This window comes from Triticum aestivum, chromosome 7B (genome assembly GCF_018294505.1).
Source record: "Triticum aestivum cultivar Chinese Spring chromosome 7B, IWGSC CS RefSeq v2.1, whole genome shotgun sequence".
Lineage (NCBI taxonomy): Eukaryota > Viridiplantae > Streptophyta > Magnoliopsida > Poales > Poaceae > Triticum > Triticum aestivum.
The window spans coordinates 662,714,830-662,779,218 of NC_057813.1; the positions used below are offsets into that span (position 1 = coordinate 662,714,830).

The window sequence follows — 64,389 nt, forward strand, 5'->3', positions numbered from 1 at the left end:
CATCGTGGTTCATCCGATGAGATCATTGTGGAACATGTGGGAGCCAACATGGGTATCCAGATCACGTTGTTGGTTATTGACCGGAGAACATCTCGGTCATGTCTGCATGGTTCCCGAACCCGTAGGATCTACACACTTAAGGTTCGGTGACGCTAGAGTTGTTATGGGAAATAGTATGTGGTTACCGAAGGTTGTTCGGAGTCCCGGATGAGATCCCGGCCATGACGAGGAGCTCTGGAATGGTCCGGAGGTGAAGATCGGTATATTGGACGAAGGGTATTGGAGTCCGGAATTGTTCCGGGGTACCAGGTGATGACCAGCGTGTCCGAAGGGGTGTCGGAGGCCCCGGCAAGCGTTGGGGGCCTTATGGGCCAAGGGGAGAGGGCACATCAGCCCACTAAGGGGCTGAGCGCCCCTCCCACCCCATATCACATAACCAGGAGAGGTGGGGGCGCCACCCCTAGGGCAGCCGCCCCTCCCGGCTTGGGGGGCAAGTTTCCTAGGGGGTGGGGGCGCCCAAACCCATCGAGGGTTTCCCCTGTGGCCGCCGCCCCTCCCCTAGGGAACCCTAGGGCGCCTCCCCCTCCTCCCTTCCCCCTATATATAGTGAGGGAGAGAGAGGTCAGACGCACCCTTCCCCTGGCGCAGTCCTCTCCCTCCTCCAACACCTCCTCCTCCTTCGTAGTGCTTGGCGAAGCTCTGCTGGAGAACCGCGAGCTCCACCACCATGCCGACGTGCTGTCAGAGGTCTCCCTCAACTTCTCCTCTCCCCTTGCTGTATCAAGAAGGAGGAGACATCCCCGGGCTGTACGTGTGTTGAACGCGGAGGCACCGTCCGTTCGGCGCTAGATCGGATCTTCCGTGATTTGAATCGCCGCGAGTACGACTCCATCAACCGCGTTCTTGTAACGCTTCCACTTAGCGATCTTCAAGGGTATGAAGATGCACTCCCTCTCTCTCTCGTTGCTAGTCTCTCCATAGATTGATCTTGGTGATGCGTAGAAAATTTTGAATTTTTGCTACGTTCCCCAACACTAAGAAGGTGAAGGATAAAGAAGGGAATGATGTGCTGGATTTGCCATGCCACATCCACACGAAGAAAGATGAGAAAGGTAATGTGATTTACCCGAAGCATACCACTCGGCAGTGTCGACTCCTAATCCAGCAGTTCCGAGAGAAACCGCCCAATGAGAAGGAGAATGAGTCGGACAAAGACGAGGATGAAGAGGAAGACGATGGTTATCCCAAAGTCAATTCCACTCTGATGATTTTTGCTGATGTTGAAAGCAAGAGTCGATTGAAGGTCATCAACAAAGAAGTGAACATGGTCGCCCCTGCGGAGAAGACCACCTATCTGAGATGGTCTCAGACAGCCATCACGTTCGACCAGTCGGACCATCCCACTCGTGTAGCCACCCCTGGGAGGCAAGCACTGGTGGTCGACCCTGTGGTTGGGAGCACTCGACTGACCGAAGTACTGATGGATGGTGGCAGTGGCCTGAACATCCTTTACGCTGAAACCTTGAAGGGGATGGGCATTCCGATGTCCAAACTTAGCGAGAGCAACATGAGTTTCCATGGTGTTATCCCTAGGAAGAAAGCCAAATCACTCGGCCAGATCGCCCTTGACGTGGTTTTTGGTGATTCCAAGCATTACCGTAAGGAGAAGTTAACATTTGAAGTCATGGATTTCCAGAGTGCCTATCATGCCATTTTGGGTAGGCCAGCCTATGCACGTTTTATGGCTCGACCATGTTATGTGTACCTCAAACTGAAGATGTCTGGCCCCAAAGGTGTGATCACAGTAACTGGCAATCGGCAGAAGGCAGAAAAATGCTTTCAGAAAGGTTCCAAGATCGCCGACGCTCAGATGGCAGCAGTCGAATTGCAAGAGTATCAGAAGAGTGCAGATCCGAGTGATTTGCTTCGAGCCAAGAAGCCCGCTACAGACTCTGTATTTCAGTCGACTGGTGAAACGAAGCCGATTCATATTCACCCGACCGATCCCAACACTGCACCGACCCATATTTCAACGACGCTCGACAGCAAATAGGGAGAAGCGCTCGTCCAGTTCCTCCGTGAGAACTGGGACATCTTCGCATGGAAACCCTCTGACATGCCAGGTGTACCCAGGGGACTGGCTGAGCACTGTTTGCGTGTCGACCCCAAGGTAAAACCCGTCAAAGAGCACCTTCGGCGGTCCGCCGTCCAGAAGAGAAAGGCAATTGGTGAAGAAGTGGCTCGACTGTTGGCAGTAGAATTCATCCGTGAAATCTACCACTCCGAGTGGTTAGCCAACGTAGTCATGGTCCCCAAGAAGGATGGCTCACTTCGTATGTGCATTGATTTCAAGCATATCAATCAGGCCTGCCCAAAAGAACACTTCCCTCTCCCCCGCATCGATCAGATTGTTGACTCGACTACGGGGTACGAGCTCTTGTCTTCCTTAGATGCATATTCCGGATACCATCAGATCCGACTGTATGGTCCCGATGAAATAAAAACAGCCTTCATCACCCCATTCGGGTGCTTTTGCTATGTCACCATGCCTTTCGGTTTAAAAAATGTCGGAGCCACATTCATGAGAATGATCCAGAAGTGCCTGCTCACTCAAATCAGTCTGAATGTGGAAGCGTACATGGATGACATTGTGGTCAAGTCTCGCAAAGGTTCCGACCTACTAACTGACCTTGCAGAAACCTTTGCCAACCTGAGGAGGTACGATATCAAGCTTAATCCGTCAAAGTGCATGTTCGGGGTTCCAGGAGGAAAGTTACTCGGTTTTCTCATTTCCGAATGAGGGATCGATGCTAATCCAGAAAAAGTTGATACCATCCTCCGAATGAAATGCCGCGTGCGAGTGCATGACGTTCAGAAGCTGACTGGTTGTCTGGCCGCCCTGAGTTGATTCATTTCTCGTCTCGGTGAAAAGGCCTTGCCTCTTTACCGACTGGTGAAGAAATCTGATAAGTTCGAGTGGACTGATGAAGCTGATGCAGTGTTTGCAGAACTCAAAACCCTGATTTCCACCCAGCTGGTGCTCGCTGCGCCAATCAGCAAAGAGCCTTTACTGCTTTACATTGCAGCCACTGGACAAGTTGTCAGCACAGTACTCACGGTCGAGCGAGAAGAAGAAGGAAAGCTTACAAGGTTCAACGCCTGGTCTATTATCTCTCTGAAGTCTTGACTCCATCCAAGCACGATACCCACATTATCAGAAGCTTGTCTATGGAATATACATGACCATGAAGAAATTCGCGCACTATTTCTCTGACCACTCCATTGCAGTCGTCAGCGACGCGCCACTATCTGAAATTCTAAATAACAGAGACGCAACTGGTCGAGTGGCAAAATGGGCGATTGAACTCCTTCCATTAGATATCAAGTTCGAGGCAAAGAAGGCCATCAAGTCCCAAGCAATTGCAGATTTCCTTGCCGAGTGGATTGAGCAGCAATTGCCGACTCAAGTTCACTTGAAGCATTGGACTATGTTCTTTGACGGCTCCAAGATACCGAATGGTTCAGGCGCTAGAGTAGTTTTGGTATCCCCCCGCGGAGACAGGCTCAGTTATGTTCTCCAGATTCATTTTGATTCCTCCAATAACGAAGCCGAATACGAAGCACTTCTATACGGGTTGCGTATGGCCATTTCACTCGGCGTCCGTCGCCTTATGGTCTACGGCGACTCAGATCTGGTAGTCAACCAAGTGATGAAGGAATGGGATGTCAGGAACCCAGCCATGACTGGCTATTGCAATGCAGTGAGAAAGTTGGAGAAGAGGTTTGAAGGTTTGGAGCTCCACCATATACCCCGACTGAAAAATCAAGCTGCAGATGAGTTAGCCAAGATAGGTTCAAAGAGAGAGGCCATTCCCCGAAACGTGTTTCTGGAACATATTCATTCACCTTCAGTTCAGGAAGATCCTTTCACCGAAGAGTCACCGCAGCCCAAGAGCGCCACAGATCCGACTGAAGTTGAAATCCCAACCGTGGTCGACTTAGTCGTGGAGGTTTTGGTCATCACTCCCGACTGGACAGTGCCATACATCGCTTACATTCTTAGGAAGGAACTCCCAGAGGATGAAGAAGAGGCTCGACAGATCGTCCGACGGTCTAAAGCCTTTACTGTGATAAAAGGGCAGTTGTTTAGAGAAAGTGCGACTGGGGTTTTCCAGAAGTGCATCACGCCAGAAGAAGGCCGAATGATCCTCAATGATATTCACTCAGGTATTGTCCCCAAAACTAACAATACCTACATCCAAGCTGTATCCATCCGTCAACACATAACCAAGAAACCTTCGGAAAACGTGTACCTCAACCTTAGAAAAGCATCCGTTATACGAGTTATGGCAATACTCCCGAACTCCCGCCCCAGTACTGGGTGGCGTCGAGGTTATCTCACCAACAACTGCATAAAAGAGATTTTCAATGTCGGCAAAACTCAGGTATTCCAGAACTGCAACGATAAAATTGTGACGACAACACCTCGGAGCTCAACTCCCCGGGTCACTGCCACATAAAAGACAGGAGGCACCAAGAATAATGTTCTCGTCACAAAACCATCGGAACGATTCCAAGATACCCGCGTGATCCTAAAAAAAAATTAGTGAAATTTGAGGAGAGGAAAAGCAAAAAATCTACGTCAGGAGTCCTCACCAGAGAGACGAAGGGGGTTGAGGAGTAAAAAGAATCCTACTCTCTGATATATATAATCCTAAGACTCAAAACATTTTTTTGTTCTAGACTCAACAACGCCAGCAAACAATCAAGCAGGGGGCTCCTAAGTCGGGGATGGCTCTGATTACCGACTTGTCACGCCCAATATGCGACCCTATCCAAAAGGAACTCGAAGGTCCCACCAAGGATAGACCCGCATATTGAAACGCTTTTGCAAGGTGGATATCATTACATAATAGATGGGGATACATACATAAGGCATACAATGCCACACGAATACAACATCACAATACATAAGAGCATCATCCAACTATGGATGAACACAAATAGAAACTCAAATGACATCCACCCTGCTAGCCCAGGCTGCCGACCTGGAACCTATCCCCTGATCGAAGAAGCAGAAGAAGAACTCAACGCAAGCAAGCATCGCTCTCGCGTCATGACCATCGCAAAACCTGTACCTGCAACTGTTGTTGTAGTAATCTGTGAGCCACGAGGACTCAGCAATCCCATTTCCATGGGTATCAAGACTAGCAAAGCTTAAAGGGAAAGGAAGGGGTAAAGTGGTGAGGCTGCAGCAGCGACTAAGCATATATGGTGGCTAACATACGCAAATAAGAGCGAGAAGAGAGCAAGCAGAACGGTCGTGAAGCTAGCAATGATCAAGAAGTGATCCTGAACTCCTACTTACGTCAAACATAACCCAAAACCGTGTTCACTTTCCGGACTCCGTCGAAAAGAGACCATCACGGCTACACACACGGTTGATGCATTTTAATTCGGATCTGGTGTCAAGTTATCTACAACCGGACATTAACAAATTCCCATCTGCCTATAACCGTAGGCACGGCTTTCGAAAGATTATACCCTGCAGGGGTGTCCCAACTTAGCCCATGACAAGCTCTCGCGATCAATGAAGGAATAGACCTTCTCCCAGGAAGACCCGATCAGACTCGGAATCCCGGTTTACAAGACATTTCGACAATGGTAAAACAAGACCAGCAAAGCCGCCCGATGCGCCGACAATCCCGATAGGAGCTGCACATATCTCGTTCTCAGGGCAACACCGGATGAGCAATCCGTACAACTAAAACCAGACCTCAAGTTTCCCTGAGGGGGCGCTGCAAAGGGCTCTAGTTCGGACCAACACTTAGAAAAGCACTGGCCCGGGGGGCTATAATAAAGATGACCCTCGAGAGAGCGACTCCCAAGGGAAAAGTAGGTGGTGGTGAGGCAAATGGTAAAACCAAGGTTGGGCCTTGCTGGAGGAGTTTTATTCAAAGCGAACTGTCAAGGGGGTCCCATAAATCACCCGACCGCGTAAGGAACGCAAAATCCGGGAACATAACACCGGTATGACAGAAACTAGGGCGGCAAGAGTGGAACAAAACACCAGGCATAAGGCCGAGTCTTCCACCCTTTACCAAGTATATAGATGCATTAATAATATAAGAGATATTGTGATATCCCAACCAAAATCCTGTCCACCATGGAGCAATCTTCAACTTCACCTGCAACTAGCAACGCTATAAGAGGGCTGAGCAAAGCGGTAACATAGCCAAGCAGTGGTTTGCATAGGAAAGGTGTCAAAGGTTAGAGGCTGACATGGCAATTTGGGATGGCTTGATAAACAGGTAATAGGTAGCGCAGCATAGCGATAGAACGAAGCAACTAGCATAGCAATGATAGTAGTGAGATCCAGGGTAGCGGTCATCTTGCCTGAAATCCCGCTAGGAAGAAGAACGAGTCCATGAAGAAGACAGACGAACGTAGTCGAACGAATCCTCACAACTCCGGAACGAAACCGAAGGCAACCCGGAAAGAAGCAAACAACATGGTAAACACAGAGGCATAGTCATGGCATGATGCACAATCATGTATGATGCATGTCCGGTTTAATGAGGCATGGCATGGCAATATGCACAAACAACACTACAAGTTAAGTGGAGCTCAATATGCAACGAGTTGCATATTGACGGAACACCACATCAATTATTTAGTTCTCTCTCGGTTAGGCTACCCAACAATATTAAATGTTATTAAACATGGCAAGGGGTGAAGCATAATTGAACTACATATTTAGGCAAGTTTAAATGAGGCCGGAAACAACAAACAACAATTCCGGAAAGTCCCCATGTCATTTAGTAGTTTAAGGCAAACACAATTTTAACCATTTTAATTGTTGTTATCATGATGCGGATGACATAATCAAGGTTTATGCAATTTTTATGAAAATGTTGACATGAGCATGATACGAGGCGTTTGGTCACCATGGCGGAACAAAAAGGGTGCCACGGCGGCGAAACAAAAATGGTGCCACGGCAACATATCCAAAAATGATGCCACGGCAACATATCGGTTCCGGTAGCTCATGGAGATACCGGTGCAAAAGAAGTGGGCGTGAGCGTGTCATGCAAGGATGGTGGGGTGATCCCGGCTACCGGGTTCCCACGGGACGGCGGCATGGCAAACGAGTGACAATTCGGACACGGTGCAAACGATGCATCTCATTCAACACATGCATTCGGTCCACGACGGTCGTTCTCGGCGGTTATACCTTCGAAGCGTGGATTTCAGGGCGGATCAAGTTCGATGCGGAGTAGATGGAAGTAGATGTTCTCGGGACGGTCGTCGTGGGAAGTAGTTGTTCACGTGGTGATGGTAGTGGTACATCTCGTAGTGGAAGTAGTTGTACACGGCGGCGGCGGTAGTTGTTCAGGGTCTTGGCGGGTCGTCGTGTAGCCGTACATGTTCGTCGTGGTACATGGTTCGTAGACGTTTGAGTCATCGGTAGAGGAAGTAGTGGTACACGGCCGTAGTGGAACTTGATGCATCCGAGGTCTTCGGGTTCGTAGTTGTACTTGGCTTTCGGAGTCCGGGTCTTGTCGGTCCAAAACGAAGGAACACCAGGGCCTCATTTGGCAGCAGCAAGGAGGCGATGGAACAGCAGGCTGAGGAAGATGCGGCGCTGGGCTGGCCTGTGGTGGAGGTCAACTCCGACGGGGACGGGCCACCGGAGTCAGTTCCGGCCAGGAACAGCAAGGGCGGTGGAGGCCATCCGGATCTGGACGAGGTTGGAGGAGGACTGCGGTCCCGCGGTTGAAGACGAACGGCGACGGTGCGGCACCCTAGGAGGCAGCAGGGCGCGGGAACGGCGGAGCACACGACGCTGGCGACCATGGACGGGCGACGGTGCGGCCGCCGGCAACGGCTCCGAAGGCCGTCGTGGTGGAGCGGAGGGAGGCGAGGCGAAGAAGTAGCGCGCGGGGGCTCTGCTCCCTGGTGGTTGGGGCGGAACGAAGGGAGGAGGAGGCGCGGGGCTCTGCAGGGATGCTGATGGCCTCGCGGGCCATGGAGGGCGCGATAGGAGGCGCGCTCGAGAGGAGAAGCAGGGCGCGGCGAGCTGCGGCCGGCCGGCGAGGAGGCGGGGACGAGGGCTGCGTGGAGGTTGGCTTGAGGGGTCTCGAGGAGAGGGAGACATGGGCGAGGTGGATCGGGAGAGATGTGGCGCGAGGGAGGAGACGAGGGAGAGAAATCGAGAGATGGGGATTCGATCGGGGCTGGGGCTGCGGCGCTGCGGGAACGAGGAGGAGGAGATGGATCGAGGGGATGGGGATCGGGCGATGCGGTGTGTGGCGGCGGGCAGGGAACGAGAGGAGAGAGCGGTCGGGCTAGGGTTAGGAAGGGGTTAGGTGGGCTGGACCTCCAGGCAAATGGGCCGGCCTGGTTTGTTGGTTAGGCTGGGCTCTCTCTCACTGCTAAAAGAAAAGAAGAAAGAAAAAAACAGAGATGAGAAAGAAAAGAAAAGAGGTTAGAGGTGGAGCTTGAGCAGGAGGGTATTTTTCCCGGACTCATAAAAATGAGCTTGATCCAAGAAAAATAGAAAAGAGGCACGGATGCAAGATTAAATTCAAACTCATTTGAATTTAATTCAAATGGGTTTGAACTAGGACTTGATTAAAGGAAGTCCCAAAAATGTTCGGATTTTTGATGGAGCTCCGGAAAATGATGAAATAATTACGGGCAAGGTTGGAGAACAAGAATTGAGATAACAACGGCATGGGATATTTTGCAAGTGGGTTATGGGTAATTCCAGATAAATGGAATAATTTATAATATCTCCCTAAATATCGGGAGGGTATGTTATAAAGAGAAATCACCATGTGAATATCCCTCGATTTAAATAGATCAAAAGATCTATGCAATTTATTTAGTTGAGTTTTAAAAATTAAATGGCATGATGGCATGATGACATGATGCAATGCAAATGAAGCTAAGAAGAATGCAACAAACAAAACAAATCACACGACGAAACTCGGAGTAGCTGGAAGTCTTCTGGAGCGTCGGTCTCGGGGCGTCACACCGATCGTGGTCTCGGGGAGTACACCCAGTGGGTGCATTCGACGTGCCACCACTGATTCGTAAAGTGCAAAATTGAAGATCTCCTGAGTTCTAAACGAAGGAACACCCAGTGGGTGATTAGATATAAAGTAACGCTCAAAGGTTCGGTCGGAATTCTACTGACCTGGACATTGGTCTGAAGGGCAGTGCTGGCATTGTAGGCTATCTGACTGGCTTCATGCATCACTTTCACCTGCTCCATGACAAGATTCGCCTAACGAAGAGCTTCCCTAGCGGCACTCCGCGAGTCGTCCGAAGTTTGATATGCAGCAAAGAGGGATGGCTCCAGAGGGGTCGAAGCAGTTGCCGGGTCAGATGAGTGGAGTTGCACCGGTGCAGCGGGTGTCTGTGCAGTCGACCCCGACGGACGATCAGTCGTCAACGGGTTAGCAAACGTGACGTTAGTCTGAACTATCACCTCAGGCGCCGATGTCGACTGAGGGATTTGGACTTCAAGTCTCCTCCTGCTCGAACCTCCACTCTTCTTCCTCCTCTCCTGTAGAGGCACTTATTCTTCTTCGTTGTCAGGAAGCACAACGATGTCTTGCGGAGCTACATAAGAAGAGAAGTATCAATTTTTTAGTCAATCGACCACCCACTCGGTTAAACAGAACTGGGCTGATGAACTTACCAGCTCGTGAGGTGGCTTCTTCGTCTCCTGGCGCCTTGTCAACATCCATGTCAGTGGCAGCGGAGGTGGGGCTGGAAGGACACAAGAGTTGGTCGGTCAGATCAGGAAAACCTTCAGTCGACTTACAGAAACACAAACAAGATACTCACCCTAAGGCAACAGGGACGTCCATCTTGATTCGCGGCAATGTCTTCCGGGTCTTGGAGGGGACGACTTTAGGCTGCTTGGCCACCTTCTCCGTCGGCTCCGAAGTCGACGTCCGAGTGCGCTTTTGAGTACCGACACTCGGACCAACGCCTTTCCCGCGCCCGCCAATCGGATCATGCTGCTGTTTGGATCGATGTTCGGAGCGTGGTGGCGAGTCGACTTCTTCCTCCTCGTCTGATTCCTCGCTCTCCTCCTCCTCGTCGCTTCCCTGAGAATCCCACTCGGCACTATCCTCTGCGTTGTCCTCCCCCTCCTGGGCCTGTTCCAAAGCCTGTTCACCGTTGGGCATCGAATGCATCTCAGTGAACACCTGCAGAATAAATTGGTCGAACAAGAGTTAGTCAATATTAAGTGCAGTCAGAGCATGAATGAGAAGCAGTCGGAATGAAAAGCGTACCTTGTCGGGTGGGTTTATGCTGCTAAAAGGAACGACTCGCCTAGATCCTCTGGGATTGTCCTGATTGCCTGTGATGCTCCTCAACCACGAGGCTACTGTTTCAGACGGCACTTCTTCAGGATGGGTCCGGGCGGTGTCGTCCGGCCCGGAATACAGCCACATTGGGTGATCGCGGGCCTAGAGAGGCTGGATGCGTCGACTGAGGAACACCTCCAACAGATCCAGACCCGTAACGCCATCATTGATAAGCTGAACCACCCTATCCACCAACATCCTCGTCTCCATGATCTCGCCAACAGTCACTTTCAATGGAGCAGGAGTCTGGACTCGGTCAAACGAGAAGTGGGGGAGACCGGTCGACTGACCTGGAGTCGCGGCATCTTGGCAATAGAACCAAGTTGACTGCCAGCCTCTAACAGAGTCAGGAAGGGTCATGGCAGGAAAGGCACTTCATTTTCTCTTTTGGATACCTAAACCCCCACACATCTGGATGACATGGGTTTTCGAGTCACTTGACTTCGCCTTTTTTACCGATTGAGAACGAATAGTGAAGATGTGTTTGAAAAGACCCCAGTGCGGTCGACACCCCAAGAAGTTCTCGCACATCGACACGAAAGCGGCTAAATGTGTGATAGTGTGGGGGATAAATGGTGGAGTTGAGCACCGAAAAAGTTCAGAAACCCCCTAAAGAAAGGATGCGGGGGAAGCGAAAAGCCGCGGTTGACGTGGGTGGCGAGCAGAACGCACTCACCCGGTCGAGGTTGAGGGCTCATCTCCCCCTCCGGCAGCCTTGCCGCTCCCTTGGCGATCAATCCCGACTCCATCAGCTTGTCCAGGTCCGCCTGCCGAATCAAAAACCGGATCCAATCTCCCTGGATCCAGCCCGGCGGCAGCCCCACGCGCGACGACGACCCGCGCTGCTGCTTCTTGCCCCTCGCCACCTCCTTCGTCTTCTTTGCGCGCTCTAGCGCCGCCGTCTTGTCTTTCACCATGGCGACGGGGCAGCGGTGTTGGAGCGGAAGATTAAGGTGCGGCGGAGAGGCAGAGAAAGGAGTAGGAAGAGAAGAAGAGCATAGTGCGGATGCCTCGGTCCGGTCACCTTATAAGAGGTCATTTCCGAGTGACTGACGCGTGGGGTCGGACGATCCCGTCAAATCTCGCAAAAGTCGCGCGTAGCGTACGTGGCGAAAAAGGCGGCGCGGGAATCGAGGAACCACTGCTTATCCGCTCCGCCTGCTTCGGCACCCCTCGTCCGGCGCGCTCCCCCGAAATTTCGTATCCCGCGAAATCCGGGATGCACTGCAGACAATCGCGCCCAGGATCCCACGCTCCAACACAACACTCGGCACATGAGATCAACAGTTCACTCGACTGTCCGCTGAATGGATCAAGGCAACTGAGTCGACATCAAATACCAACGCAGGCGTTCAGACTTACAGAAAGCACTTTCGAAGTCCCGAAGCTCAGAACGGTTTCAATTTCAACCTACTTGGCACTCACACCTTAATCCATTCGGGGGCTACTAATGAGGGTACGGACCTGGGGTAGGGTCATAGGCCTGACCTACACGCCCTACCCAAGGTCACTACCCTAGAAGATGAGAAGTCCAAGAATCCACTCGACGATGCAATCACTCGACCGAAATTCCTTACCGTCACTCGACCATATGGGAACCACTCGACTATGTCGAAGACCAGGAGTCGGTAGGGCGTACAACGGCCAGACGTTCACTCCTTAGTCTTCATGAGCATTAAGAGTACTTAATGCTTGCATTACCAGTAACATCCCTTACTTTATGTACATTATTTCCCTTGTAATGGAGGCGGGTGGGGGTCCTGGCGCACTCTATATAAGCCACCCCCCTCCTCTGGCACAAGGGTGGGCACCCTCCTGTAATCCAACACGCATAATCCAATCGACTGCCTCCGGGCACCGAGACGTAGGGCTATTACTTCCTCCGAGAAGTGCCTGAACTTGTAAACCTCGTGTGTACATCTTCGCCATAACTAAGATCTTGCCTCTCCATACCTACCCCCCTTTCTACTGTCAGCCTTAGAACCACGACACCACCCACATACCTTTCACACCTCGACATTTTGCCCCTGGATCAATTTACCGAAAAAACCTAGAGCTGCAAAAATATTACCAGATATTTTCCCTCTTCTTCTAAAATGCTTAGTACTCCCTCCGTCCGAAAAAGCTTGTCCCAAGCTTGTCTCTCAAATGGATGTATCTAGCACTAACTTGGTGCTAGATACATTCATTTGAGGGATAAGTTTTTCCAGATGGAGGGAGTAATGCACTAGAGCATAGCACTAACACATATTGCCTTGAAATACATTGTGTGATGCATTTGTTTGCTTCGTTGTATATTTGCTCCATATTACTTCTTTTCTGGTAGACCCTGAGACTGATGCTGCCCCCGAGTACGACTACTTCGCCGATGACCCGTCCTTCTCAGCAGAGCTTCCAGGCAAGCAAACCCCTCTTGATCATTTCAATATTGCATATTCCTCCTCTCTATTGCTTGCATTAGAGTTGTGATACTATAATGTTTCATCGGTAGGTCCTATAGTGTTGCATAGCATGTCTTTGCTACTACTGTTGATACCATACATGTTCTCCTATATGCCTAGTGTAGGTATGTTATTGTCTCATCAGTGGCCCTACATTGTTGTTCGTCTGTCGTGCTATACTATCAGGTCGTGATCCCTTCAGGCAATGATCACGGATATGCCTTATGCTCCATACTATATATGTTACTTCGGTGGACCCCGGACTTCGCATGGAGCAAGATGGACTGCAACGAGATACCGATGAAGACTATTACTGCTTTAAATTATATACTACCACACTAAACATTTTCATACTGAAGTTGGGTCCGCTCGGAGAGCACTCGGGTGTGATTCACTATGGCGGCTGACTGTTAGCGGTATCACCTAGGTTGTGGTGGTAGCTCGGGACCTGTCCCGATAGCCGACCCGAGAGATTCTCTGTGGTGGAACGACAGGGCGGGTAGAGACCACCTAGGAGAGAGGTGGGCCTGGTCCTTGTCATTGTCCGCAGTTATTTCATAATAATACGCTTGACGAGTTTGGTGTATTTGATCTGAGACTGTCATTGGCATATACACACTAACAGTCACGTCAGATAATGGTTTATGGGCCCCTTGGCATCGTACGATTCTCCCGAAAGCTACCCAGATGTCACAGTTCAGAGAGGCGGGCTGATTGTTGGGGTGAACGATAAACGCCTTCTTGTGTATATTGAGGTTGGCTTTGATCCCCGTCCAGTCACGCAGCGTGCAGGAGTGCTTAGGGCGATTGGTCCATGACCCCTTTGTCCTTAGGATCTAGACCGGCGTGTTGACCTCTCTGGGAAGCCTAGGTTGGACTACGGCATGTCGATTATCCGAGGCCGGGCATTACCCGGAAAGTGTGTCCGGCCATAGGTAATCGAGCGTATAAGGTAATGTGATGCACCTCTACAGGGAAGTAATCTATTCGAATAGTCATGTCCACGGTAACAGGATGACTTTGAGTTCTATCCCAACTTCTTACAACTAAAATCGGATACTTGTTAAAACACACCCATATAAGAGTCAGATACCCCTGGTGTCACTTTCTCTCAGGGAGACGAGGAGAGGATCTCCGGGCAGGATTATTGCTATATGTTGATATAAGATGATACTATATACGCTCATTTCTTCTCATGCTGAAAGATGTAGTCTTTGATAGGATGTGCTTCTCCCCCTTTACTCCGGCATTCTGCAGTTTAGTCCATAGATACTACCCCATTCCTTTGATACCGATGCATATCTAGTATAGATCTGATGTAAATCTTGCGAGTACTTTGGATGAGTACTCACCGTTGTTTTTCCACTCTTTTCATTTGACCAGGTTGCCGCAACAGTTGGTAGCGCCGCAGATGCAGGTTACCCCGTTGGTGCTTACTACGAGGAGACAGATGACTAGGAGTAGTCCGGGGGTCCCACGCAGGAGGCCTCTCCATTCAATCTAGTGTCGTTGTTTTGCTCAGCCTTCTTAAGGCAGAACTTGTCTAACTATCTTTGTACTTAGATAATATTTTCTTTGATGACTTATGTGTTATGGTTCCTAATGGTCCTGGCTTGTAATATAAATATTTATGTTTAAATTTGTGTTGTAGAGTTGTGTTGTGATATTAATCGTGAGTCACTGTTCGTGGTCATGCATGATCACTACAAGAAATATTTCAACTTGTGACCTTGACTATTGGTCACTGAAAGGTCACTGTTTTTCATTTGTGACCTTTTTGTGACCAAAAAACAGAAGGTCAAAAGCTGGCGGTCGTAAACTGACATTCACGACCTTCTCTGTGAGAAGGTCGTAGACGTTTACGACCAAAACAGAAGGTCGTTGAACCCATGACCTTTTGTTTTGGTCACTAACTGTCTGCCTAGGCCATGTCGGATCCGACGTGGCAATCTGACGTGGCAAAATTGTGACCAATTCACAAGGTCGTTACTTAGAATCAGCCCGGTCCATTTCGGTGCTTTAGATGGGTCGAGCCCATTAATTCAGCCTTTTTAATATTTTTTCCTGTCAATTTTTCTTCGATTTCATGGGCCTAGCCCAACATTATAGCCTTTTTATTTTCTGGGCCATGGCCTTTTTGTCTCAACAATTCCAGATTTTTTTATAATTACATTTTTTTCTTGTTTTAAGATGGGTCAATTGAGATGGGTCCCAATTGTAGGTTCTGGTAATTGGTTCCGGTTGTCAGGTTCTAGTAAGTGGGTCCCAATTGTCAAGGTCATATTATTCAGATTTCAATTTCATAGTAAATAAATAGCCAGTATTTAAATTGGCACAAACAAAAAAAATACAAGTAGTACTTAAAATAACAGTAGCCAAATTTAGTATGGAGCTGCTACTCTATAAATAACACACAATACATCTTCAATCACTGTTTTACAAGCTCTATGTGTAACAACTACAAAATCAGTATGGAGCTCTATGTGTAACAGCTATAGAATTTACAAGCTCTATGTGTCTTCAATCTTCTTCAACATGGAGCTCCTTCGGTAGCGAGCACAAACTGGGCACCTGCAACATCACAGGCAGGCAATTTTAGTGCTCCATCAAAGAACCAAGTAAATTGCCCTCAATCATACAAACAAAGTAATACTGTTGAAGAATAGGTTCAGATGAGCACTACAATGTAACTAGTGATACAACAACATGCAGAAAACACTACAATGTAATACTGTTGTAAGTTCATATCAGTGCAAAATCAGCACTATTATATAGAGCAAATGATATACCCCCTTTTAATAAAACCGTAGTGTATGCTAGTGACAGAACAAGGGATTGTCGTGTATGCTAGTGACAAAACAAGGGATAGGACTAATATGATGTGCCAGATTGCCAGCAACAGTGCTTACATGCATCTTCATATAAACAGATTGTGCTGAAGCTTACCATGATTTCAAAAGTAGGGGTTATCTAATCTTTTATGCCATCCTCCCAAAATTTGGCTAGATGATTCTACAACTGTAGTTGTACCCGGCTGCTCAAAATATAAACATATAGATGAGTGCTTCTCACATGTCACCAGAGGTAAATAGCAATGCACATAAATGAATGAACATGGGCATATTCTACAGCAAGATGAACCAACAGAGATATATCTTGTAGCCTACAACAATCTAGAAATCACATCCATTTTCTAATTAAATAGCACCTAAATATATACATGCACTACTTCAGGAAATTTATGACTAGGAGATGTATTAATAGCAGATTATGAACTAATGTACTTGTACTTGATCTAGTTGAATAAATGCAGATTAAGTTCCTGGTACAGCCAGCTCCAACTTATGCTACTAGCTATTGACAGAAAAACACACTGAGAGAGAGGGGGGAAGGAGATCCAGCGACAATATGACTACAACAGACGACCCCGAGGGAAGATCAGTCACTCAACGCGGCATCAGCTTCGGGCACCTTCTTCTTGAAGATTTCTTCTTTGCCCGTGAAGAAGCATCCGCCAGCAGGCTCGGCGTGCCTACAATCTGCATCATCATGCATGCACAAGTGTGTCAGTTTCAACATAGTAGACTAGCTTTATAAGGAAGAAAGGAACACTTCATCCATCCATCTGATGCAAATATTTGCACTAAAACTATGATGAACCCGCACCCAGAATTATATCTCTAGGAGAGAGGGCCCCGCTTGTACAACAACAATACCAATTAACAAGAGCTAATTAATAATCCTACTATATACTAGCATAAAAACCGAACAAGTACTTCCAGTTCAATCAAGTGTGAACAAGTAACTGTTTAAGCAGGGACAATTTCACAGCCCAATATTGATGTTGTTAAGAAGCCAGATATATAAATACGGAGCTGAAAGTGGCAACATATACATATACCTTCAGTACAACCTCCTCAAAGCACTACTCCACATTCACTTTGGTCTTCACAATGCATTCCAGATAGACATAAAGTCAATGCCTTCCTTCTTGGTGACCACCCCCTCGCTCTCCTGCCAAACCCAACATCTAAATTCAGCTCTTAAACACAGACATGAATAAATCGACACGAGAAACCTACTATGCAACATGCCTCAACACAATACAGACAATAAAGTAGTACTTGTGTCAAGCTGGTCTACTTAATCATGTATAACTGAAAACACAAGCATGTAAGCTGATGTGTAGTTCACATATACTAGGAAATTATATATGTACACTTGTTCAGTGCATACATATGTACTGTAAGGCTTCCTTGAAGTGACATTAATGAGTACCAAACATATACAGGCCCTTGGAAATAGAAGTTACATTCAGTTCACCATTGCATTAAAACCTACATGCTGTAGTGAAAAATAACAAGAAAAGGTTTTATAGTTATTAACAGGGCAAAAACTGATAAGTAGGAAGCTAGTCACATCAGGTAAAAAGTTAAGTAGCACAGTTTTCAATTTTAAGAAGCATAAATGCAAGCCAGTCCTAGATACTGTTCTTGGATGTTATCAGGACTCAAGCACTGGGATGGCATAGCTAAACATAGTGCATTAATGACTTCAGAACAAATATTCCCCAAAGACTAGATGCATGCTATGGAGGAAAACAATAACTTGTTTGATTGTTTTCCATTCTGAACCATAAATACACTTGTTCAGTGCAAACATATGTACTGTAAGGCTTCCTTGGAGTGACATTAATCAGGACCATACATATACAGGCCGCTAGAAATAGAAGTTACATTCAGTTCACCAATACATTAAAACCTACTATATACTGGAGTGAACAAGAAAACAAAAAAAGGTTTTCTAGTTAACAGGAAAAAAACTAATAAGTAGAAGTTAGTCACATGATGGACCCGCAATATTTGAAGTCCCAATGTACACGCAAAGTTCTATTACCACAAATGCAGGAATAGTCCTTTAGTTCCAAACAGGACAACGCCAACCTCGTCGCTCCTATGAAAAACCAGCTGTAGAGTACAAAAAACGCAAAGGCGGATTAACAGACGCTTGTATTTGTATTGGGTTGGGTCAATCACAGATTTTCGGATGGAAAGAGCGTGTTGCTTGCCTTCTTGCGCACGAGGGTGGTGAAGACATTCTCGACCTCCTGCAGTGCCCAGTGCATCGACAGGCCGACATCTAGCAGCAGAACCAGGCCCTCCTACACGGCAATCGGTGAATCAAAGCCGTCAGCGTAACAGAAGTTATTAGGCTCCAATACACAGGCTCACAATTTGACATTCACACCACATCACTACAGATCTATTAGTTTAGCAATTGACATTTTTTCGAACAAGGATAAAATCACCCCTTTACTTTACTTGGAACTGAAAACTATGACACGAGTAGGAGTAGTCCCACTCACATCACTACTGCATATAGTACGGTAATTATAACACCAATTCTCATGCAAGTAAAGAACCTGGCTAGTTCATATATCTCATGAATCAAGAACTATGATATGGGTTCCAGGTTTCAGTAAAATAAGGTAATATTGACTAGAAAATATTTGAGAATGAAACTATGAGTGGCGGTGTTCCAGGTTTTGTTTCTGTATAAACACAAGCAAGGAAAGGACTCCACGCACGGTTGACCAAAACTGCTCATCAGTGTCGGTGCGAAACACTCAACAAGTAGAGCGCAATCGACGACAAACACACGACTGCAAACTTCTGCCCGTCAACATGATCAGAGTGCAATTCAAACACACAGCAGGTAACATAAGATGCACTTTGGTTTTACCCAACAGTTTCAGGCAGCATATTTAGCACATCAGGAATACACCACATGAACTGCATGCTCAGGTACTGACATAACAGAATCACGACGGTGAATCCGTAACAAGTTAATGCATGGATACATTTTAGCACAACCAGAATACATCTCATGAACTGCATGCAGGTACTACTAAAAGAGGGTCAAAGCGAGCTCGAACGGGTGTCCCCCTGCAAGAAAATAATTGCCCAATTATGAGACAATAAACCTACACAGGGGCTTTCCAGTAGCACACCATGTAACTAATCAGATATACCACATATTATTTTTTACAACAAACTAAAAAACAAAACAAGGCATGTCATTTTATAGCTAGTTGTTTTAGCCTGTCGACTCGCTAGACAAATCAGACATTGTTTTCTAGCCCAGCCCCAAACAAGAAATGTACAGAATATACTAGCAGCAATCTTATCACCATTAATAGTACAACAAACTCAGATCTTATAGATCAAATTGAACACTATATATGCAGAATATTTACAGCTAAGATTTATCTTTGGACTTTATTTGGACACTTAAATATGCAGAATATTTTAGATTACCAACAATAATAGTTCATGACTGTCAACCAGGGATGTACAGTTTGACATCCTCCTGCAAAATTATACTATAAGCCAAATTTCTTTCAGAATTACAAAAGCTTTTATCCACCTCTCGTGAAAAAGACAAATATCCGCCGATTCAGCCGGAAGCGGGTCAATCTTATGGCCACATTCATGGCATAGTTTGTTCAAATGATCTCATATTATGCATAATGGTGTATATTGGAATGGCAAACAATATTGCCAAAGGAAGTTTTCATTTTCTTTGGACGAAAAAATTATTTTTCGTTTTTCGAGTGCCCAGAAGGAGGTTTTTTTGTGAAGAACCTACCAAATAATTGTTGCAAAATTGGACCAAATAATTTTTATAAAATACTAGGACATATTTAATGCACAATTGACCAAATGGTTGGGTGTAAAAAGTTTGGATCCACCTCTCGTGAAAAAGACAAATTTCCGCCGATTTAGTTGGAAGCGGGTCAAATTTGAACTGTATCTGCCTTGTAGTTTGCTCTTTATTTTTTCCAAAAATCATTTCTAGGTACATAATTATCTATTTTATCAGAGAAACACCAAAAAAATTCCAAGATTCAACCACTAGCTAGGAACGGTCATTCCCGCCGTTTTGAACACATTTTGAAATGGGCATAAAAAATTCAAAACAAATCAAAAAATTGGGAGACCTTCGCATTGTGTCATTATGTGTGGCCAAATTCCCAAGAAAAATAATAAACTTGTAATACGGCAATTATTTTAAAAAAGTATTCTCAGAAACGAGCTTTCACGTGTGGAGATCAATGGCTTTCAAGCCAAATGATCAATCTTATGGCCACATTCATGGCATAGTTTGTTCAAATGATCTCATATTATACACAATGGTGTATATTGGAATGGAAAACAATATTGCCAAAGGAAGTTTTCATTTTCTTTGAATGAAAAAATCATTTTTCATTTTTCGAGTGCCCAAAAGGAGGGTTTTTGTGAAGAACCTATCAAATAATTGTTGCAAAATTGGACCAAATAATTTTTATAAAATATTAGGACATATTTAATGCACAATTGACCAAATGGTTCGGTGTAAAAAGTTTGGATCCACCTCTCGTGAAAAAGACAAATTTCCGCCGATTCAGTTGGAAGCGGGTCAAATTTGAACTGTAGCTGCCTTGTAGTTTGCTCTTTATTTTTTCCAAAAATCATTTCTAGGTACATAATTATCTATTTAATCAGAGAAGCACCAAAAAAATTTCCAAGATTCAACCACTAGCTAGGAACGGTCATTCCCGCCGTTTTGACCGCATTTTGAAACGGGCATAAAAAATTCAAAACAAAATCAAAAAATTGGGAGACCTTCGCATTGTGTCATTATATGTGGCCAAATTCCCAGGGAAAATAATAAACTTGTAATACGGCAATTATTTTAAGAAAGTGTTCTCAGAAACGAGCTATCACGTGTGGAGATCAATGGCTTTCAAGCCAAATGATCAATCTTATGGCCACATTCATGGCATAGTTTGTTCAAATGATCTCATATTATGCACAATGGTGTATATTGGAATGACAAACAATATTGCCTAAGGGATTTTTCATTTTCTTTGGACGAAAAAATCATTTTCCATTTTTCGGGTGCCCGAAATGAGGTATTTTTGTGAAGGACCTCCCAAATATTTGTTGCAAAATTGGACCAAATAATTTTTATAAAATACTAGGACATATTTAATGCACAATTGACCAAATGGTTGGGTGTAAAAAGTTTGGATCCACCTCTCGTGAAAAAGACAAATTTCCGCCGATTCAGTTGGAAGCGGGTCAAATTTGAACTGTAGCTGCCTTGTAGTTTGCTCTTTATTTTTTTCAAAAATCATTTCTAGATACATAATTATCTATTTAATCAGAGAAACACCAAAAAAATCCAAGATTCAACCACTAGCTAGGAACGGTCATTCCCGCCGTTTTGACCGCATTTTGAAATGGCCATAAAAAATTCAAAAAAAAATCAAAAAGTTGGGAGACCTTCGCGTTCTGTCATTATATGTGGCCAAGTTCCCAGGAAAAATAATAAACTTGTAATATGGCAATTATTTTAAAAAAGTGTTCTCAGAAACGAGCTATCACGTGTGGAGATCAATGGCTTTCAAGCCAAATGATCAATCTTATGGCCACATTCATGGCATAGTTTGTTCAAATGATCTCATATTGTACACAAGGGTGCATATTGGAATGGAAAACAATATTGCCTAAGGGAGTTTTCATTTTCTTTGGACGAAAAAATCATTTTCCATTTTTCGAGTGCTCGAAATAAGGTTTTTTTGTGAAGGACCTCCCAAATATTTATTGCAAAATTGGACCAAATCATTTTTATAAAATACTAGGACATATTTAATGCACAATTGACAAAATGGTTGGGTGTAAAAACTTTTGATCCACCTCTCGTGAAAAAGACAAATTTCCGCCGATTCAGTTGGAAGCGGGTCAAATTTGAACTATAGCTGCCTCATAGTTTGCTATTTATTTTTTCCAAAAATTATTTCTAGGTACATAAGTACCTATTTAATCATAAATACATGGTTTGGTGGCGATACGTCGAGGTTTGGACGGTGGTCGAGGGCCCCAACTCTAGAGCGTGTAAACTCGCATGCCCGCCGCGTGGTCACCGCGTGACCATGGCGTTGCCATGTGTTCTGGGCGGCCTAGGCATGTCTAGTGGGTTGGGCACTCCCCAGGTAGGTGCTAGGTAGAAAATCACAACATAAGATTCTCACGAGGAGACCGATCAATGCTCAAACATGAATAAGCAGCCAAGTGTTTGATTTGCGGTACGGGAAATGCACATAGCTAATGGGCGTGAGTTTTGGCTAAGGATGATCAGTTACTAAGAAGACCGTCTTCACAAATTTTCACCTCAAAAGGAGGATCCTAGGTGGTACTTGCTTTGCAAAGTACCTCACTGGACATAAATACGAATGTTGAAGCTGGGCTCCAAATAATGAATGGATTGAGCTGGCATTTGGTGGAGGATGGTTATTTGGGCATAGGTAAGCACTGTAGAAAATGGATACCATTTGGACATGCCAAAGTGGTACTTCCTTCACAAAGTGCTACTTTGAATAGAATAGGAAAATGAATATTGTTGAGTTATTTTTGAACTAGGCAAGGAATGTTTTTGACATATTTGATGAAGATATGATGCAAACAATTTATGAGAATTTTTGGAATAACAGAAATATAGGTTGCTTCACAACCTAGGGCAAAAATTGACACATGGACATGACACATAGGCAAAACTGATGAGATGGCGCCTAGTCATCACAACCCACCACAATCTACAAGGCTATGACCATCTATATTGGTCGTTAACAACTAGAAATAAGGCAGCGGACCGGTACTGTTTGCTTTGTGACCATTTCGTGTAAGGAAATTACGACCTTTCTGACCAAAATGGTCGCAATGGTTTAGGGTTTGGAGCCCCCCGAACAGCTTTTGACCAATTGGTCTCAAATGGTCATAGATCTATGACCAATTCTTCCAGGGTCACTGACAGAAGGTCACTAGTTGACATATTTCTTATAGTGGATGCGTGTATGATTAGTGCACGATTATAAATGGGGGTGTTACAACTCTACGCTTGGAGGCCCAAGAGAGTCTACAAGAATAGAGTTGTGTAGTAGACATTTGTGTATGGATTTATCATATAAGCTATGGTATGTACACAACCAGCTAGGTCCTATGTCTCTAAGTTTTATGAGCAGGATACCAACATGAACAAGGTGTTTATCAAGTGGACTACATCGAAAAATATCCTTAAGTACTTGAGAAGTTCTAAAGACATATTTATCGTAAAAGGACATAATGAAGAACTGTTCTAAAGTGTTACACCGACGCATGACGATTGTAAATAGTTACACTAATGCAGTCTTCACCATTGATCCGGACGTTCTTCGATTCAATCAAGGTTTTGTGAATACACATAACGGTGACACACAATAAGTTGGAATTGTTCCAAGTAGAAAACGATGGAGGTTTCTACAATAGAGGTCGAATATATAGCCACTTTAGAAGTGATGAAGACTCAACTAGATGGCGAGTCGTTCGTCGGCCCGATCTTTCACGATACTGGCAATAGCACAAGAAATTCCGATCGAGCAAATATGCAAGACCGTAAGATCAAAAGAAACTAGCGTTGAGTAGATTAGATCGGCTCCACGCGCAGCAGCAACAAAATCCCAATGGATCAGCAACGAAGACAATATTTGGTGTCCCTCGACATAGGACGTTTTCTGACTATTATTGAACTCACGATGAAACAGAACTTGACCTTCTTTACACGGCGTATCCCTGCTTTTATAACATGCGCGCAGGCACTTCTCAACCGACTCCATGTAAGCGAATCTGAAACGGACTCTCCTATCCAAACAAAATAAGATTTGACTAATTAATACTCCGGCAACGCTGATCACCTTCCAACTAACCTAGACTTAAAACGTATACGTAACTAGTACTTGTGCAACCTTTGGACTCTACTATAATACCAAGCTAACAAAACTAGTATTTTTTGTGCCGATCGGATCACAGCTTCTTCGGTGGAGTCCTAAAATTTGGTTTAACTTCATCTTGCGGTGGAGAAATCTGAAGTATCATAGAACCAATCTGTATATATGAAAAAGCTTCTAAAATACCAGCTTCTTTCCCTTTTGGAACTGTCACGGTCAACTTCTCATGCATCGGTGTAACTTTAATATTTCTTGGACGAGTGACAGTAGTCTTGGCATAGATGGTCACATCATCCTGCCCCTCTTGAAATGAAGCCATCCTTGGCTTCAAGATACCTTTAGGGATCTTACAGACATCGTTCTTGATTGCACTAGAGAACATCGGCTGTAACATACGTCGCCTTCCAGAGTCCCAAAAGGAATAAGTGTTGGACCTCCCATCATGTGTAGCTCGATGATCATATTGCCATGGCCTCCCCAACAACAAATGGCATGCATCCATTGGTAGAACATCACAGATAACTGTATCGATATAATTGCCAACCGAAAAATTGATGCGCACCTTGTGAGTAACTTTCAGTTTGCCCGACTGATATAACCATTCGACACAGTGTGGTTGTGGGTGCTTCCAGGTTGGTAAAGCAAAAGCATCCACCAAGTCCTTGCTGACTGCATTAGTGTAGCTTCCACCGTCGATGATCAACTTGCAATTGGTGTTGTTGATCTTGCACTGAGTCTGAAAAATATTCCAACGCTGCCCCTTATCCTCAATGCGATCCTCTTGCACACGCTGCACCATTAAGGACGGATATGATTCAGCAGCTTCAAAACTAGCAGTCACCTTCTCAGCATCTTCAAATTTTTCACTAGAAGTGTCAGAAACTGCCTCTTCATCACTCGCGGATGCATAGCCATCTTTTGTGAGCAATACTCTCTTCTCATTAGGACATTCACGCTTCATATGTCCCCTTCCTCCACACTTGAAACACTCTATGTCACTGGAACGATTGGTCGACTGTGCACTAGAATCAACCCTCGACGGTCCTGATTTTGAAGCATTCTTTTGCACGGAACCATGAGGGCGATTTGATGTTGCCGTCCTCGAGCTAGGACCGATATCCTCACTCTGATGCTGGGAGCGTCGCCATGTGTTCAAAGTGGTACTGGGAACTGTGTTGACTTGGCGCCGCTTAATCTGTTGTTCCGCACGCATAGCTTGATGCACAAGATCTTGTATGTTGTAGTAGACCACCATCTCAACACGTTCCTGCACCTCGATATTTAGCCCGTTAAAGAAACGTGACATGGTCGCCTCCGGATCCTCTGTTGTCCCTGTACGTATCATAAGCAATTCCATCTCCTTGTAATATTCATCAACACTCAAATTACCTTGAGAGAGCCGCTGCAACTTGTTGTACATATCTCTTTTATAGTGCTCAGGAACAAAACGGCGCCTCATGAATTCTTTCATACCTCGCCAAGTCATCGGGCGATGTCTTGAACGACAAATTTGATTCCACCAAATTAGCGCGTAACCGGTAAACTCAATTCCAGCAAGTTGAACTTTCTTCTCCTCGCTATAATGATGGGCATCAAAAATTTGATCAACACGCATCTCCCACTCCAAATAGCCTTCTGGTTCACACTTGCCGGAGAACGAAGGGATTGAAATTTTTATGTGCCCAATTCCATCATCCAAAGGCACACGCACAGCTTGACCAACTCGGTCATGCACTCCACCATGAATGGATGTTTCGGGACGAGGCTCATAGTGTCGCGGTCGTGGCGCGTACCCCGCGTGGTCAATGCCATCACCGAAACCATCATCTCCAGCATGAGGGTGTGCCGCCATACGGCGATCATGCACGCCAGCATATCCGTCGCGAGCTGGTGGTGCATAATACAGTGGAGCAGCCGGAGCAGTCTGTGGTGGTGCAGAAGTCGCTGCCGGCATATTGATGATGTCTGCCAAACCATCGAACCGAGTGATCAGGACATCTATCCTTTTGCCGAGCGCGTCATGACATTGCTTGATGTAGTTGCATGTGTGGTCAAAACCATCCCGAATATTTTGAGGAATATCATCCGCATACACTGGACGCACTATTTCCTCAGAATCAGCAGCAACCTCGTCACCCTTGTCGGCCGAGGTTGACATCTTAATCAACACAGTACCGTGAACAACCTTAGCTCTGAATACCACTTGATGAAGACTCAACTAGATGGCGAGTCATCCGTCGGCCCGATCTTTCACGATACTGGCAATAGCACAAGAAATTCCGATCGAGCAAATATGCAAGACCGTAAGATCAAAAGAAACTAGCGTTGAGTAGATTAGATCGGCTCCACGCGCAGCAGCAACAAAATCCCAATGGATCAGCAACGAAGACAATATTTGGTGTCCCTCGACATAGGACGTTTTCTGACTATTATTGAACTCACGATGAAACAAAACTTGACTTTCTTTACACGGCGTATCCCTGCTTTTATAACGTGCGCGCAGGCACTTCTCAACCGACTCCATGTAAGCGAATCTGAAACGGACTCTCCTATCCAAACAAAATAAGATTTGATTAATTAATACTCCGGCAACGCTGATCACCTTCCAACTAACCTAGACTTAAAACGTATACGTAACTAGTACTTGTGCAACCTTTGGACTCTACTATAATACCAAGCTAACAAAACTAGTATTTTTTGTGCCGATCGGATCACAGCTTCTTCGGTGGAGTCCTAAAATTTGGTTTAACTTCATCTTGCGGTGGAGAAATCTGAAGTATCATAGAACCAATCTGTATATATGAAAAAGCTTCTAAAATACCAGCTTCTTTCCCTTTTGGAACTGTCACGGTCAACTTCTCATGCATCGGTGTAACTTTAATATTTCTTGGACGAGTGACAGTAGTCTTGGCATAGATGGTCACATCAAGAAGTGGCGATCGAGGGTGTTTGGATCAAGAAGTTCATCACCGACCTTGGTATGGTTTCAAGTGCACTTGAGCCAATGGAGCACTACTTAGAATAGTGGTGTCATAGCCCAAGCTAAGAAACCAAGGTCCTATCAGGAGTTCAAACATATACAAAGCAGATTCCACATAAGTTCTGGATTTTCTGGAGTGTGGAGATGCAAAGCTATGCATGAACTGTTGGGGAACGTAGCAGAAATTCAAAATTTTCCTACGCGTATCACCAAGATCTATCTATGGAGAGACTAGCAACGAGTAGAAAGGAGGAGTGCATCTACATACCCTTGTAGATCGCTAAGCGGAAGCGTTCAAGTGAACGGGGTTGATGGAGTCGTACTCGTCGTGATTCAGATCACCGATGATCAAGTGCCGAACGGACGGCACCTCCGCGTTCAACACACGTACAGCCCGGTGACGTCTCCCACGCCTTGATCCAGCAAGGGGAGAGGGAGAGGTTGAGGAAGACTCCATCCAGCAGCAGCACAACGGCGTGGTGATGATGGAGGAGCGTGGCAATCCTGCAGGGCTTCGCCAAGCACCTACGGGAGAGGAGGAGGTGTCACGGGAGGGAGGGAGGCACCAAGGGCTCAGGTCTGGATGCCCTCCCTCCCCTCCACTATATATAGGGGCAGGGGAGAGGGGGGAGGCGCAGCCTTGCCCCCTACTCCAAGCAAGGGGTGCGGCTAAGGAGGGGGGAGGAGTCCATCCTCCCCAAGGCACCTCGGAGGTGCCTTCCCCCTTTAGGACTCCCCCTTTTTCCTTTATCTTGGCGCATGGGCCTCTAGGGGCTGGTGCCCTTGGCCCATGTAGGCCAAGGCGCACCCCCTACAGCCCATGTGGCCCCCCGGGGCAGGTGGCCCCACCCGGTGGGCCCCCGGGACCCTTCCGGTGGTCCCGGTACAATACCGATGACCCCGAAACTTGTCCCGATGGCCGAAACAGGACTTCCTATATATAAATCTTTACCTCCGGACCATTCCGGAACTCCTCGTGACGTCCGGGATCTCATCCGGGACTCCGAACAACATTCGGTTACCACATACAAGCTTCCTTTATAACCCTAGCGTCATCGAACCTTAAGTGTGTAGACCCTACGGGTTCGGGAGACATGCAGACATGACCGAGACGTTCTCCAGTCAATAACCAACAGCGGGATCTGGATACCCATGTTGGCTCCCACATGTTCCACGATGATCTCATCGGATGAACCACGATGTCAAGGACTCAATCAATCCCGTATACAATTCCCTTTGTCTAGCGGTATTTTACTTGCCCGAGATTCGATCGTCGGTATACCGATACCTTGTTCAATCTCGTTACCGGCAAGTCACTTTACTCGTTCCGTAACACATCATCCCGTGATCAACTCCTTGGTCACATTGCGCATATGATGATGTCCTACCGAGTGGGCCCAGAGATACCTCTCCGTTTACACGGAGTGACAAATCCCAGTCTCGATCCGCATAAAACAATAGATACTTTCGGAGATACCCGTAGTGCACCTTTATAGTCACCCAGTTACGTTGTGACGTTTGATACACCCAAAGCACTCCTACGGTATCCAGGAGTTACACGATCTCATGGTCAAAGGAAGAGATACTTGACATTGGCAAAGCTCTAGCAAATGAACTACACGATCTTTTGTGCTAGTCTTAGGATTGGGTCTTGTCCATCACATCATTCTCCTAATGATGTGATCCCGTTATCAACGACATCCAATGTCCATAGCCAGGAAACCATGACTATCTGTTGATCACAACGAGCTAGTCAACTAGAGGCTCACTAGGGACATATTGTGGTCTATGTATTCACACGTGTATTACGATTTCCGGATAATACAGTTATAGCATGAATGAAAGACAATTATCATGAACAAGGAAATATAATAATAATACTTTTATTATTGCCTCTAGGGCATATTTCCAACAGTCTCCCACTTGCACTAGAGTCAATAATCTAGTTCACATCGCCATGTGATTAACACTCATAGGTCACATCGCCATGTGACTAATACCCAAGAGTTTACTAGAGTCAGTAGTCTAGTTCACATCACTATGTGATTAACACTCAATGAGTTTTATGTTTGATCATGTTGCTTGTGAGAGAGGTTTTAGTCAACGGGTCTGAACCTTTCAGATCCGTGTGTGCTTTACAAATCTCTATGTCATCTCCTAGATGTAGCTACCACGCTCTATTTGGAGCTATTCCAAATAATTGTTCTACTTGGAGCTATTCTAAATTATTGCTCCATTTTATGTATCCGGTCTCTCTACTCAGAGCTATCCGGATAGGTGTCAAGCTTGCATCGTCGTAACCTTTACGACGAACTCTTTTAACACCTCCATAATTGAGAAAATTCCTTAGTCCACTAGTTACTAAGGATAACTTTGACCGCTGTCCTGTGATCGATTCATGGATCACTCTTGTACCCCTTGACTAACTCATGGCAAGGCACACTTTAGGTGCGGTACACAGCATAGCATACTGAAGAGCCTACGTCTTAAGCATAGGGGACGACCTTCGTCCTTTATCTCTATTCTGCCGTGGTCGAGCTTTAAGTCTTAACTTCGTACCTTACAACTCAGGCAAGAACTCCTTCTTTGACTGGTCCATCTTGAACACCTTCAAGATCATGTCAAGGTATGTGCTCATTTGAAAGTATTATTAAGCATTTTGATCTATCCTTATAGATCTTGATGCTCAATGTTCAAGTAGCTTAATCCAGGTTTTCTATTGAAAAACACCTTTCAAATAACCCTATATGCTTTCTAGAAATTCTACATCATCTCTGATCATCAATATGTCAACAACATATACTCATCAGAAATTCTATAGTGCTCCCACTCACTTCTTTGGAAATACAAGTTTCTCATAAACTTTGTATAAATCCAAAATCTTTGATCATCTCATCAAAGCGTACATTCCAACTCCGAGATGCTTACTCCAGTCCTTAAAAGGATCGCTGGAGCTAGCATACCTTTTAGCATCCTTAGGATCGACAAAACTTTTCTGATTGTATTGCATACAACCTTTCCTTACGAAAACTGGTAAGGAAACTTGTCTTGACATCCATCTGCCAGATTTCATAAATGCAGCTAATGCTAACATGATTCCGACGGACTTTAAGCATCGCTACGGATGAGAAAATCTCATCGTAGTCAACTCCTTGAACTTGTGAAAAAACACTTCGCCACAAGTCGAGCTTCATAGATGGTGACATTACCATCCACGTCCGTCTTCTTCTTAAAGATCCATTTATCTTAATGGCTTGCCGATCATCGGGCAAGTCCACCAAAGTCCATGCTTTGTTCTGATATATGGATACTATCTCGGATTTCATGGCTTCTAACCATTTGTCAGAATTCGGGCCCACCATCGCTTCTCCATAGCTCGTAGGTTCATTGTTGTCTAGCAACATGACCTTTAAGACAGGATCACCTTACCACTCCGAAGTAGTACGTGTCCTTGTCGTCCTACGAGGTTCGGTAGTGACTTGATCCGAAGCTTCATGATTACTATCATAAGCTTCCACTTCAATTGGTGTAGGTGCCACAGGAACAACTTCCTGTGCCCTGCCACACACTAGTTGAAGAGACGGTTCAATAACCTCATCAAGTTTCCACCATCCTCCCACTCAACTCTTTCGAGAGAAACTTTTCCTCGAGAAAGGACCCGATTCTAGAAACAATCCATATTGCTTTCGGATCTGAATTAGGAGGTATACCCAACTGTTTTGGGTTTCCTATGAAGATGCATTTTATCCGCTTTGGGTTCGAGCTTATCAACCTGAAACTTTTTCACATAAGCGTCGTAGCCCCAAACTTTTAAGAAACGACAACTTAGGTTTCTCTAAACCATAATTCATACGGTGTCATCTCAACGGAATTACGTGGTACCCTATTAAAGTGAATGTGGTTGTCTCTAATGCCTAACCCATGAACGATAGTGGTAATTCGATAAGAGACATCATGGTACGCACCATATCCAATAGGGTGCAACTATGATGTTCGGACACACCATCACACTATGGTGTTCCAGGCGGTATTAATTGCGAAACAATTTCCACAATGTCTTAATTGTGTGCCAAAACTCGTAACTCAGATATTCATCTCTATGATCATATCATAGACATTTTATCCTCTTGTCACAATGATCTGCTACTTCACTCTGAAATTACTTGAACCATTCAATAATTCAGACTTGTGTTTCATCAAGTAAATATTCTCAACATCTACTCGAATCATCTGTGAAGTAAGAACATAACGATATTCACTGCATGCCTCAGCACTCATTGGACTGCACACATCAAAATGTGTTGCTTCCAATAAGTTGCTATCTTGTTCCATTTTACTGAAACCGAGGCTTTTCAGTCATCTTGCCTAAGTGGTATGATTTGCATATCTCAAGTGATTCAAAATCAAGTGAGTTCAAACGGTCCATTTGCATGGAGTTTCTTCATGCATATACACCAATAGACATGGTTCGCATGTCTCAAACTTTTCAAAATGAGTGAGTCCAAAGATCCATCAACATGGAGCTTCTTCATGCGTTTTATACCAATATGACTTACACAGCAGTGCCACAAGTAAGTGGTACTATCATTACTATCTTATATCTTTTGGCATGAAAATGTGTATCACTACGATCGAGATTCAATAAACCATTCAGGTTTAATACTAATCTTGATGGTAGAGGGAGCGTGCGATGTTTGATCACATCAAACTTGGAAACACTTCCAACATATATCGTCAGCTCACCTTTAGCTAGTCTTCGTTTATTCCGTAGCTTTTATTTCGAGTTACTAACACTTAGCAATCGAACCGGTATCTAATACCCTGGTGCTACTAGGAGTACTAGTAAAGTACACATTAACATAATGTATATCCAATATACTTCTATCGACCTTGTCAGCCTTCTCATCCACCAAGCATCTAGGGTAATCTTGCTCCAGTGGATGTTCCCCTTATTACAGAAGCACTTAGTCTCGGGTTTGGGTTCAACCTTGGGTTTCTTCACTAGAGCAGCAGCTGAATTGCCGTTTCATGAAGTATCCCTTCTTGCCCTTGCCCTTCTTGAAACTAGTGGTTTCACCAACCATCAACAATTGATGCTCCTTCTTGATTTCTACTTTCGCGGTGTCAAACATCGTGAATACCTCAAGGATCATCTTATTTATCCCTGATATGTTATAGTTCATCACGAAGCTCTAGCAGCTCGGTGGCAATGACTTTGGGGAAACATCACTCCCTCATCTGGAAGATCAACTCCTACTCGATTCAAGTGATTGTTGTACTCAGACAATCTGAGCACAAGCTCAACGATTGAGCTTTTCTCCCTTAGTTTGCAGGCTAAGAAAATCGTCGGAGGTCTTATACCTCTTGACATGGGCACGAGCCTGAAATCCCAATTTCAGCCCTCGAAACATCTCATATGTTCCGCGACATTTCGAAAACGTCTTTCGTGCCTCAATTCTAAACCGTTTAACTGAACTATCACGTAGTTATCAAGACGTGTATGTCCGATGTTCGCAACATCCACAAACGACGTTTGGGGTTCAGCACACTGAGCAGTGCATTAAGGACATGAGCTTTCTAGTGTCCGCATAATCGCTACTATCAACTTTCAACTATATTTTCTCTAGGAACATATCTAAAACAGTAGAACTAAAGTGCGAGCTACGACATAATTTGCAAAAGGTCTTTTGACTATGTTTAGGATAATTAAGTTCATCTTATGAACTCCCACTTAGATAGACATCCCTCTGGTCATCTAAGTGATCACATGATCCGATTCAACTAGGCCGTGTCCGATCATCACGTGAGACGGACTAGTTAACGTCGGTGAACATCTTCATGTTGATCGTATCTACTATACGACTCATGCTCGACCTTTCGGTCTCCGTGTTCCGAGGCCATGTCTGCACATGCTAGGCTCGTCAAGTTAACCCTAAGTGTTTTCGCTGTGTAAAACTGTCTTACACCCGTTGTATGTGAACGTAAGAATCCATCACACCCGATCATCACGTGGTGCTTAGAAGCGACGAACTGTAGCAACGGTGCACAGTTAGGGGAGAACACTTCTTGAAATTTTGTAAGGGATCATCTTATTTACTACCGTCGTTCTAAGCAAACAAGATGTATAAACATGATAAACATCACATGCAATCAAATAGAGTAGTGACATGATATGGCCAATATCATATAGCTCCTTTGATCTTCATCTTCGGGGCTCCATGATCATCTTGTCACCGGCATGACACCATGATCTCCATCATCATGATCTCCATCATCGTGTCTTCATGAAGTTGTCACGCCAACGACTACTTCTACTTCTATGGCTAACGCATTTAGCAATAAAGTAAAGTAAGTTACATGGCGTTCTTCAATGACACGCAGGTCATACAAAAAAATAAAGACAACTCCTATGGCTCCTGCCGGTTGTCATACTCATCGACATGCAAGTCGTGAATCCTATTACAAGAACATGATCAATCTCATACATCACATATATCATTCATCACATCCTTTTGGCCATATCACATCATATAGCATACCCTGCAAAAACAAGTTAGACGTCCTCTAATTGTTGTTGCATGTTTTACGTGGCTGCTATGGGTTTCTAGCAAGAACGTTTCTTACCTACGCAAAACCACAACGTGATATGCCAATTGCTATTTACCCTTCATAAGGACCCTTTTCATCGAATCCGTTCCGACTAAAGTGGGAGAGACTGGCACCCGCTAGCCACCTTATGCACCAAGTGCATGTCAATCGGTGGAACCTGTCTCACGTAAGAGTACGTGTAAGGTCGGTCCGGGCCGCTTCATCCCACAATACCGTCAAAACAAGATTGGACTAGTAATGGTAAGCATATTGAACAACATCAACGCCCACAACTACTTTGTGTTCTACTCGTGCAAAGAATCTACGCAATAGACCTAGCTCATGATGCCACTGTTGGGGAACGTAGCAGAAATTCAAAATTTTCCTACGCGTATCACCAAGATCTATCTATGGAGAGACCAGCAACGAGTAGAAAGGAGGAGTGCATCTACATACCCTTGTAGATCGCTAAGCGGAAGCGTTCAAGTGAACGGGGTTGATGGAGTCGTACTCGTCGTGATTCAGATCACCGATGATCAAGTGCCGAACGGACGGCACCTCCGCGTTCAACACACGTACAGCCCGGTGACGTCTCCCACGCCTTGATCCAGCAAGGGGAGAGGGAGAGGTTGAGGAAGACTCCATCCAGCAGCAGCACAACGGCGTGGTGATGATGGAGGAGCGTGGCAATCCTGCAGGGCTTCGCCAAGCACCTACGGGAGAGGAGGAGGTGTCACGGGAGGGAGGGAGGCGCCAAGGGCTCAGGTCTGGATGCCCTCCCTCCCCTCCACTATATATAGGGGCAGGGGAGAGGGGGGAGGCGCAGCCTTGCCCCCTACTCCAAGCAAGGGGTGCGGCTAAGGAGGGGGGAGGAGTCCATCCTCCCCGAGGCACCTCGGAGGTGCCTTCCCCCTTTAGGACTCCCCCCTTTTTCCTTTATCTTGGCGCATGGGCCTCTAGGGGCTGGTGCCCTTGGCCCATGTAGGCCAAGGCGCACCCCCTACAGCCCATGTGGCCCCCCGGGGCAGGTGGCCCCACCCGGTGGGCCCCCGGGACCCTTCCGGTGGTCCCGGTACAATACCGATGACCCCGAAACTTGTCCCGATGGCCGAAACAGGACTTCCTATATATAAATCTTTACCTCCGGACCATTCCGGAACTCCTCGTGACGTCCGGGATCTCATCCGGGACTCCGAACAACATTCGGTTACCACATACAAGCTTCCTTTATAACCCTAGCGTCATCGAACCTTAAGTGTGTAGACCCTACGGGTTCGGGAGACATGCAGACATGACCGAGACGTTCTCCAGTCAATAACCAACAGCGGGATCTGGATACCCATGTTGGCTCCCACATGTTCCACGATGATCTCATCGGATGAACCACGATGTCAAGGACTCAATCAATCCCGTATACAATTCCCTTTGTCTAGCGGTATTTTACTTGCCCGAGATTCGATCGTCGGTATACCGATACCTTGTTCAATCTCGTTACCGGCAAGTCACTTTACTCGTTCCGTAACACATCATCCCGTGATCAACTCCTTGGTCACATTGCGCATATGATGATGTCCTACCGAGTGGGCCCAGAGATACCTCTCCGTTTACACGGAGTGACAAATCCCAGTCTCGATCCGCATAAAACAATAGATACTTTTGGAGATACCCGTAGTGCACCTTTATAGTCACCCAGTTACGTTGTGACGTTTGATACACCCAAAGCACTCCTACGGTATCCAGGAGTTACACGATCTCATGGTCAAAGGAAGAGATACTTGACATTGGCAAAGCTCTAGCAAATGAACTACACGATCTTTTGTGCTAGTCTTAGGATTGGGTCTTGTCCATCACATCATTCTCCTAATGATGTGATCCCGTTATCAACGACATCCAATGTCCATAGCCAGGAAACCATGACTATCTGTTGATCACAACGAGCTAGTCAACTAGAGGCTCACTAGGGACATATTGTGGTCTATGTATTCACACGTGTATTACAATTTCCGGATAATACAGTTATAGCATGAATGAAAGACAATTATCATGAACAAGGAAATATAATAATAATACTTTTATTATTGCCTCTAGGGCATATTTCCAACATGAACACACGAACCTGAAGATGTTAGATCCATTGACGAAGTCTATACCACAAACAAAGCATGAGCAACACTAGAATGCCATTGGTGTTAGAGAATTTGTGCAACTAGATTATTGGCTCTAGTGTAAGTGAGAGACTGATGGAAATATGATGATGATGTCGTGATAGCTACTTTGGTCGTTAATCAGCACATTGCTAGGCAACGACCAAGGTTTAGGGGATCGATCCCGGGCCAAGCCCCAGGGTTGAATCTTAATAGAAAGAGCATCCATTGCCTACTCTACAACGATTATTTCAAGTTTAATGACCCATTGTTCCCTCTCAAACTTTTTCGGCGACACTTCCGAATGGCGATACATGTGTTCAACTGTATTCAGGAGGGAGTGGTGGCATATGATGATTACTTCGAATGCAAGTATGATGTCATTGGAAAGGTTGGCTTCTCCTCTTATGAGAAATGTACCACAGTTGTTCGTATGCTTGCATACAGAATTCCTGGTGATCTTGTGGATGAGTATGCCCATGTGAGTGAGTCCACAACCTTGCGTCATTATAAAAGTTATACAAAGCTGTGGTTGCAATGTTTGGCCCCAGAATACTTGAGAGAACCAACTGATGCAGATACAACTGGGCTGTTAGCTATCAATGAATCTCGGGGCTTTCCAGGAATGCTTGAAAGCATAGATTGTATGCACTTGAAGTAGAAGAACTGTTTGTTTGCTTCGTAGAGGCAATACAAGAGACATGTTAAAGCTTGCATGGTCATACTTGAAGTTGTGGCATCACAAGATCTCTGGATTTGGCCCTTCTTTTTGGATTTGGCCCTTCTTTTTGGCATGACGGGTTCTCACAATGACAACGTGCTTTAGCGTTCTCCAATGTTCGCAGGGCTTTCAGAAGGCAAGTCGCCAAGGGTCAACTATGAGATCAATGGTCACCAATACACAAGGGATACTACCTAGTTAATGTATTTGGTACAATTTCCAATTAGTTTGGTTGTAAACTATGAGTTTTATTTATTGTGATGTAAACTATGTGAATTATTTGTTTAATCATGTGCAATATTTTTATTTTCATTTACTTATGTGATTAACATACATAATATGTCCAAATTAAGAGAATTTGGTAAAGGGACAGATCAAATGGATCGACCGGTTGGACACATTAGCCACGCAAACGATGGTGTGAGCCACCCCGACCCAAAGGAAAAAAGGTGCCAAATTCGCGTCCTGGCGCATTGCAGCTGGCCTTAGAGCATCTGCAGCCATGCGCCTGAAACAACCCTCAAACGCCCAGGTTGACCGATCGGTCACTGAACAGCCAAAAATACCCGACCCACCCAGGCCCTTCAAACAGGGCTAAAATGCCCAGGTTGACCTACACCCCTCATATCAAGCCCAATCCAGGGCGGATATGGGGAGGCTCAGGCATGACCGGCTACGTCTGCCACGTCGGCCTAACGCCCTGGTCCCACATGAAAACACTTTGAAATCCAGCGGTCCAAAACTTGTCTCCTCCATTGGTCCGTTGACACTGCATGGCGCCACTCCAGCGGGCCGCATGGTGTCCTAGCCCGACTATTTAAGCCAACCACCGGCACTGAAACCCTACATGTCCACATTTCCTCCCCTCCCGGCCACCGTTGCTGCCACTTTCCACTCGTCAGCCACTCGCCGTCCTCCACCACTACTAGCCATGCCACCACGCCGCTAGGTAAGGAGCTAAACATATCTAACCTCAGAGTGCAAACTGCAGCTCCTTGAGCAGATTTGGGCCAGGCACGAAGCCCAGATCGCCATGGGGCTACATCCGGATGCGCTTGATTCAGAGGAGTAGCAGGAGGAGGACGTGGGGGACGTCGGGGACGCAGATCTACGGGCGGAACAACAGACAATCCTCGATTCTCTCCGTTCGGAGGTGGAGGCCAACCGCCGTCATCTGCAGGAGGCGGAGGCGGAGCACGCCACGGGCGTCGAGGAGATGCTCGTGTATATGGATAAGGAGGAGCTGGTGCCCTCCTACGCGCCCATCTACCCGGCGCCCGGCACGGACGTCGTGGACATCTTCGACGACGAAGTGTAGCTTAGGCCAACGTGATTTCATAGTAGGTAGGATTTTTTTTTTTTTGCATGGTTTGTAAATATGAGATACCATAATGTCAATTATAAGATCTTGACCTGTCAGTGTCCACTAAGGCGCAGTCGCATCCGCGGTCGAGGGTGGGATTTGGATGCTTTTACCCATAGGCCATAGCCTAACCAAAGTTGCAGTCTATCCCCCACCAAAACTCGACTAAAAGTCAAGCAAAAACCTAAATCGCAGCACGAAGGCGACGGCGACGCGCCGATGGGCAACGCCGGAAGCAGCGGCCGCCCCAACCTGCCACCGCCGCGGCCTCATCTACATGGGGTGCCCCCGCCGTACTACCACCAGTACCCGCCATGGCGCCCGGGCGCCGCCGCGCCGCCGCCGCGCCGCCGCCGGTGCCGTTCCCCACGCACGTGGAGCGGCACAGGGCCGTTGCGGTGAGCGCCGGCGTCAACGTCAAGGGGCATACCCTGCGGCTGGAGCGCGACGACGACGGCAGCGGCCACCTGCTCGCCTTCTCCTTCGACGCCGACGCCCCCGGAAGGTCAGCCCCCCACCCCCCCTGCCCCCCTCGTACTCTTCTCTGCTTTGCTGATTAGATGGAGGCCTGTAGTGTCGTTGTGGACCCTTGTGGCCGATCAATGAGCTTTATCCCGTGATGATATTAGTTAGCCAGTGTAGAATTTCTGCCGTCGTGTACATATTTTGTTGGAGCCATGATACTTTCGTATTTGGTTGGAGCCACATGACTTTTGTTATGTGTTTTGTTGTCCATTTGAACAAAACTGGGACATTATGTGTCAATTTTCTGAATTCTTCATATTTGAGTCCGAGTAAGGACAAGGAGCAGTAAGATTTAGGCACTCATGACTCATGTATGTGCTCGTCTTGGTTAAGAATGGACATCTGCACTTGATATATGATTAGAGTACCGTATATTGTTTGCACGGCTTGTTGTTGAAGGAAGTAGTAGGTCTAGGTATGGAATCGGAACTTAATCATATTCATCTGGGTGGGAAAGTGAAAAACTCAGGGTCCATGAGACTCAAATGGAGCTTTAATGGTCTTGGGCTGTGTGCTATCTTCTGTAATTTTACCATGGCAAAGCCATACTTAATGAGATTCTCCAAATGCATGCCTTGCTCTGTCCCATTCCGAGGTTAGGCTATCCCCACGTTATGCCCATTTCTTGCAGAGTGTTTAGTAGCATCTCGTGCTTTGTACCTGTGTGCTGCGTGCCCCTGCTTCTTTAATATTTTGATGACAAGACTGTCACGTTATTTTTAATCAAATACTGACTCTTAATTTCTGATCCTGCAAACAGCATAACAGTTTACTTCTTTGCACAAGAAGGTGATGACTGTGTCCTGAAGGGTACAAAGGAAAATTTGCTCAAACCTGTCACAGTGACTTTTAAGGAAGGTCATGGTCAGGAGTTCAGGCAACCAAGTGGAACTGGAATCAAGCTCTCAGTGTTTGAGGAATCTGACCTAACTAAGGTTGGGGAGGATCGTGTATTTCCTCTCGCATTCAAAGTGGAAGTGGGTGTGCCAAGCAACCAAGAATTAGAAAGGGAACATGATGCTGAAGACTCGAAGGCTTTGGTTAAATTTGCTGTGTTTGTTAAGAAAGACAGTGCTGAATATGGGGTCAACATTGTGCAGCAGATACTGTGGGTAAATGGAACTAGATATGTCTTGCAGGAGATATACGGTATTGGGGACAGGAACACAGCTGACAGGAATGTTAATGAGGATGATTCTGGAAAAGAATGTGTGGTTTGTCTAACAGAACCAAGAGATACAACTGTTCTTCCATGCAGGCATATGGTAGGTTATCCTTTCGTACTAAATGGTCTTTAGATGTATAGATGTAGATATAAGGCTTATGGCTGTTGAAACTTGCTTTAATTGATAACCCTTTCTTCTTGAAGACAATTATGATGGAAATAGGCTTGGCAAGATTAGTTATATTACACCTTTCCACAAATGCATGACATACTAGAAAGTGTGTTGCCAAAAAATTAAGTGCGACTACTACTATATAAAAAATTGGTTTGGCAAGGTGAAAATTATATTATATATTTTCTGAATATGTTGTCATAATATAATATTTTATACTTCTCTTTTAACATGTACAAAAAGCAATGATGAAAGATGATTGCTGGAGGTCATGTCACTGTTTAAAACGTCGTCTATCTTTTAATAGAGTTAGTATCAGTTTTGTATAATTCTTGCTCATTTCATTGTGGAATTTTCTGTATTGATTTTCCTTAAACTGGGCAGTAGAAGGTGGGTATCTTACTGCTATATGAGTTGGTGGTGCTGACATTTTAGGAAAGCCATGTAATTTGGTAGGAAGGTAGGAGTTCAACATAATAATATGACTAGTGAGCCCCATGCATGTTCATCATTTGCATATTTAACATTTAAAAGTACCCAGAGTTGCTGTGCAGTCCACTCAGGAATCTGGTTAGCACGCATTGGAACACTATTCTTTTCTTATCACGAAAGTTTACTAATCCTCGCTATTTAGCCAGTTACTTGTAATGTCCATTTCTACTTCTTTCTACTTTCTCTATGCTTGTGATTTTGGCAAAGATACACCTTGCATTGCTTCCATGCTTTCCTGAAAAACTGACACACAGACAGATGAACGACTACAAAATGTACTTGCATGTAACATAGTTTGAAACACTGTGAAATCTTCAAAGTTACTACAGATATGGCCCATATATGGCAGGTGCAGCATGGCACAGTATATCAACTGCAAACTGGCCCCTAGCTTGAAACCAATACAAGAATACTATGTACATGCATCTTGTGCCCAACGTTTCTACCTTTTGTCATACATCCAGCAGATAGTACTACAATCCTGTTTCATATATTCCTCGAAATGAGAACGGAGCGTAGCTCAGTTGGCAAGGCGCGGGAGTCCGCAGCCAGCCCATCATTTTATCTTATGTGGCAGATAAATAAGCCAAATTTCGTTGACCTATCATCTTCATGAAACCAGTGAAACTGAAAATCATGCCGTGTGCTCTTTTGCAGTGCCTATGCAGGGAGTGTGCTCAGACATTAAGGTTCCAGACCAACAAATGCCCCATGTGCAGGCAGCCTGTTGAGAGCCTTCTTGAGATTAAGGTTGATAGCACACCCAGGCATCATGAAGGACGAGATCAGTAGTTTGGGAACCCTCAAAGGAAGTTCCGTTTGATCGCTAGCAACTGTAATTGGATGTATATATATCGCGTGTTAAAATGAAATTACCGTGCTTTCGGCAGAGAACATAACAGGAAAGGTATGCACAAAGCTGACCGTGATGTTCTCTTTGCGGGTGACAAGTAATTTAAACAGGCAACATCTATTGTCTGGTCTTGAGCTTTCCTAGTTCACCATTTTATTTGAAATTGTTTTTCTACGACTGGTTCTAACGTTACACATAGCTCTGTAAGATGAAGGTTTCCATTTTCGTTTGCGAAGTGTTATGTCTGCATCTGTTTAGCATGTGTTGTGCTATGTCGTTTGTTGCGAAAATCGATCGTATTAGAACATGAAGGAGAAAACCTGGTCAGTATAAAAATTTAGGAGATCTGGTCAGTATAAATCTATATAAATATCTGGTCGGCATAAATATCTAGTGATCTTGTTGATTAAGATTAAGATAGGATTGATTGAGGACCTGCTGCAGGCAGGATCCATTAAAAACGTATGTCAACAAGAACTGGGACAGATTCATTGCCAGTTGCCACAGGAAAAAAAGATGAACCTTCAGATTGGGTACAACATGCACTTTTTGAGAGAAGTGCATATTTCAACCCTCAACTCTTGCCCTAGTCTAATCCATAACTGTCAACTATAATACTGTCCAAAAATCAACCCCAAACTCTTATAATCGGTCAGGATTCAACCCTTTCTCCCCACACCTTGGTTTTGACCCAGTTGACCGGTTTTAACCCGTTGACCATCCAGTCATCAAGCCATGTCCGCAAAAATTTCAAAATTTCTAGGGGTAAAAATGTAAAATAAAAAAATCCAGAGAAAACAAAAAAAATTATGTAAAATTTGAAAAAATCAAATAATTTGTGTTTTTTTGTAAAATCTACAAAAAAAATAAAAAGTGATGATATTCTGCCCAGTTTTTGTGACAAAAAATTATTTTTTCCACAATTTTTTCGAAAAAATATATAAAATCAACAAAACAATACTAAGCATTCTGGGAAAGCTTCACATTTTTTCTTAAAAGTAAGGGAAATTATCGTCTAATTAAAATTTTGCCCAATTTTTTTAAAAAATTCAAAATTCCCGCAGAAATTTGAAAAAGTATGTAAACTTAGGAAAACAATACTAAGAATTTTAGGAAAATTTCATAAAAAATTTAATTAATGAAAACTGTCATCAAATTTTATTTTACCCAAATTTTGAATTGTTTCTTTTATTTTAGGAAAATATATATAAGGTTTTTTCGGAATTTTTATTTTACAGATTGTTTTTATTTCTCTGGAAATTTTGAATTTTTTGCTGAGTGGCTTGCTGACCGGATGGTGAACAGGGTCAAAACCAGGGTGTGGGGAGGGGAGGGTTGAATCCTGGTTTTTTTTTTAGCATTAAAACTTTATTCATCAAATAAGAGCAAGATCATTTACATAAGAATGCAGAATAAAGTCCGGGACAACGTCCCAAGTTTCAGACTTGCTAAGACTAAAGCTATGCTTTGCTAAGCCATCCGCTACCATATTCGCTTCTCTGCTACAATGAGTAAAACTGATGCTTTTAAATTTCATGGCCATAAGAGAGCATTCTACTACTATTGGAACATCAGTTCCCATGTATGCATTTGGGTCAGATATAGCCTCCAAAGCAGTCGTACAGTCAGACTCCAAAATAAGCTTAGTGCATCCAAGATTCACTGCAAGGATCAGACCACACCTGATAGCTAACAATTCCGCAGAGCTTGCACTAGACACATGCGGTATTGCACAAGTAGTTGCAGCCAAGAAATTGCCTCGATCATCACGAGCAATAGCGCCGCAGGCTCCTGAAAAATTGTCCGCATGGAATGACGCATCGACATTAACTTTTACCGCTCCCTCCAGTGGCTTCTTCCACTGATGACTGATCGTACGTACCGGCTGATTTGGTGTGTAGGCTCGTACGAAGTTGGCGGCTAAAACTCGGATAGATATTGATGTTTGTTCCGGTGTCTGGACTGACTCCCCATTAGTTACTTGGCGCCTCTGCCACCAGATAAACCACATCGCAACCAAGATGAGTTCAGCCATTGGCAACTCATGAATCATGGTACGCATGCGGACCGGAATTTCCAAAGTTATAGAACCAGATCGATCTTGCCGCACGGCTTTTATAATATCATTCTGCAATCCTAACTCAGACCAAACATCAGATGCCCGTGCGCATGTAAAAAGGCAATGTTGTATGTCCTCTAATCCGATCTTGCAAAGCGGACATTGCGGAACCAAGGGTATATGCCTACCTGCCAGAACACCGAGGCACGGCAAGACCCCCTTTAGGACTTTCCAACCAAAATGTTTTATTTTCCCCGGGAGCCGCAGTTGCCACAGATTTTTCCAAACCATATTAAGGTTAGCGGTACCTGGGTTATTCGAGTTTGAGTAATGACGTCCAAACTGATGATCAAACTCCACCTGATATGCCGAGCGGACAGAGAAGGTTCCGGACCTCGTAAAGTGCCAGGCTAAAAAATCTTCAACTGCCTCAACATGTAGGGGAATCTGTAATATTCTATCTACATCAACCGGTGAAAACACACTACGCAACAATGCCTCATCCCACTGTCCAGTATGGGGATCAATAATCTCTGCCACCTTTGTTAACATAATTCCTCCTCTAGGGGTAATAACTTTTCTCGACTCACTAGATGGAATCCATGGATCTTCCCAAATATTGATGTGTGAGCCAGATCCAATTCGCCATATGCAGCCCCTTTTGAAAGTCTGAACCCCGGCTAAAATGCTTTGCCATGTAAATGAAGACCCTTTCTTCGGTCCCGCTTTTAGGATGTCCCCGTTAGGGTAGTATTTTGCACTCAAAACTCGTGCACACAAAGAGTCCGGATTTTGAAGAAGTCGCCAACACTGCTTTGCTAACATAGCAAGATTAAAGCTGTGAAGGTCTCTAAAGCCCAATCCACCTTTCTTCTTTGTGACACACATTTTCCACCACGCAAACCAATGCATTTTCCTCTTTTCCTGTCCATCTCCCCACCAGAAACCCGATATTTCATCGGTGATTGATTTACATATACCTTTAGGCAACTTAAAAACTGACATAGTGTAAGACGGAATTGCCTGTGCTACAAATTTCAAAAGAATTTCTTTACCTTGAATTAATAGAAACTTTTCTTTCCATCCCTTCAATCTCTGACAAATTCTATCAACTAGATGCTGGAAACAATCGCTCCGGTCCACACCAACCATAATTGGCAGACCAAGGTACTTATCTGACAAAGCTTCAGTTAAAATATCCAGTATACCACAAACACTCTCCCTGGTATTAACTCTAGTATTCGGGCTGAAGAAAATACTTGATTTTGGGGTACTCACTCTCTGTCCTGAACTAGTACAATAAGTATCAAGAATCCTCTTTAAAGTGTGAGCATTCTGGTCAGTTGCTCTCATCAAAATCAAGGAGTCATCGGCAAACAAAAGATGAGAAATAGAGGGTGCGTTTCTTGATACTTTTATACCTTCAATCCCACCAATGTCTTCCTCATGAGCCAGCATACTTGAGAATCCTTCAGAACAAATCAAAAACAGGTAGGGGGATAAAGGATCTCCCTGTCTCAATCCTCTAGTTGGAGTAAATTCTTCCGTTTCTGTATCATTGAATCTGATTCTATAGCTCACAATGGAAACACACTCCATAATTAATTCAACCCATTGTGCATGAAATCCCAGCTTTTCCATCATCCGCCTTAGAAAGCCCCACTCTACTCTGTCATAGGCTTTCATCATATCCAATTTTACAGCACAAACACCATTAGAGCCATGTGACTTTTTCTTAATTGTATGAAAACACTCATACGCTACCAGCACATTATCTGTAATTAGCTTGCCTGGCACAAAGGCACTCTGGGTAGGAGATATTACCTCTGGTAGGATTTTAAGAGTTCGTCGTTGATTCTTAGACGGTATTATAGTTGAGGTTTGTAGATTAGACCTGGGCTAGCGTTCAGGGTTGAAATATGCATTTCTCACGCATTTTTTTCCCAAGCTAAAAAAAAAGAGCCGACAACCAGTCAACAGGACTTATTCTTTTAGGCGGAAAAAGTCCAAAACAAACCTTGATTTTGTAGGTGAAAGCTAAATCGAACCTTGAACTCTTAATCCCTGAAATCAGCACACCAAACATTATAATCCCGGTCTATTTTAAACCTTGAAAGGAGTTGACCGGTATTTGCTGAATTGGGCCGGCCCAGTAGCGCAGCCGCTCGCGCATGCACTAGTCTTTTTTCTTTTACGTTTTCTTTTTCTTTTTTCATTTTTACACACGTCTAATTTTTCTCAGTACCCAATGTACATTTTGAACGCACAAATTAATTTTTTGATAAACTTTTGATATTTTTAAATACATTATGGACATTTTAAAATTAAATGTTTTCAAAACTTTTTTGAATACATGATAATATTTTTCGAAATACATATTTTACATTTTCTTAATGACAATACACAATTTACAAAACTACACGAACACTCTTTTACATGGTTCATCATTTTTAAATTCGCATACACTTTTTCTATTACATGTCACGTATATTCTATTAAGGTTATGACATATTTGTTTACAACACGCAAACATTTTCGTTACATTGTACTTATTTATAAAAAAAAGCCCAAACCACATTTTCTGAAACTCGTGAACATTCTTGAAATGTTACAGTTTTTTGAATGTACGAATTTTTTTAATCACACGAATATTATTATACATTATATAAATATTTGTTTGAATTGGCCAATACATTTTTTAGAATTTTTTGTATTTTCTAGATGTCACAAACTCAGAAAATGTTTATGTATCAAAAAGTGTTCGCACTTTAAAATTTTGTTCAGGTTTGAGAAAAAAATATGTTTCAAAAAGTGTTTGCACTTTAATATTTTGTTCAGGTTTCAAAAAATGTTTATGTTTCAAAAGGCGTTCGCTTTTTCAAAGTTGTTGGTTTTTAAAATTATTCCAAAATTTCAAAAAGTTCTCACACTTTATGAAATGTTCGAAGATTTCAGAAATAAATACATTTTCAATACTTGTTTGCCCCTAAAAAAAGTTTTCAAAGTTCGACGCTTTGGTTTCTGCTTAAATAATTTCGGCCTATTATTATGTCAGTCATAGTCGTCTGGTGTAGTCGCTAGCGAAATCAGGTCAACCATGCCAGTTCCCAAGTTCCACTCCACAGCATGTTTTTTGTTTTGGAATTATTACGTCACGCGTTAAAAAATACAGAAAGAATTTTTACGTCTCGTATGAAGCAAAAAAAAACTCACTTCATGTCTGGTAGGCCGGCCCAGTCGACTCCGCAACCAACAATTCAAAATATTTTCTAAAAACATTATTTATGAAATAGTTTAAGAAATTCCGAAAAAGTATTTTAAAAATGTAACACAGTTTTGAAAATCTGAAAAAAAAATCATAGCATCTGAAAAACTGTTGGTATTCTGAACATTTTTTGACAAATGTGATTTTTTGGCAATCACAAACAGTTTTTTAAAATGTGAATAGAATTTTAAAATTCCACACATTTTCTGAAAAACACAAAATAAATTGAATTTGTGCCAACAATAGAAAACAGGAATATTTTTTTAACTTCTGAACAATTTTAGAAATGTGCGAACATTTTTTAAACTTCACGAATTCTTGTTGTGTTATTGTGGGCCGGCCCAGATTCTTGTCCGTGAGAGTAGCTGGTTATCCCGGCCGGGATTATACTATTCCCAATTTGCCAAACAGGTCTAGGGTCCAAAATAGACCGGGATTACAAGTTTAGAGTGCCAATTTCCGGGATTCAAAGTTCGGGGTTTGGTTTAGCTTTCGTCTACAACTTGAAGGTTTATTTTGGACTTTTTCCTTTTTAGGCAAATCAAGGAGGAATTGTTTTTAGGGGAAATCAATGAGGAAACGAAAGTGAACACCTTTCGATGGGCCCAGGAACCACCGTTATCAGCCCAAAGCCCAGAGAAACAAAGACAGACAAAGAGAGAGAGAGTGAGTCGTCGGCCTGTTCCCGGAGAGGAAAAGCTCGCCGCCGGCATCGACCGGGCACCCCCGCCGTGACAAGTGAGAACCGCGGCGCGTTTCCCGCTGCTTGCTTCGCCCGCCCGTTGCCCCCCTGGCCCTAATCGGAAGCTGCTGAGCTGCGTAGTAGACGCGCGCATAGCTGCTGCGGAAGCCATCGATCGATTCCTCAATCCCCAGCGCTTGTTAAACGAATCGCCCGATCCAGCTTGAAATTCCTAGGTTTGCATCTCCCCCCGAGAGCTCCGGGCCACCGTGCGAGCAGGAACCAGAAGGGTGATGGATAGAGAAGGAGATGGCTCTGATCTGGAGCTGCAGAAGCAACAATGGGCGAGGTCTGTATATGCCCAATCTATCGATTCCATGAGCTTTACATTCAGTTCATCTCCGGTTGAATCAAAGGGAGTAGATTCGATTCATGTTGTCTGGTGATGCAGGACGCAGGATGCGCTCAAGGGTAGGCTCGTTCTCGAGGATGATTTCGAGTGGTCTTTACCTTCGGCGAGCTCGAACTCGGATCAGGGTGATGCCAGGAGCAAGCTGAAGTATATAGGTGGGGTTGACATTAGCTTCCTGAAAGAAGACCCGTCTACGGCGTGTGCCGCGGTGGTGGTTCTGGATGCCAATACCTTGGAAATCGTCCATGAGGAGTTCGATGTCGTCCGGATGCAAGTGCCGTACATTCCTGGTTTTCTTGCTTTCAGAGAGGTATGGCACACCATATACATATACGCTCTTTTTCGTTGAATTTGTTTGGAACAGTGAAAATATAGACACATGCAGTTTATCTGTGGTAGACACTTTGTTCTTCAGTTGGACCTCTACAGTTTAATTTGCTTTGACTGTAAGTAAGTAAGATAAAATTCTTGGACTACTGTTGTATCACTGAACAATCTTGTCTTACCTGCATCAGTGGTACAAAGTTTATTATGTTCGGACAGTAGTCTCAAAGGTGCAAATCAGTCTGAAAAAGATTTACTCAGTGTTATTTGTTACGTGCTCGACATGCCTTCAGCTTATTGTTATCTCTAGAGTCAGAAGTGAGTCTTGTATTGCCAAGGCAATGTCTAGTTATGATAGAACATAGGAGAGGTAATCGTGATTGGCTTTGCTTCCTTGTTTGGTTGCAAACATCTGTGATCATTTATCTTTCTTCAGTTTACGAATCTGCATGTATCATATGTAAGAAAACTATCTACCTGTGCAGGCCCCCATTCTTCTAGGACTCCTGGAGAAGATGAAGATCAATGCTCATCATTTCTACCCTCAGGTAGAATTATCCTTTGTGGTGCTCGCAACTGTACTAATCTTAGATTTGGTGCTCTGTATTTGGTGAATAACACTAATTTAGAACATGATGTTCTGTATAGCAATTCTGTTAGCAAACAGGAATTTCCGTAGAAGAAAAAACTTGCAAGCATGCTTAAGTTAGATGACATCACTTGCCGAAATGTCCACATAAGGGAATAGGAACTAGATTTAACGATTCTTTGGCAAATAGGGTTACTGAGGATATATTCTGAACTATCTCATGGCGTTGCGTGTCTTATTTCCTGTTGGTGTGCCTGTGATGACGAGAACAAAAAGTACAGTACTATGCAGGCAGAGAATTCGTTTTGGATTAAAATCTCATGTGAATTTACATTTTACATATCACAGTAGTAGTCTTCTAATTCAACATGTACTCCCTCCGTCCCAAAATTCTTGTCTTAGATTTGTCTAAATATGGATGTATCAAGTTACGTTTTAGTATTAGATACATCCGTATCTAGGCAAATCTAAGACAAGAATTTTGGGACGGAGGGAGTAGTAATCATCTTTCTTTGCCAGTGCATTTTCTAAGGTTTATCGTTCTGCTTTGGCAGTTACTCATGGTTGATGGAAATGGGTTACTCCATCCACGAGGTAACAGACCAATTACAGTCACACTTATGCACTCTTTACGGTTTTCAAGTAATACTAGCAAGTTTGGCAGTAGTAGAATACACTGCACATGTGACATTAGGTTCTAGAATCATATAATATGTATGCAGTGTTATTGGAATTTTTTTTCATTGATCTTAGTTAGTAAGACTAAGGTGATTTCTGTGTTTATGAAAGAATGAGTTTGTTTGTAATCCCTGAAGCCCTTAGCATATAATCCTGGTGATACAATACATCTTGTTAGGTTATCCATATTTGTGGCAAGCTGCATTAGCTGTAGTAATATATGTGAATGGGTCATCCTCTAATAAATATATTTTCAACAGGTTTTGGTTTAGCATGTCATCTTGGTGTCCTTGCAGACCTGCCGACCATCGGAGTGGGAAAAAATGTAGGTTAATTTTACTGCTGTTGCAAGTTTTTTTTTTTTGTAGCGTCTTGAGTTCTTCTTCCACAGTTGTACTTTTAGGGAAGACTAAATCCTCAGCATTTTCAATGCCCCAGTTGCACCATGTGGATGGTCTTGACCAATCTGAAGTCAGAAGACAGCTTGAAGCTGAAGGAAACTGCAACAAGGAATGTATTTCATTGACTGGACAGTCGGGGACGATATGGGGAGCGGTAAGAGACTATATTACACCGGAAATTTCTATTATATTGCTGAACATGTAACGGGGTTTCCTTTCTTTCATATACTTCCTGTTAATGAAATGTATGTTGCACATGAACTCAAACAACTTGTCCTAGGCAATGCGTTCATCCCCTGGTTCATTGAGGCCAATCTACATCTCAGTTGGTCATCGCATTTCGCTCGACTCTGCCATTGGGATAGTGAAGTACTGCTGCAGATATCGTGTTCCAGAGCCTACACGCCAGGTTAAATTTAAAGAATATCATATATCAAGTTTCCACATGTCGGCAGTTGCATTTTGTGTACTAATTGGCCATCCTTTGCCCAGGCTGATATAAGATCGAAGGTATTCCTCCAAAAGCACCAAAGATTACAGCAGTAACAAGATTCGACAATGGCAAACAGTACCCTTGGGTAGCCTTCTCATCTTTCTAGCTGATGTGAAATTTGAGAAAGAAACTGGCGAGGCATTGAAACCTCAAGCAACCTCTGTACAGCCTTCTCTAATACTAGTATGGAATTGCATTTTATCCCAGAACAGTTTGGCTGTAAGATAGATTGTGATGCCCTTTTTTTTATCAATATCTGAATTTGTACATCTTGCTGTGCACATGCACAACGCACATAGCAATTAGCAAGAAGAATCAAGGACCTGGGTATACATTGCAGCAGTGCTGCTTTGTGCGGCCGTAAAAGCATCGGTATATCTTGGAGTACAATTATTCGCAAAGAAAAAAATCTTGCAGTAAAATAAAGCCACAACATGAAGACATTGTACTGCTTTAATATCACTAGCATATCTTCTGCATTTAATCTGATGTTTTTTCTTCTCAAAAGCATTTTCCCAATTATCAACGTATCTGTCTCTGATTTACACTTCAGGAAAAGCACCGGTATACATTCCAGTACAATAAAACCATGATGGGAAGGCATTGTACTGCTGTAAATCTCCAGCGTATCTTGCATTTAATCTGATAGATTTTCTTCTCGAAGGGATTTTACCGAGATTAACAGCATATATATTTTTGATTGACCAAATCTTATGCTCTTTAATGCACACTGCCTGTATAAACATGGGGAGACGAGATACCAGCAGTGCAGCATATACAAAGAACACTTCTGCTTAATTTCCAGAGACGTATGTAGACAACGGTGAGATGGCTGCAACTTTTCACTCTGTCATTTGCAAGATCCTTGTTATTGCTATGGTTTGTGCTGCCCTCCTTTTCTCATCAGGTATGGATGCTTCTCTACTCCATCCAAATCTGCTTTTGTGAATCTAAGATCAGCACAATTTTTCATCTGTACAACCTCTACTCTTAAATCTGTAGTGTAAGCTGTAACTGGTTAAATGCACTAGCCCTCAGAAGTTAGCAGCACTTCTCATCCAAATACACACATCTTGTGACCTGATAAAACATCATTCAGGACATATCTTGTTACTTTTCTCTGTTACAAATTGGACCTTAACGTTAGGGTTTTGGATGCAGGAACAGCGCAGTACATGTGCATGGGCAAATGCGCGGACATACCCGACTGCGACAACTATTGCAAGACGAAGGGAGTGTACCCCAAGGGAGGGGTGTGCCTGCCCCTCCACCATTACTGCTGCTGTTACATTTAGCGGGGTCTGAGGACGGCCGCCTCTTTCCCCATGATTTTTTTGTTATCGGTCGTTGATTGTGAAATCGATGGCATCTGAATAAAATGGAAACACTTATATGAATTTTTTGGGAACTCAGAACTTTGCTCGTCTCATGAAACATGTTGTGAAGTAGCTGTAGCTATCTTGAATTGCTGTTTGGATTTTGTTCGTGCTCCCGCAGCCACCGGGTCACTTGGCTAGAGGATTCACCACATGACCAAGGAACAGAACAGCACCGGTTCTCTCCTCGGCGACGGCAAACAAGAACGGCTGGTCTGCCATGAAATCCACCGGAGGCCGCGTGCTTCCACCTTGACCTATGGCCATGCCTGTGGTGGCGGCAGCGACATGCCTCAGTTCGTCGACTTTGATGGTGGCCTTATGGTACACTCCGCTGACGGAGAAACCGTCGCCATTTGTCACCATGCCCGAGAAAGTCACCGTCTCCGAAAGCTCTGCTGACTCCCATCTCTCTCATGTCCGACGACGCCTCGAACCGCCCGACCGGAACCTTGGCCGCCGGCGTGTAGTTCTTGACGAACTCCGGTGTAAGACAATGTTGTCGTAGAGATCAGCAAGCTTGACGCTGACGGTGGTGCTGTCCGAGAGAAATAGGAGCATGTAGAATGCGGCAGCTTGCACGCACGTCTCCATCGTTGTTGTTGCAGTAGTAGGGCAGCTTGAGAGTCCTGAAGCGGGGGAAGACGGCGACGTGCTGCCGCGACAGGCTCGTCGCCGTCATGAACGGCGTGCGTACGGTGCTGCCGTCGTCGAGGTGGAACCGCGCGGTGAACGTCGCTGACGGGTCGAACGGCTGGCACCAAGTCCCTTTGAAGTGGAGTGCGTCGACGAGGGCCACCGCCGTCGTCAAGTTGACGGAGCCGGCAGGGAGGACGCCGTGGATGAGGTTGTCTGTCCCGCTCGCTACGAAGGCGTTCGCTCGCCGCCTCGCTTGCTCGGCGTCAAGAAGTTAACGGACACCTTAGAGGCTTAGAGGCAGAGCCGCAGCCGGAAGATGCGGCGGCCACCATGAACTCCGGCGTGGGCGGCCAACTCCGGTCGACCCGGACGCCGCACGTCCGCGTCAGGCCGCCGAGCTTGCCGACAAGCTCGGTCGCGGTTGTCGCGGTGCGTTGCAGGTCGGCGAGGGACGGTGAGCCCAGGAACCGCAGGAGCTCCCTCTGCGTGTCGCCGCGCGCGCCGGCGGCTACGAGCGCGACCGCCGCGTGGAAAGACAGCGGGGAGAAGACGAAGTTGTGCATCCCCCGGCCACCCGCCGCACGCCGGCCGACCTCCCACGCGAGCGCCGGCACGCGGCCGTCGCCTCTCGCACGCGGCTGTCCGTTGGTCGACTCGGCGCGCCGGCAAGTGCGGTGACTGCGGTCACAAGAGCATGATGTCGGGCCCCACGAGATTATTGTCGTGAAGCTGACCTGCGACCGCCATGTGACGAACATGCAGCACACCCCTCTCTGGGTAAATAAATGAGGGAAGAGGAAAACATTCTTCAAAGAACATCATCGAAGGAACATTATTAAGAGAACATTATTGAGGGAACATTGTTAATTTTGGGGAACAATTTTTAGATTTGTATAAGAATATTATTTTAGTATATTTAGAACATTTCTTACATATTAAGATTAAAAAAGAACGTTTTTTAATTTTGTTTAACATTTTAGTATATCGGTGCACCAGTAAGTGTGGTGGCTGCCGTCACAACAGCACGGCGTCGGGCCCCATGAGGTCATCATTATGAGGTTGACCTACTACCGTCGTGCGTCGAACACGGCCAAGCATAGCACAACCCTCCAGAAACGAGGCATCCGCATCCAGAGCCAATCTAAATCGTGGCATCACTTTATCTTTGCACCGCCCCGGCAAGGTCACCTCAGCGTCGGGGATCAACGACATGAAAGATGGACTCGCCGGAGGCCACGCAGGTCAACAAATGGAGGGAGCAGTAGACAATAAACAACTAGGTATACCCGCAAAAAAGAAAATAGCTCAGTATAGTTAAACAGAATGAGTTCGGTGGTGCAGCTACTGGCTGCTGTCTAGTGCTGGTTCCTTTTGGTGGCTTCTCTGGGGTCTTCTAATCATATCGTAAGGGCATATGCTCGCTTCAGAATGCCTGCTCTTTAGTCGATTTCTTTTACAAAGGTGAATTTTATTAGTCAAAATAAAGTATCAAGTGGATATAAATATAGTGAGCACACACCCAACCTTCATTTTTTAGATGAACATAACCAATAAATACACATACACATAGATAAACACGTCTGTAAGAGACTAAAGCTATGCCAGGGCGAGGAAAAAAAAACCCTGAAACGATCAAAACAACAATCGCTAAACTACAACAATGACTATATCCGCACAAGTCATCTCTTAACACCATAAAGACAATGAGATTCTTCAATAGCAACGCCTTCAGAAAGAGAACCACCCTCAAGCACCGCCATCAACAAATCCAACCCCTAAAGGCCAAGGTTTTCACTCTAAGGATCAAGTATGGGCATATCTCAAACTAATAGTGTAAGGCATATTTGCAAAGGTGTTTTGGCACCCTGGGGCATCTACATCCATACATGACCAATAATTTGAAAAATAATAGTAAGCAATTTCAAAAGAAAGTAAAAAAAATAGCATCCAAGATGCTCGCAAGGAGCGTGCAAATTTTTGTGGTGAAACAACATTTGAGGAGCTCTAGAAAAACAAAAATCAAACAAATAAACTTTGAAAAAAGACATTTTGGACACTTTTTTTGTGAATAGCTCCTTGAATGTTGTTTCCCATTGAAATTTTGCTCTCTCCTTGCAAACTCGAGCATCTGGGATGCGAAAGAAATTCGGTCTTTTTGTGTATAGCTCCACGAACGTTGTATCCCCACGAATTTTTGCTCCCTCCTTGCAAACTCGAGCATCTTGGATGCCCAAAAAATTCTGTTTTTTTAGGATTTTTTTAAAAACTATTTTTAGAATTCACTGTTGATAGGGTGCAGATGAGCCTGAGCTCATCTATCGATTACCACATCTTAGCACCCTTTCCTTATTCTAGAAATCCCTTAAAGTTCTTCTCAAATCTTAACTCCTAGAAAATGAGGATTAGAAAAGGTGTGGAGCTTCCCTCCAAAAATTAACTCCCGAAATAGAAAAATGTGCAAAGATAAGTCATTGGAAATTGAAACTGAAACTAGATTAAGACCATGTAGTGTTTAACTGTACATAACAGTCCATAACTAAACATCCTAATACAAAATTAAACTAGATACCACTTTATTAAAGGTAAAACGAGTTAAATAGAGCTAAAAATGAACTAATCATCATCAGAGAAGAGGTAGACCACCAAGGTCTTGTCGGAGCCTGATGCCTCGGCGTTGTGGGTGCCTCATCGAGCTCATTGTCGTTGTCGAAACTCGAGGAGGCCACCGAGATGACGCCCGCCACGGCCACATCCCACCGCCTCTACCACGAGTAGGCATACTCATGGGTGGGGACGCCGCGGGATAGGGCAGAGTCGAGCTCGGCGGTGGTGGCAGCGTTTCGGGATAAATGGGTTACGACGGGCGTGCATTAGGGTTTGGACGCGGCTCTGGTGCGGTTTTATAGTGGCAGGGGGAATGGTCAGTGTGGCAGCACGCTGGCGGTTATCCATTATTTTTCAGCGAGAGAAATCAAAGAGGATATTTGGGGAGAAATGCCCTGGCTGCTCAAATTTGAGCAGAACTGCAAACTGTTGAGTAGTAACTCCTTAATTTTTTTAGTAGTTATAGCTATAGGGGAATGGTTAGTTGGGGCCTAACTCCTTAAAAGGGAAGTTAAGAAAATTGGAGGGAAGGTTTTGAGATGTCCTAAGCATAGTTGTTTGTTTTTCGGACCCTCTTAACTGGTGAACGTTTGTTGGGGAGGATGACATTTACGAACGATTTTCATGGCAATTTTAGTTATAAGAAGTGACAGTTTCTTCGTACTAGCATGCCAATTCCTTCCTAGAGAAGACAATTTTGTTGAAAAACGGCCAACGGCTGCGAGGGTGTTCGCTTGGAGTTCCTTCCAAGCAGACGTTTGCCAGTTAGCATTGTTGTTGTTTGTGTGCACAAGTTTTTTTTTTTTGTGTGTGTGTGTGTGATTTCGGGTTTTGGCAATATTTTCATGAATTTTTTTGGACAATTCCTTTCGGATCCTATATTTTGTGGACAAATATTGGACCCATTTCCTTTGGGATATCCAAATCTTTGGAGAGCAACCAACCCGCTATCAGAAAGCTCTGTCTGTTACAGAACACATGGGCGCGCGCGAGTGAATTACAGTAAAAAGTAGACAGGCGGCAGTAATCCAATTTTACATAACCACGTCCACATCTTCTTCAGTGGATCCAATAAATACATCAAATGATGCCGAGCAAAAGGAGTGGCGTAATTAATTAGTTCACACATATCTTCTCACTGCTGTCCTATGTCCTTTAATGCCCGGTCTATATAACCATGCTGAGATAAGATTCCTCCTGCGATGCATCAGCATATACTAGACTCAAGAACACATCCATAGTTTCCGCAAGATGGCTGCAACTTTTCTCTCTGTCGTCTTCAAGATCCTCGTCATCGCGCTAGCCAGTTCTTCCCTCCTTTTCACCCCAGGTATGTGTGTCCATCCATGTCCCCTTAGTTCTCTACTGCCCCCCCCATTTGAAGCCTTCAATTCCAATCTAAGATCAGTGCAGGTTCTTGCGAAACCGTGAGGCCAGATAAATGCTACTCTCTCCGTCCCACAATATAAGATCGTTTCGCAAACTAGGATCTTCCTCTGACTCTACAGATATTGATATTTTTTTGTGCAAATTTCCTACACCATTTTGTGATTCAACTTCGAATTGAATCAACTGGAGCCTTATAATCAGCTTAGTAACATTGTGGATATGGACATATGGATGCAGGAGAGGGCAAGAACGTGTGTCAGGGCAAATGCGAGGACATACCTAACTGCGACAAGTGGTGCAAATCTCCCGGCGGTTACCCCAAAGGAGGGCAGTGCGTGCCCCCGCTCTACCAGTTCTGCTGCTGCATTGAATAATCATCCAGCATGTTTCTCAAATGTCTTGTAATCGTGTGTAGAATCAGCATCGGTAATAAAATGTGAGTCGGTAGCAGTTAAAGGTAAGTGTGGGGGAGGCTGTAACTAGGTTTCAGATAAAACTTGAACGCCTGTCAATGTTACAGACAGACCACGGGAGCGAACATACTCGCTAGGCACGCGTGCCCCGGCATGGTAAATGGTCTCTAACGCACCATCTCGGGATCAAAGTGCTATGAAGCACCAGACCACGGCATTTTGTGGTGATCACGGTGACGGGACGGTGCTTGATACCGTCGCCCCCCATCGTCCAGACCGACACTAGACGGTGCTCGTCGCGGTCCCGTCGAGCACGATGACACGGAGATTTCGCCATTGCTGTGGTGGCACGGTGGCCTTTGCAGTACCTGGAGGTAAATCATGCCACTGAGGTAAAGCAGTTTTCACTGACTTGTAAGTTGTAACTGATAGAATAAATCCGGGGCGCACGCAAGCAATCACACAAGCACAAACTGTTGCATTTGTTTCTACCATGATTCTTAAAGAAAGGAAAGCTCGGACATGCCACTGTCCGGCGCACAAACTTTCAGAAAAATGGCTTCTTCTCCGTACCAGAAAGATGCGAGGGCATTGATCTGCAACCCCTTAAGCTCGCTCTCGGGTGCCAGCACGGATCATTCTGCTGCAAAATACCTTGGCATGTTTCTCTGACAGAAAACTTACCAAAACAGACTGTCAGCCAGCCATGGACAAATTTGGTTCCAAATGCGCCGGCTGGAAGATTGGCTGGATGAACATTTCGGGCAGACTTATCCTGGTGCGCGTGGTCCTCTCTGCCCTCCACACTTTCTAAATCATTTCTTGCTCAACCCTAGTCGCTAGGCAAGATGATCTTGCGAAGTATGCCAAGTCCATACATGTTTCGTTTTTTGTCCGTGAGCGTTGTTTGGATTATAAGCTGATCATCTACACTGCCGATGTTCTCCAAAGAAGGGATGGCTTCACAGCCTCATCTTCAAGTTATGTCACATTCACCTAGCATCAGCTCTTAACTTGCTTGCCCAATGCCCTTTCACCCGCGCTGTCTGGCAGGACGCGCTGCAACGTTTTGACGCCAACAACTGCCCGAAGAAGACGCCACCCAAAGAAGACGACCACAAAGATCTGCTCCAATATCATCTGCTCTTAGGGGAAAATAGACAAGGAATGAAACAAACGAATTTCCAAGAATGATGCCTGCAATGTTCCCACCCTGTATGGTATCCAAAATATCTGGTGAGGTACACTGCTGGAGCTAGGCTGGCCTTGCAGGGGCGATGTGGATGCCACCCTGTCTACTATACAAAATATATTGCTTCGGCTCTTTCCATATTTCTTTAACATATTCGCATTACAAAAAACAATGCTCCACAATTTCCTCTCGATTACAAAGATGACAATCATACCTTGCTGTGATTGATCGCACTTGAAGTTGGATACCCGTAGGAAGGCAATTATGAGCCATTCTCCATAAAACCACCTCCATCTTGTTAGGACATTGAATTGCCCATAATTTTAAGCCTTTTCCATAGTCAACTGATTTGACGATGATTTTGTTGGCATAGTTACTTTGATTTTTCTAGAATGGCTGGGATCTGGCAAGGTTATGTGCAGATCTAGCTGAATATACTCAAATCTTAGTGAGTGGCCAAGGCGGAAAATCTGTACAACCTTCAGAACTTACTGGAATAATAAGAATCCTCTCTGCAATCTCTCCAGGAAAGAGGCTCAATGGAAGTTACCTGCAGGAGATAACCAATCGAAGAAACAAAAGTAGTGTAGCTAGAATTAATAAATGCAAGAAATATCAGGATGCCACCAATAGAAAAACTAGAGCAGTGAGTACAAGGAAGACATGGGCTAGACTGCTAGAGCAACAAAATGCAGTATAAAGTTACAGTGGTTTTGGATCAGGGATATACCAACACTGTTGTTAAATAGATGGTCTACCAACACTGTTAAAGCATTGATGCAGAAAGTTTAAAAAGCAGCTGTACTTTCAATTTAGATACTTTAGAAGAAAAGAAAAAACAGAGCAGAAAATTATGATCATTTCTGACATATAATATAAACCAACTGGGATATGAATCATCAAAATTGACCTTTCTCAACCTTCTGAGCTAGCATGATCACATTACATGCTGCACACATATGCAAACTTCTATAAATATAGCATCAAACCAGAAAAACAAGAGCCCAAGAAAATATTACAAACGCCAGAACATAAGCAACTCTTGCTTAGACAGTCAGGTAAAACATCAATATAATATACAATAGAACACACTAAAGCGTCTCATATAGATCTACTAGTTGCACATCAAAATGCATAGAACATACTACAACTCATACCAAGTGTCTCGTACACTTTCATACGGCTCAGATTGCATGTGTACACAAACTAGAACATAAATAATTCTGGCTTAGCCAAAACAGGTACACACGGAAATGGGCCATACAGCCGTACTTGTTGCCCATCAAAAGGCACAGAGCATACTACAACTTGGACTAATACATCCATGAGGGAAACATCAAACGACACAAATACTAGAAATGAAAACCAACACAGGTTAAACTGAAACTAAAGGTAGCATTTTCTACAAACAGTGCATCATCTCCGTTGGAATCTTTGTGAAGAGTTCACTTGAAAACGCAACAGAGCACCTCGCTCATGGCTTCATCAACTGGGAGTTACCAGCCGTATTCCTCCATCCAATGGTAGGCAGGACAATAGTGGCACATATGGGAAAAATTGCACAAATTCAGGGTACTTATGATCAAGGTGATGTACAATTGTACTTTCATGATGATCCAAATCGTATGCCAACAGTCCATTGTCTGAATGAGCTATGAAGATCAGATTGGCATGTGGGTGTACTCCAATGACTTTGAGAAACTTATTCTTTGGAATAACATTTGAAAGCTTGCGCAACAATTTCCAGTGCATGCATTTGCCATCCTGATGACACACATCCCAGTTATAAATCTCATCACTAAGAGCGTAAACCAACATAGTCAAAGATCGGTCTGAGCGGTATCGGGAGTTGATATACAATAGCTGTCCAGCAGACTTCCCAATGAAATCCGAGGAACTATTAGCTGGCAGCAGGACGGTTCTCCATTTTAGCCCTTGTGCATCAACTATCGCCAGTCCGGACTCATCCGTGAGCACGTGCAAACATCCCTTATGGAAAACTCCAGGCTGACCAAAGCACAAGCCAACTTGAATGACCCATTTGGGTTCCATTGCCACCCATGCACCGGTATTTGAAGAGTAAATCCTCACTTCTGTCACAACCATGAAATGTATGCCGCCGTGTTCCGGGTGTCTCCAGTCGTGTACAAACTCGAACACATGAAACTCTTGAGTGGATACGCTACTGTCGAAACCCAGGTAAGCAATGCTGTTGTTGCTAGCGTAGCCAGAGTGAGGCAGCACAGCATACTCACTGCTAGCTGGATTGGAGACCATGTAGCGAGATGTTCCAAAAGGGGCGCCCGTGCGGATGCTTGCAAGAAAAAGTCCATCGCAGGAATCCTCGAGGGAGAAGAAGCAGTCCGTGCTGTCGGGCGGTAGTGGCAGGCGCGGGTGGGTCTCGGGGGCGCCCGACCAAGGGAAAGGAGACAGATCCGCGTACTCGACGCCGGCGAAGCCGCTGGGCTCGGCCTTGCCTTCACCGGTGATGCGGTAGAAGAATCCGGCCAGGGTCTGCGACATCTTCTTCCGGCGCGCGGGGTCGGCGATGATGGCGCGCCAGGCCGGGCAGACGCACTTGCAGATGCAGAGAGATTTGTAGGGCACGCGAGAGAGGATCTCCGCGATCAGGTCGTGGGTGAGCCTGGACATCGGCTCATCCATGCCGGCCATCCGCCGCGAGCGCTGGCTACAGTTCTTGGGTGGAATAGGTAGGCGGAGATGGGCGGCGGCGGCGGCGGCGCGGCGGAGTGCCTATGGAGCTGGAGACTCGGAGTGGGGACTGGGTCAGGCTGCAGGTTTTTTTTTAAAAAAAAATTTAGGTAAGGGTCGCTGCAGGTGGGAGGGGGAGGATTAGCCATCCCATCCCAATGTTTTAATGTGCTCCCATTGGACAAGAAGAAAATTAAGCGGGCTAGCCCTATTAATTCTTCTAAAAAAAGCAACAGCTTCTCGGCGCCAATGACAGCCACGATCTTCCACGCAGAAGTTTCAGCCCAGTCTCAGCGAGAGGCACACACTCCAGCAGTGGCGCAGGGTGCACGCGTCTTCAGCCCCGCCGAGCTCGAGAAGGCTGGCGAAGGCGTCAACGGCGGCCGCGGGCAAGGAGCTCCGCCTGAACCCCAACACGTCACCTCGAGCCGGCGCGAGGAAGAGGAAAGAGAGACAGGTCGTGCGACGTCGAGCACCGGCGGCTGCCGGCACGGCTCGCCGGCCGAACGAGGCGGCGTCGAGAGGAGCTGCGCCAGTGGTGCTGTGATCTGGAGCAGGGACCCGATTGCTTTTTGGAAAAAGATGCAGGGACCTAATTGCTTTTTAAAAATATTTTCAAGGAGCTGATTGTTTTTCAGAAATACACTGACATATGGGTCCCACATGCCAGTTAACGGTGAAACAAACGGTCAAATAATTAGAGCTCTGACGCATGGGGCCCAACTGTCATAATCACAATTAATTGTAAAATACTCTGTCATTAGGATTTTTTGAAACAACAGACCACCCACTTGATAGTTATCTAAGAAAAAAATAAAAACCAGTAGTTTTTTGAAACCCTAGCCCGTAAAGTAGTAGTTTTATGCTATTTTACAATATATGTTTGATACTGGTACAGACAACGGCGAATCTACTACTACTACTACTCTTAAGGGCCCAGCCCAGCTAAATATTGGACTTCAGCCCAGCCGGACACCACATGTTCGCTCGCACCACGCAACCTCGTTCGTTCTAGTGAGAGAGACGGAGGCAGAGACCACCCGCTCGTGAGCCGCCCCCGCCCGCCATGTCTCCTGTGCCCTAGCCGCCGCCGGCATCCGGAATCTCTTCATCGTGTGCTCATCCCAATCAACCCCAGTCTCCAACGACGGTGCTCATCCTCAACGGCTGCTCATCCCCTCCCCAACACCGCGTCCGATGGCATCCTTGTCTAATCCGGCGGCAACGGCGAGGCCGTGGATTTGGGGGCTTGGTCGGCCTCTTGCTCGCCGACGACCAGCATCTGCTCAACGTGTCCAGGCTCCGGTGTAGTCCGGCCGGTGCCGCCGCTGCTGCTCTGCTCTGAAAGTATGAAGGTTGATTCACTTGATTCAATTTCACTTTTTCAGATTTTTAGACTTAGGTAGCTGCCTAACTATATACTGTAGTAAATTGTTTAGCTACCAATTGATTACTGATTCATAGTAGATGTACAGTGGCTGTTGGTGGTGGTTGTTAACATCCTAAAATTAATCCATGTATCCATCTTTATTCTTGTTTGTAGAAATGAAGAGAAAGAGGACTTTGCACAGTTGGTTTGCAAGCAATTCAAACGCATCCCCCGTTGTTCCTGAACCCAATACTCCCCCAATTGATGTTGTTGTTCAACCAGCGCCAGTTGAGAACTTAATTCACCCAACTCCAACAAATGAGAGCACTAATCCCTCTACCCATGTCGATGAGAGCACTATCCCCCCCTACAACAAATGAGAGTATTGATCCCCCAGCCGATGAGACCACTACCCCTCGCACAAATGAGAGTACCAATCCCCCAACTAATGAGAGCGCAAACCAACCACCAAGGCGTCATATACTAGAATTCCATCCGAGTCAGATTTTTGGTGATCCGGCTGATCGAATACCAATAGAAGATTATGTCCCTGAAATTCGAAGTGAAGTGAGAAGAGCTTATTTATTGAAAGGAATAAACAAAGCTAGCGGGCACAAATTTGAAGTGGGATTGGAAGGTAAAATTTGGAGATCTTTTCAACCCCAATGTCTTGTCTTAATCCGGCAAACAACTTCTCAAAGTTTAACATTGACAAGCTTATACGGCTTGCTGAAATTTATGTTGAGGATTTTACACAAGCTGAACGGTTTTTGCTAAGATATGAGCTTCCAACATTCCTTACAAATATTAGGAGAAGTGAGGAATTTAATGCATGTCCAGATGTTTCTACCCTTGCTCGGTTGATGGTTCAAACAACAAAACATAGAACTTTCCAATTGGTATATCGCCTCATCGAGTTGACATTAATTCTTCCAGTGGCAACTTCATCAGTCGAGAGGATATTTTCAGCAATGAAGATCATCAAAACTGATTTGCGCAATAAGATATCAGATGATTGGCTTAATGATTTAATGGTTTGCTATTGTGAGAAAAGGATATTCAGAAGTATTCCTGACGATCAAATTATGATACGATTCCAGAAAAAGAAAGATCGAAAAGGACATTTGCCTCCTGAGTATAATGCGATTTCTTAGAGGTATGCCTCTGTTTTTCTACTAGTGTTGATAGTCACTTGCGGATGCCTTACTATATCACTAACAATTGTGCTCATTTTGACAGATGGCTTGTAGTTTGTCTCTTGGATTTTGGTGTGGAGGTGTTCTGCAACTACTACCTCCGTCCTGGTTTATAGGCCCCCTTTGTAGTTTGTGCCAAATCTTGACTAAAGATTTAACTAACAAAATATTAATGCATGTCAAGAAAAGTTATCTCATTGGATTCGTATTTGAACATAGTTTTGAAAAATATAATGTTTGGTGACATGCTTGAACATTTTGTTAGTTTAATCTATGGTCAAAATTTGGCACGAAATACAATGGGGACCAATAAACCCGGACGGAGGTAGTACTAGTATGAGCTAAGAAGCAACACGCAACACCAATATCATTGTTTTTGTCTTTTTTTGTTGCTTCTCTAGTACTTGATCTATGGGTGTGTGAACTGTATGAAACTTTGTCAATCATGCTACTAGTTTATGGGTGTGAACTGTACTTGAGATAAGGGCTATTTTTGCTAAACAGATTCAAGTTTTTGTTCAAAAATTCATGTTTTTCAGAAAATTTGAAAAAAAATCAGTTAAATAGTACATGTTCCCAGTAGTAATCTGGGAAAGTTTGAGCTTATTTGGACAAATGGATTTGGAGATGATCATATTTTTTCTTCAAAGTAGCGTTTAGTTTTCTTGGCGTAAACTTTGAGCCCACCCTTCATTTTCTTTCTAGATTCGCCGCTGGGTACAGGCAATGCAACGACTCTGATTTGTCAAATAGATAGGATTACGAATCATCAACATTGACATTTCTCAACCTTTTGAGCTAGCATGATCACATTACATGTTGCGCACATATGCAAACTTCTATGAATATAAAATCAAACCAGAAAAGAAATAGGAGACCAAGAAAATCTTAGCAATGCAAACTGTGACGCCCCCGATTCAATCGTACACTAATCATGCACGCAAATGTGTACGATCAAGATCAGGGACTCACGGGAAGATATCACAACACAACTCTACAAATAAAATAAGTCATACAAGCATCATAATACAAGCCAGGGGCCTCGAGGGCTCGGATACAAATGCTCGATCATAGACGAGTCAGCGGAAGCAACAATATCTGAGTACAGACATAAGTTAAACAGGGTGCCATAAGATGGCTAGCACAAACTGGGATACAGATCGAAAGAGGCGCAGGCCTCCTGCCTGGGATCCTCCTAAACTACTCCCGGTCATCATCAGCGGGCAGCACGTAGTAGTAGGCACCTCCAGTGTAGTAGGGGTCGTCGTCGACGGTGACGTCTGGCTCCCGGACTCCAGCATCTGGTTGCGACAACCAGATAGAAAGGAAAGGGGAAAAAGGGGGGAGAAAGCAACCGTGAGTACTCATCCAAAGTACTCGCAAGCAAGGAACTAAACTACATATGCATGGGTATATGTGTAAGGAGGCCATATCAGTGGACTGAACTGCAGAAAGCCAGAATAAGAGGGGGATAGCTAGTCCTATCGAAGACTACGCTTCTGGCAGCCTCCGCCTTGCAGCATGTAGAAGAGAGTAGATGGAAGTCCTCCACGTAGCATCTCCAAGTAACATCTCCAAGTAGCATCTCGAGTAGCATAATCCTACCCGGCGATCCTCTCCTCGTCGCCCTGCGGAAAAGCGATCACCGGGTTGTATCTGGCACTTGGAAGGGTGTGTTTTATTAAGTATCCGGTTCTAGTTGTCATAAGGTCAAGGTACAACTCCAAGTCGTCCTGTTACCGAAGATCACGGCTATTCGAATAGATTAACTTCCCTGCAGGGGTGCACCACATAGCCCAACACGCTCGATCCCATTTGGCCGGACACACTTTCCGGGGTCATGCCCGGCCTCGGAAGATCAACACGTCGCAGCCCCACCTAGGCAAAACAGAGAGGCCAGCACGCCGGTCTAAACCTAAGCGCGCAGGGGTCTGGGCCCATCGCCCTGAGCACACCTGCA

At 44.8% G+C, this 64,389-nt stretch overlaps 2 protein-coding genes and 1 pseudogene across 4 annotated transcripts; 2 read left to right on the forward strand and 1 right to left on the reverse strand.

Moving 5' to 3' along the window:
- Positions 1–37,548: 37,548 nt before the first annotated feature.
- On the forward strand, positions 37,549–40,779 carry LOC123161381 (probable E3 ubiquitin-protein ligase LOG2). The gene is made up of 3 exons (XM_044579218.1): positions 37,549–37,934; positions 38,715–39,219; positions 40,441–40,779. The coding sequence occupies exons 1-3, from the start codon at positions 37,744–37,746 to the stop codon at positions 40,573–40,575; spliced, it is 831 nt and encodes a 276-aa protein (XP_044435153.1). The 5' UTR covers positions 37,549–37,743; the 3' UTR covers positions 40,576–40,779.
- Positions 40,780–46,604: 5,825 nt separating this feature from the next.
- LOC123161170 (endonuclease V) lies at positions 46,605–50,924 on the forward strand. Of its 3 annotated transcripts, XM_044579017.1 has the most exons (9): positions 46,605–46,991; positions 47,094–47,364; positions 47,864–47,926; positions 48,522–48,561; positions 48,906–48,970; positions 49,084–49,200; positions 49,327–49,455; positions 49,539–49,624; positions 50,093–50,924. In XM_044579017.1, exons 1-8 carry the CDS (start codon positions 46,936–46,938, stop codon positions 49,590–49,592), a joined length of 795 nt encoding a protein of 264 aa, XP_044434952.1. In that variant the 5' UTR covers positions 46,605–46,935; the 3' UTR covers positions 49,593–49,624; positions 50,093–50,924. The 3 variants fall into 3 exon arrangements, with proteins under 3 accessions (XP_044434952.1, XP_044434951.1, XP_044434953.1); XM_044579016.1 differs by lacking the exon at positions 50,093–50,924 and having other exon boundaries at positions 49,539–49,871; XM_044579018.1 differs by lacking the exons at positions 47,864–47,926; positions 50,093–50,924 and having other exon boundaries at positions 49,539–49,871.
- A 31-nt stretch (positions 50,925–50,955) lies between these two features.
- Positions 50,956–52,312, reverse strand: LOC123158400 (putative serpin-Z12; annotated as a pseudogene).
- Positions 52,313–64,389: the final 12,077 nt, after the last annotated feature.

Coding starts and splice junctions, on each gene's coding strand:
- LOC123161170 (XM_044579017.1), top strand. CDS start 46,936: ATGGATAGAGAAGGAGATGGCTCTGATCTGGAGCTGCAGAAGCAACAA. Junction 48,562..48,905: donor TGGGTTACTCCATCCACGAG/GTAACAGACCAA, acceptor TATTTTCAACAG/GTTTTGGTTTAGCATGTCAT. Junction 49,201..49,326: donor CGGGGACGATATGGGGAGCG/GTAAGAGACTAT, acceptor AACTTGTCCTAG/GCAATGCGTTCATCCCCTGG.
- LOC123161381 (XM_044579218.1), top strand. CDS start 37,744: ATGGCGCCCGGGCGCCGCCGCGCCGCCGCCGCGCCGCCGCCGGTGCCG. Junction 37,935..38,714: donor GACGCCGACGCCCCCGGAAG/GTCAGCCCCCCA, acceptor TCCTGCAAACAG/CATAACAGTTTACTTCTTTG. Junction 39,220..40,440: donor TTCTTCCATGCAGGCATATG/GTAGGTTATCCT, acceptor GCTCTTTTGCAG/TGCCTATGCAGGGAGTGTGC.